Source organism: Physcomitrium patens, chromosome 4, assembly GCF_059467195.1.
Source record: "Physcomitrium patens ecotype Gransden chromosome 4, ASM5946719v1, whole genome shotgun sequence".
Classification (NCBI taxonomy): Eukaryota; Viridiplantae; Streptophyta; class Bryopsida; order Funariales; family Funariaceae; genus Physcomitrium; species Physcomitrium patens.
In genome coordinates this window covers 15,223,368-15,295,456 of record NC_143413.1, presented here as the reverse complement: position 1 = coordinate 15,295,456, position 72,089 = coordinate 15,223,368, and the positions used below count along the sequence as shown (strand labels likewise).

The 72,089-nt window shown below is 32.5% G+C and overlaps 1 protein-coding gene across 2 annotated transcripts; it reads right to left on the bottom strand.

Annotated features, from left to right (window-relative positions):
* Positions 1-20,279: 20,279 nt before the first annotated feature.
* Positions 20,280-23,220, bottom strand: LOC112280769 (uncharacterized). 2 transcript variants are annotated; one of them, XM_024516578.3, is made up of 2 exons: positions 22,950-23,220; positions 20,280-22,457 (listed from the first exon to the last, which is right to left on the bottom strand). In XM_024516578.3, exon 2 carries the CDS (start codon positions 22,309-22,311, stop codon positions 20,611-20,613), a length of 1,701 nt encoding a protein of 566 aa, XP_024372346.1. In that variant the 5' UTR covers positions 22,312-22,457; positions 22,950-23,220; the 3' UTR covers positions 20,280-20,610. The 2 variants fall into 2 exon arrangements, with proteins under 2 accessions (XP_024372346.1, XP_073389912.1); XM_073533811.2 differs by having other exon boundaries at positions 20,280-22,774; positions 22,950-23,216.
* Positions 23,221-72,089: the final 48,869 nt, after the last annotated feature.

Below are 72,089 nucleotides of genomic sequence, written 5' to 3'. Positions count from 1 at the left end.
TAACTTGCACTTTCTCGTACTACTGTTTCATGCTCTTTTAAGTAATCTTGAACCAATGCTCTCATTCCTCCCTTACCAAAATTGGTTTGAAGAAGATCCTCCCTATCTTTCAATGCTATCTTCCCATCTTTCCAGCAAATAATTCCCTGCCGTATCATATTATTAAATTCATTGCAATCTTTTCTAGTGTGTGAAGCATCATCACACCAAATGCATCTTTGTACATATCCTTGTTTTGAAACATTCTTCGAATTGTTTATAGAAGTATTCTCTTCAAGTCTTGCCAATTTGATTTGAAGATCTTGCATTCCTCGTATAATTTCTTCCATACCCATATCTGCTTTCTTTGACAAGGATGTCGAAGGTTGAACTATAGGCATTGTCGGTGGTGTTGTACATACTGGAGCTTTGGGTGCTTGTACTGTTTTCGGAATATTGCTCCTATCCTTCCTCCTTTCTTTTTTTGTAAGCAACCCCACCGCATCTTCAACGTTCTTCTACTTTGTTGTCAATCCTTCATCTTCTTCTTTGTCTTCAAGAAGGGGTTCTAATTTCTCTTGCAATTCTCCATCAGCAGCTTGAAGAAATAGATCAACTTTGTTTGGCTCCAATGTCAATTTTTCTACCTTCGATAATTGAGAGTACTGCCTCTCAAATTCCCTTAGTAGCTCTGTTGCTTACAAATTCTTATTGGGCCGTTCAATCCATCCCAGAAACAGCTTCTTAGTAATGCGATCAGCATCTTCCAAGAAATATTCGTCTTTCAATGCATGTGAAAAATCCTCCCATGAATTCCCACAACGATCCGTAATCGATGTAATGTGTTTCCTTATCTCCGGTATCGTGGCAAGTCCAAATAGTGCAACCATTTTCTTCTCAGAAACCTGATTTAATTCCATTTCACGAACATAACATCTTAAATACCTTGAAATATTCCTCCCATCAAATTGATCAATTTTATTGACCACTGCTTGCAATGCTTTGGTTGCCAAAGCTTCCTTTCGATCATTGCTTTGCTGTTGCTGCATTGACAATGAGAAGGCTTGAAACAAACTAGCAATAGACAAATCCATGTGCATACCTTGTCCTTTAGAAGACTCCCCACCAGAAACTTCTCCCAAAAATCCTTCAAAATTTTTATTTTCGTTTTCCATAAAAATAAAGATAAAATCAACCAAAATCCAATACCTTCCACCTCAAGCTTTCACGTCGAGTTCACCACTTTTGTCGTATTACGTGCTTTCCTGCTCGAGAACGCGCCGGGCGTCTGGCTGTAGAAGGTAGTATGGAGATTTGTCGATAGTCAAGCAGTCTATCAGTTTTTGACTGCTGGAATATAAATGACTGCAACAATGTACCGTAAATCTATACGGATGCTCTTCGATTGCTTGGTGAAGTCTTTTTTTTTTTTTTTTTTTGCCCCAGCCGATAGGTCTCTAGACGTTACAGAGAACCCCGAACAACCCAAACTGTTAATCTTCAATACCCCTTTGTACTTACGATCTTGTATTCACTGACTGTCTTGTTAGATTAACCCAATAAATTTCATTCACTCCGCATACTCAATCCTATAGACACCCCTTTAATCCTTCAATCACAGACGTAACTCGATTTTGCAAAACAGTCAAGAGTATTCAAACCCACTTCATTTAAAAATCCCGATTCACCATTACAACACTGACTTCAGCAGCGATTGCCTCAGTCTTCCCAAAACTCTACGAAGAAGAAAAATCCAAATTCTATGTCTTTCCTTCCTCGACCCGAAGCATGAAGCTCCTCTCTCTAATTCCCTTGATCTCCAAAACCCTCCAATGAAAACCGAACTAGTAACCTTGAAAAGAGCTTGAAGCTAGCTCCTTGATCCAAAAAAACCCCCGAAAAAAAAAAGCCTCCCCCCTCTAACCTTATCCTCTGAATTTCTTCAATCTTTCGTCTTAGATCTGGAATTGGCTCCCACCTCAAGCTTGGATCCGAAATTGGCTCTCATCGTCAAGCTTTCTCCTCCGTTTTTACCTTTAAGAAATCCATTTACCGAAAACAACATTCCCTGAAACGGCATAGAGAACAGGACAGCCTGAAACAGAATCGAACCCCGTAATCGGGACCACATTGAGTCGCCCGACCAATTCAGGTCCTATATTGGGAAAGATGCCCGTAGTAACCTGGATGTTCCCGTAATTGGGTCAAATTGGTCCTCGAGTCAGATTGGCTAAGACCCGTAGTAAGACCTGGATTTCCCGTAATTAGACTGCATTGGGTTGACCGGCCAATTCAGGTCTCATATTGGATAAGAGGACCCGGATTGGATTATCGAAATTGGATCCAATTGGCTCCTCGAACCTGTCGTGTGAATTGGTCCTTCTCTTCCTACTGACTCCCGTTATTGGAATCGAATGGAGCATTTCAGTATGCCCCGGCTGACAGTAATGGAGTGACTGAACCTGACCACTCAGTATTTGTACTAGAGTTGGTTGATGCTCCCAATATTCGAGGTAATTGAATATTAATAAAATTCTCCTTTCTTTTTATTTTCACTGTATACTCGTGTTACAACACGACATCGTACTGTCAAATAAAAAATTTCAGGATTAATGGCTATACAAGTCTGACGACATCAAGTTAATGCTTCTTTTACTCAACTTAAGTGGTCTATAGCCATGGATTGAACACTAAAGTCATCAATAAATATCGTCATTGACTTATGTAAGAGGTTCGAGCATGCATATGTCATTGCCCATTGAAATGCAGATGGTACATTACAAAGACCAAAAGGCATGCCCACATAAATGAATGTTCCCCATGGCATGGTAAAGGCTATTTTATGATATTCTTTTGGTGCTATTGAAATTTGATTATAGCCTGAGTAGCCATCAATAAAAGTATAGATCTCGTGTCCAGCCACTTCATCTAGAATGGTGTTAATGAATGGGAGAGGGAAATGATCTTTGCAAGTACACTTGTTCAAGGCTCTATAATCAATGCATACTTGGAGTTTTTTATTTTTCTTCTTTACCAATACCATTGGAGACACCCAATCCGTACTTTCCATTGGTCTAATAAATCTAGCTTGTAAAAATCGCTCTAATTCCGCTTTTACTATAAGTTGCAACTTTGGATTCATCTTTCGTTTTTTTTGTCTGATGGAAATAGTACTAGGAAGCAAGGAAATATGATATTGAATAATGTATTCTGGAATCCTTTTTAGATCCAAATAAGACCATGCAAAGATGTCTCTAAATTCCATAATTAAATCTTTGAACTGAGATACCTCTTCATGTATTAAATGAGAGCCAATCTTAATTAATTTGGGCTCTTCTCTCTTTAGTACCACATCTATCTCATGTCAATCAGAAAGACATATATGCACAGGGTTTGTAGGTCCATGGTACCAATTCTTGGACACCAGAGGATAGATTAGGAGATTATGGCCTACTTGGATGCCACTTGAAGTTTTTTTGAAGTGCAAAGGAGATTGAATGTCTTCTTCTTGCATTAAAGCTTTAAACTCTTCCAATTGTATACTATCTATTTCAAATCGGAAGACTTCTGTTTCTTCTACCTCCTCAACTAACGTAGCCATATTTCAACAAAAAGAATCTGAAGGCTCTTCTATAATTGGTATCACTTCTAAAAAAGTACACTGATTGTTCTTCTTCTAAATAAGAATTCTTAGCCAACCATTGTGCAAAAGTCCCATCATCTTCATAATCATATAAATCCAGTCCAATGCATTTAATAGGTCCTAAGTCTGTAGAAGATTCCACCAACAATGATCCAAAGTCTTTTTATCTTACTACCTTTTTTTCACCTCTCTTTATGAGAAATGCAGGCTTAATTAGCACGGTTATTTTATTTTCTTGAAGTCTATAAATAAAGTATGGTCTTTTTGATAACCAATTTATAATGCCTCTATATTTTCTCAAAAACCTCTAGCCTAATAATAGTAGATAACTATCTTCTTCTTCTTTCATCCTCATTACTTCAAAATTGAGGATATAATCAATTCCACTGGTCCTAACTCTTAAGTTCTTAATCATATCCAATGGCTTACAACTTCCTCGGTCTGCTATATTGTGTTGTGGTTCGGCTACTATATGAAATTAATGTAATTATATACTTAATATATAATTTACTAAGTAACATGGTGAGAGCCATGTTAGTAGATTTTAGTTGGTTGTAGAATATAATTTGATTATTATCTTGAGAAGAGGTTGTTTAAAAAGATTACTATAGAATTTGTATAACTTTAATTTTCTTTTGATAGTGGCTTTTAAGATTGGTTTTGGTTGATAGTAACTTCTAAATATTTAGAATCACCTTTGTTAAACATTGGTGACCTTGAAAACTTCTTTTGATTCTTCTATTTGGTATTTAGAGCATAAATTATATAAATCTTATAAGAAAAAGGATTGAAGAAGGATTTTGGTAGCAAAAGGAGTAATTAGGGCACCAATGTAAATGAATGGAGATGAATAATGAAAATCTCCATTCCTATTGATCAAAAATCATGACCAATGGGCTTTGAGGAGGCTGCCCAAGGCCATATTAGGGATTAGGGTTAGTTTCTTGAGGCCATTCGAGTTTTGAAGTCTAGGATCAGAAGGTTTAGGATTTTGGATATGGTTTTGGTGAAAAATTTGTATCATTTGGGATTTTTATGAAGAAGTTATAGGCGCTCAAAGTTAAGGTGTTAGTTTTTGGACCTACTGTCACTCTTTGGGGCATTGCGCACGCATATAGACAGCAAACGAGGATCGGCGACTGGAGTTGGAGAGAGCGCTTTTTTGGCTACAATTAATGCTTACTGTTTGTCAAATTCCAAACTTTGATGAAGGAGATAATGGCAGTTGAAGTCAGTGCTTGAAATCTAAGGATAATAAGTAGCCCGATTTACTTGTACTTGTGATTTGAGCTATATCTTAGACAATTTGATGAGGTTTTGACTCAAAATTTCCAATATTGTGTATAATCTTGTTGTAAAGCTTCCTATATAAGTTTTGTAGAATTTGGAGTTTGGTTTTTTGAGATATAAGGAAAATAGTTTTTGGGTGCTTATAAGTTAGGGTTTTGTGCACCTACTAGGGTTTCTAAGATGCTGAAAGATCGGTGATAGATGTATGGTTAATTTTTCTTATGATAAGGATTAAAAATAGCATCTATCTTATGTAGAAATTTGAAACAAACTGAATGGTTGGATCGACATATATGAGATCCTAAAGTCTAATGTAAAAAGGTCTTTACGGAAAGAAAATATTTTGAAGGATTTTAATATATTTTGAATTTTTATACAAAGCAAAGAAGATTTTTGGGAGCTAAGGCATAATATACAAGTGAAACCTAAACTCTCTATAGCTAGATACCTGGTGTATTTCTAGATAGCAAATCACGCCATACGATAGTGGTCTTCAGATTAAAAATAGAAGGGTGTGTGACTTGGAGTCCCAACTTTTGCATTGTGGATAGGGGCATGATATTGATGCTACTACCATCATCTACAATAGTACTTGATATGAATTTATCTACAATTTCTACTTCTATTTCTACTACATCATAATTCTCTTTTGAATTAAGCAAATCCAAATCTTCTTCTTTAATCCTTCGAGATTCTCCAAACTTCTTAGATTGTCTTGGCATTGTAGCACCTTCCTTCAATTATTTTTGCAATGAAGGAACTAGCTAGATGAATTGTCCAAAAGATATATTTGCCTTTACACAAGCTAGGTCTTTCTACAAATCATAAGGGTGTGCTGGAATGTTCACCTTAAATTTCTTGACTTTAGTCTTTGATTGGAAGGATGCTTGAAAGTCATTGTTATTTACAAATTGGAATTCATCATCATCGAATAGCTCCATCTCATATGTATCTTCAAATTGCACATCTTTTGCTATTTCTTTAGTTGTCTTATTGAATTCTTGGAAGTGAAGTGTTTTTTCTGATGAAAATGGAGATTCTACGTCTATTACTTCTTCTTTCCTCGGTTCTAAGGGAGTGGTTCTAATACCTCCTCGTATAACCACCAAAGTTGACAAGTATAACTTTGGTAATAAGTTCTCAATTGATACTGTAGATATCAAGTTGGTACCTTGTACTGGCAATTTTTGAGGCTCCATATAACAATTATCTTGAGAGTTTTGTCCATGTGACAAAGGGACCACACCTTACAAAGTTTGCACAGCCATTGGTAGATGATGTATTTGTTTATCATTCTCTCTATCATAATATAGATTAGGCGGCCCTTTTGGTTGTAATTTAGGCTTCAATTGCCTTATATCTTACAAATTTTTTGCTCCTTGCCTTACATAATCTCCTGCTCATGGTTGCAATAGAATGACCTTATCAAGTCTTGTGCATCCGTCTGATGGATGAATTCCTCCACAATTAGAGCACTTAACTTCATTTTCTATCCAGCATATATAAAGAATATGAGATTTTCCACATGTTCTATATGGTAGATATCTTTGCTTTTGTAGTTGAAAAGCCTCTTTGCCTTGGTGAAGATGTTGAGGCCTGTAAGATTGTAGTAATTGACCAGCTTGCCTTACATCTTGAGATTGTCGAACATAGGAACAATTTTACATTAAATGACTTTGTTGTCTACAACTTGGACACTATAATCCTATTATATGAGCTCTTGATTCATATTGAAATAATAGAGGCCTTCTTCCATCTTTCATCAAGTATGAAATCTGCTCTCCCAGAGTTTCTATGGCCTTAAGCATTCTATCTTCTCGTGCTTCTCTAGCCTTGTCAATATTTGATCTTTCCAAAGTTACTACATGATTATAAGCATTAGGTGCTAAAAGAGGAGGTTCTCTCGAAGCCAAAGGTTACACATAATTAAGCTGTGGTACATGTGGATACGCATATTGACCATATCTTGAATCTTTCATGGGATTTTGTGCATAGACTGGATGAAGGTCATATCTTATTGGAATATAGCTAGGAATTGGATCTTTTCTTCGACCCCTAGTCCTTTCATTTTCTTATTCAGTCTCTTCAATGAATAGAGCAACTTGGATTGCATGATCCAATGTTTATAGCCTATGCATCAAAATTTCTCAAGATACTGAGGATCGATGTCGTAATATGTGAATTCTTGCTTGAGAATGCTTCAGACACCTGGCTATAGAAGAAAGAATAGAAATTACAATAATAAAATCCTAATTCTAATAAAATACTAATAATACTCTAATTAGACCATAAAAATGCTAAGCAAGCTTCAATCAAATTCAAAAAAACTTCAAGAAATTTCAAACAAACAATAAAAATTCTTAAAGAAATATTAGAAAGATCACAATTATCATTCAAATACACCTCAATTCAATCTTAATTTAATTCTAGTTAAAATCCTATTGAACTTCATTCAAACTTTATACCAAACCTAATTAAATCTTAAATCTTAATAAAATTCTAAATCCTAAATCAAATCCTAAACCAAATCCTAAATCAAATCCTAATCAAATCCTAAACCAAATCCTAATTCAAATCCTAATCAAATCCTAAACCAAATCATTAAATTCTTAACAAAATTCTTAAAAATTAAGTTAAAAATAAGTAACCAAATCCTTAAATTTTTAAGAATTTTATAAATTAAGTTAAAAACAAGTAAAAAAAAATTTAAAAGGATCGGAGTTACCAAATTGTTGATAACCTCAAAAATGTGCTTGGGTATTGGCCGGCCTTCTTCTCCAATCTTGATGTCAATCTTCCAGAGCCAATACCTCTCCTTTGCACCATTCGATTGAATTTAAAATTCTCGTAAACATAAAAAAAACAAGTCTAATATCCTCTCACGTAAGTTTCATTCCAATCTAACAAGCAAATTGCAAGAAATCTTAAAAACCCCTACTAGACCTAAAATTCTACTTTCTGAGACCTTGACCCACTTAAATCTCAATATTCCTCAATTCAACCATTAGATCGAGCTCAAATTTACAATACATATTGAATATAACTATAACCATAAACTCACAAAATTTCACCCATAGATCTATTACAAAACATTTGAAATCACCCAAAATGTAAATTCTATTTTATTTCATAAAATTCAAGTCATCCAAAACAAACCTTGATTTTGCAAAGCTCTTATAAAGTCATATCAACTCCAAATCATCCAAAATCAATCCTCATAGAAACCCTCTTTAATCTACTATCAAACCCTACTATCTGATCTGCCAAAGAATTCTAGAGTCATTTTCGAGACTTAGTTTTGTGCCTCAGGGTCTGATTTCAACCTTGGTTCATAACCGGCCCTCTCCGGGTATCAACATCTAGTTTTTTTTTAAGTTATTTTTACTAGAATTTACTCTTAACTTTCTCCTAAAGATATCTATATCATTTATTTTTCCAATCTACCTTATTTTGCTTTATTTTTGATCCTACAAAGTAAGTAGAAGCTATTTTTTTTAAAAGGGCAGCATTACTACTAAAAGTTTTACTACCTTCCTATCTTTTATCCATATTTTTCTACCTTTTCTTTTAACTTGGCTCTTCTATAATAAGATCCATATTATCTTCTTTCACCATATAGTCGTGTTATAATACGACACCGGTCTAGTCCTTTAAGAAAGTAATCTTTGATAGTAGTATCATGGAACAAATCACCTACAAATCTACTACAGACTTCTTTAAAATGCCTTACATATGCCAAAATTTCCTCTATGGGATGCTGGCACGTACTTGTTAAAGCAACAACTGCTTGTTGTTGTCTCGTCCGAGGCTGGAATCGACCTAAAAATGCCATTAACAACTCATCCTATGTCTTGAATGTTTGTGCATTGTAGGACCTATACCACACATATGTACCTTCTACTAATGTGGTAGGGAACCAAATCAAATAATAGCCATCATTGGATACCATATAAGAGGTCATTAATTCCAAAAAATTTTTTACATGGGCTGTAGGATTCTCATCTCTAGAGCCCATGAATTGTGGTAAATTGAGAGGCATTGTCCTCTCAAGAAGTCCTAAAGGCACTACTATAGGTAGTCCTTATAATAGCATCCTTAGTTGAGAAGGTCGAGATGGTATAGTACTCAACACCATTGGTAGAGAAGTTGAAGCTTGCCTCGAGTTAATTATCACATTCACTGGTGGAATTGTAGATATATGTGATGGTCCAACTTGTTGTATAAAAATTGAAATAGGTTGTTGAGTACATATATGAAGCTACACTTTTTCACTTGCCATTCTTGATGAATTTATTTCAAGTCCTTGTTCTAATTCCATTAAGTCTTGATTTTCTTGTTGTGAACTTGCCCTTGATTTAGTAAGCCTTCCTATTGACCCAATTGCTAAAGTAGCGGGATTTGTCTTTGGCATCTAAGGCCTATCAATTCATCAAGGTTGTACTTCGATGAATTGAATTAAAATAGAAGATGGTGAAGATTAAGGCCTTGCTTGATCTTTAGTGATAAACCACTTTAGAAGAGAAAGAAGCCTCAACTTTATTCCATACGTAATCAACTAAGCCTTCTTCATAGCCTACTTAATAATGTCCAAAGAATAAAAAAAATCTCACCAAGGGCTTTATACTAGCCCACTTGATGATGGAATAACTTGTACTTTTCTTGATTTTTCCACTCTCGTAGGCGTAATAAAATAAAAATTAACTAGATAAGGTTTTTTTTTTTTTTTTTTTTTTTTTTTGTTAATGAAAAATAAAATCAAACATCTACAAGTGAATTAAATAAGAAGGATTATTTGAAACATACCTTGACAAAGATCAAAGACCACCATTTATTCTACTTCAATGCACCTTGATAACACCAAAAATGCAACACAAGACATCCAAGGGAACTAGAACAAGAACAATTAGAACAAGGACAACTAAAACAACCACATAGACTAATGTTATCACTAACAATAAGTGAAAACCAACGACCATCGACTTAAGAAAACTTTGCATATAAAAATCAATCAAGATCAAATAAATAAGACAAAAATAAACAATAATACAATTGCCACCTCCCAGCAAATACACCGAAATGTAAGGCCAGATTTCACCACTTGATGAAACCTATGCCACACAATAAGTCCAAGAGGTGGATTTGGAGAGCTCCCAATTGTGTAATTGTTAGACTAATTTAAATCTTTATATTAAAAATTCAATTAGTTTTACGCCTTCCAAGAAATGGTAACTAATATTAAATTAACATATTAAATAAAATTTACTATGCAACATAGTAGAAATAATTAACTAAGTTATTGCTATTAATTGACCATAAGAGTAAAAACTTAAGTTTGAATTAAAAGTTAAGTTAAAAGTTAAGTTAAAAAATTAAAGTTAAAAATCAAGATTAAAAGGTTAAGTTAAAGTTTAAAATTAAAAGATTAAATAAAAAAATTAAATTAAAAGTTAAGATTAAAGGTTAAGTAAAAAGTTAAAATTAAAAATTTAGTTAAAAATTAAAAGTTAAAGTAAGAATATTAAAGGTTAAAAGTTAAACTTAAAATTTATTAGCCAAAAGTGAAATGTGGAACTTGCAAGTCATTGTGAAGATGATAGTAAAAATAAAATGAGAGAGGTGAAAGCAAAGGTACCTTGACAACACTTAAGGATTGAAGGTAGCCACCCCCTTCTACTCCAAAATTTTCCAAAATTTGTAATCAATTTTAATTTGAATGATTATTAGCTTGTTGCAAGGCTGACTTGAAGGCGCTTTTGATCCAAAAATCTTCGTTGCAATCTAATGATCCAATCGTGAGAATTCCTCCTTTGAAGTTGACTGATCCAAACTTCCACAGTGACCATCCCTCTTCACTTAGAAATTCACTAAAAATTCAGATTGTCTTAAAATTCACCAAAACTGGTGCCTTTCAGAGCTTAGCTTATAAAGCTTGATGCTCCCAAAATTTCAAATAAATCCAATCACCAGGCACTGAGAAATGCCTTTCCAAACTCGACTGATTCAAACTGCAAAGGCAGTCGACTCCCTCAAACTCAAAAATTCACCAAACATTCCTTCTTACTCCAAATCAAGCAAATCTTATCTTTTTGGAAAGCTAACAAAAAAATCTACAACCATTCAAAATCTCACATTGAACCAAAAGAAATTGAGTGACTTATTGAAGAAAATCCGATGCCCTTGAAACCTTTTGAGTATTTGAAAGGCCGAGGAGATATCTACCTCAATGAAACATATTTTAAAACTTAATGACCATCCTTTACAATGCAAAATACATACATACACAATCACAAGGTTCACAATGAGAATTAAAATCTAAATAAAATTAAGATTAGGATTTTGGCCAAATTTTGGCATGGCTCCACTCTTCACCCAAAAGAAGAGAGAGAGAGGGCTTGGAAAACCAAGCCTCTCTTATACAATTGAGTGGAGGCTCGTAGAAGGGCGGCTACATCTCTATCCTTGATTTTTAAGATCCCTAATCTAGATCTACGACCTTCATTCATCCAAGAGCCAATCTCGTTACCAAGGTTGATGGCTCTTGTAAATAGTCAAGAAAGAATTTTTTTTGTAAATCTAACTTCACCATTGTATTCAAAACACCTTTTTAAGCTAAGATCAACTACTCACATGCCTCAATCCATGCTCAATTATAATTTTCATGGAAGTTTTTACTTACAAGGATCTTGGAAATTTTTGTGAAATTCTTCGAAATGAGAATTTCATTGCTTCTCTTGTATTTTGAAGGAGAGGTTGCTGATCTTGTTTTCTTCACTCTACGATGTCTTGTTGTAACACGAATACATGATGAAAGTATTAATGAAAAAGATTTTATTAACATTTAGTCATCTTGGTTGATAAGAGCTCAAGACAATTTAGGAAGGCTTTATAAAAGCTTTTAGAGTGTAATCTTGTCTTGATAGCTAGTAGATAAAAGCTTGTCATTAAATTTTCTTTCTCGATTGTAGAAACTATTTTACTACTTTAGAAAGGCCATAAATTAGTAAAAATATGGTAGATGAAGTAAAAAAATGATATGGTAGATAATAAGGTGAAGTTGAGGATAGGAAAGTCCTGAAAAACCTCTAAGATAAGTAGGATTGATATCTAAGAGATGACCGTTTGTGGGTCGGGGTCAAAACCAGACCTCTAGCTACTAAAACGGCTGCTTAGGACAAAATAGGGGAACATTTGGAGATCGGGATTTGGAATTGGGGAGCTAGCTTCAAGCTCCTTCCAAAGGTGTAAGACTTAGTTTTAGAGGGTTCAAGAGGACTTTGCAATTGTTGTTCAAAGTCAGTGTTTGTATTAGTGATTTGGATTTTTTGCAATAAAGTTAGGGTTACTACTCTTGACTGTTTTGTGAAATTGGAGTAACATCTGTAATTGAAATTTTAGAGTTGTCTAGATGGATGAGTATGCCAAGTGCATGAAAAAATTTATATTAATCTAATAGTACAGATAGAGGATATTTGATCATTAGTATAAAAAGATATCAAAAGTTGGCAAATTGGAATTGTTTAGGGTTTTTGCAATATCTGAAGATCTATAAGCTACAATATGGTGAATTTTAGTGTGCTAAGTTGAAGACCTAAAGGCAGAGCTACACACAAAGTTTGAATGAGAATTAATAGTTAGAGAAGGAGAAATTACAATTCAAAGTTCATTATTAACTTTCTAGGCGGCGATTAAAGGACATTAGTGTGGATTTACAGCTTTTTCTTGCAATTTGTAAATTGGATTGGATTGAAACTTCTTGAGCAATTAGAAGACTTATAGAGACACTAATGGTAGAAGTTTTACAATAATTGGATGGTCAGATTGAAAATTACAGCTTGCCAAAGCTCACTGTTTAGAGTTAGGATTTAAAAATTAAAAAATTAAAAATTAAAAATTAAAAAAATAATAATAATAATAATAGTACTAATAAAAATAAAATAAAATAAAATAAAATAAAACTAAAAAGTAACAAAAGAATTTGTGCTTATAATATCTTAAAGTTATTAAAAAAATAGTGTTTCTAAGCACTTTGTATTGGAATTAAGCTTTCACATTGAAATCCGAAATAGTTTGCATTTAGATGGTTGAAACCTACTAGACTACTTGGATATTTGCAAAAAATTGTTTTATCTTCGACAGCCAAATGCCTGGTGCATTCTCAAGCAAGATAGCTTGTAATATGACAATGAGGTAAATCCGATGCCACCATTGCATTAAAAAGTCTCTCATTAAGTAGAAGAACCACCATGCCGCTTAAATTTGTCAAATTTGGAAGAAAATCCAAAATTACTATTACTAACTTTCTTAAATCTTTTAGAAAATTATAATTCCAACTTCTAAATCATGTGAATGATTATAGATGTATTTGTAGGCTTTTAGTCAACCCTTATAGTAATGACTAACAACCTCTAAATTATTAAATTAACTAAGTTATTATTCTAATTTTTTAACTCTTATCACTTTAGTCCTAATTAATCTAATTCAAGGAATTAGGCTATGATTTATACCATCAAGGGTTGTAATGCTAAAAATTATATAAAACTAAATTCTACTTATATAAATCCTAATCTAACATGTTTAATTATCATAAAATAGGAAAATAAAAAAAATTTAAATTTTAGAGTATAATTGAGAGCTCACAGGGTTGAAATTCAATCACAAGTTGTACTTGATTAATAAATCCTCTAAACTTTGATCTGGTGCCATCAAACTTTTCGGATAGGACAATTCTCAGTTCTTTAACATTAGAAGGGTGTTCCACTATAGGAGAAGGGATATGATTTGGTGCAGATGTTGAAGCAGCTCTAATCATTTCTAAATCTTTACTTCCTACCAATCTTGTTCCTCCTTGTAGTGGTAAATTGAGTTGATGCATCGCAAGCATTAACTCTTTCAATTGCTCTTGCATTTGTGCCATTGCACTCTTCATTTCAGCAAGTTTTGCTATGATGTCACTTATAAAAAAAGATGTCTAATATTGCTTAAGACAAATAGAAGAGAGGACTTGAGAACAAAGAAAATACTAAGAACAATATCAATTTAGAAGAGGGTAATCTGCAACTTCTAATACGATTATGTCTTATCAAGAAAAAGGGGTAATCTACTATGAATCAAGATTAGACAAAGCTTTGATATTACAAGTGTGCTCTTGTCAATCTATCAAAGACAAGAACTTAATAAAAATAAATAAAAAAGTGAAACTTTTTTCAAAGAGAGATGAAAAAATAGAAATAACTAAATATGTATATTAAGAAAGAAACATGAATGGCTATTACCAAAAGACAAAAAAACTAGAGATCCTTGAAACTAGACTAGAAGCAAGAAAAGAATTGACAAGAGTGAAGATGGCTTCACTCTTGTCTCTATATATACTATCTGACTAGGGACTACGTGGCGATGTTCTATAGGACCTCTAAAAACGTGTTGATTTTGTACAACATATTTCTTAACTTGCAAGGCAAGTTTTCTATGTGGATGCCACATCGTTAGCTTGTTCTGCAAGCTAACAACATTGGTGGCACATGGTTAACTTGTTGATCAAGTTTCTAACCTACCAATCAAGTATATAGACTTGTAAAGTCAAAGCAGCGTCTATGAAGCTTCTAGAAAGCTTCTCTAGAAGATATTATGAAATTAATCTATTTTTATCTACTTCTACCTATTCATATCACCTGAGTAATAATTATAATAAATATATGTTCGTGACATAACTAAGACAAAGAACAATTATACTTAGGCTTTGATTAAGATGAAGAGCATATTCATTGCAAAGCATCCGCTACTGATTGTATTGACAAATAAGGAATTTTTACTAATATTATTTGTTTGCATTTAATGCTTGATGCATCAAATCATCTCTACTTTTAGTACATCAATAAAAATGTGTTAGCAAATCTTTAAGAAAAAAAAAAAAAAAAAAAAAAAAAAAACTACTCAATAGCAAAATGAGAAGAATTCATGCATAATTGAAACAAGATGGTTGGCACTATTAATGAGGCAACATTCAATACATCATGGAGTGAACTCCTTATCAAATATTCTATAAATATTTATAAATATTTTAATAAAACATAGATTATTCATAAAGAGCACTTTATCTTGGCATAGATAAAATGCATTTGCCACCTAAGTAATGTGGTGACATCTTGAGCAAAAAAAAAATTTACGACCATAAAATTATAGATGAGTATATCATTTGATGACTTAAGAGATATTTAGAAGAAGTTGATACTTACAATTCAATAACAAAAAGACATCATCTATTATTAGATTATATATGATCAAATATACATGATGATTGATCACCATAGTACAATGTGAGCAGCACTATAACATGAAATTTTATATTAAGCTCTCAAGAAGGTAGAGATGGAGATTGAAAAGGCTTATCACTTCTTGAACACTACAATCTTATATATAAGTGTATTTCATTGCACGCTTTGCTTGTCTTATGTACATATGATTTGTAATATTCTTATATCACTAACTAATGAGTTGACCATAGACTTTTTTTTTTAGCATTGGTGACTTAAAAAACTAGCAGCTACTACCATTGATAGACAACTCGAACTACTCAGATAATTTTTTAGAACAAATTGAAGAACATCATGAGCCGCTTCTATTGCATCAATAATTGATGTTACAAGTGTAAATTTTTACATTATTACAAGAACAAGTAATATATGTCTAAGATTCAATAATTGTGAGCACACAAATATGACTCAAAAAAGCACATGGACGATGTCTGAATAATAATATATTAAAAAAGCTATTGGCTTTTGAATTCAAACTATTGGCTCTTTTAGTAAGTCAAACTTATAGCCAATGATAGTTGAAAAAGAATGAATGTATAGTTGGCTCTTAATTTTAAGAGCTTGGAGCTTTTTATATTAAAAATAATAATAATAATAATAATAATAATAATAATAATAATAATAATAATATAAAATTAATATTAATTTAAAAAATAATATTCTATAATCTCAAAAATATTAAAGTGCTTTCAAAAAAAAGTTGTAGTATACCTTTTTTATTGAGAGAAGTTAAGCTCAATTATTATATATATATATATATATATATATATTAATTTTATTAAATTATTAAGAACATAAATCTATAAAACTTTAAATTGAATACATATTATAATATTACTATATACATCTTTAGTTAGATAGTGTATAAATATAGGCAAAAATAAAATATTTTTCATTCTTATTAATAAATATTTTTTTATTAGTCTTGTTTCAAGAGCCTCTAGTCTTCTTATCTTTTGCAATAGCTATTACAATCTTAATATTCTAACTCTCTCTAAATGAGTATTTATTATTTTTTAGTGATATAAGAGTGTATTAGTTCATTTTTTGTTTTGTAATTCATCTTCTTAACAATATATTAGTAATTAAAAAAAATAAGATTTAAGGTCTAAAATTTTAATTATAGATTATTTTTAATATAACTTTTTAAGTGTATAAAACTTTTGTAATAAGTATTGACAACCATATGGTATATCTATAGAAATCTGAAGATGGATTCTATATTTGAAAAGTTTATTAATTTTTTTGAATGAATATATTATCTTCTTAATATATTTCTATCTAATTCTACTCATTTTAATAGACATTCATATAAACAGTAGTAATTATTAAGATAAAAAAAAATAAGATAGAAGAGTGTAAAAATAAGTATGTTTAATAATAACTTATAGAAAAGCTTCATGGATTTGATTTTACAAGTGTTTCTAGATAATTTAAAGGTTAAAAATTTAGTCAACAAATTAGTTACATTTTGCACATAATAACCACTTGTTTTATAAATTGGCCAAATAGCACACATATTGAAAACATACCTTGGAAGTTAGACATACATCATATGACCTATAAAAAATCACTACATAACTCTTTAATTCAATAATATATATATATATATATATATATATATAGAGAGAGAGAGAGAGAGAGAGAGAGAGAGATAGAGAGAGAGAGAGAAGAACATGGCCTTCTTCATTTTAGTCAACACCTTTCTTGCTTCTACTATAGTTTCAAGAATCTCTATTTTATTTGTCTTTAAGAATAATCATTCTAGTTCTTTTTTAAGTATTCATCTTTTTTATTTCTTCTTTATCATATTTCTTCAATATACATCTTGTTTTATTTATTTATATTCTTAAAGCTTTTATTATTGATATTTATTTCTATTTATTTATATAAATATATATATTGGTCATAATTATAATTTTTATATTAACTAATATATTATATAGTTATCACAAATGTATACATATATATATGTATAATTAAATTAAAGAAGTTAATTATAAATACATAAAAATATATAAATTTACTAATATTTTATAGAAAGGTATATTAGAAGCTCTATAGATGCAAATTTGACTTTATATGTGTTTGTAAGTAATTGATAGGTTGAAAACTTGGCCAACAAATTGGCTATGTTGGTGGCTTTTGGTACAAGTTGGCCATGTGGCATATATTTAAGAAACTTGTTATGCAAGTTGGACATATGTTAAAGGTCCTATTGAATGTCACTGTGTAGCTTCTAATGAGATAGTATATATAGAGGCAAGAATGAGACTTTCTTTACTCTTGTCAATTCCTTATTTATTTTTAGTCTTATTTTGAAATCTCTAGTCTTATTTTTTTTTAGCAATAGTCATTCTAGTTTTAATATATTATACTATCTTTGAATAAATATCTATTCTTACTAGTCACACAAAAGTGTATTGAGGTTTTTGTTGTTTGTAATTCATGTCTTTGATAGTAACACAAAATATGCTCTTGTTGTTGATAAATTGACTAAACAATAGAATTATTCAAAATAGTTTATATTGTAAATATACCTTATATTATATAATTAAATTAAAAAACTTTGGCCAAAAAAGTAAAAAATATTACTCAATATCTATCATGCAAATATCTATTTATATAAAATTATTTCTTAACTTCACATCATAGATAGTATTATTTTTTAAATCATTATCTATAAAATTTAAAATTTAATAATATATTTTTTTCTTATAGATTACATCATAATCTAGTAGTTCAATTATTTTTGCATATATTTTTTTAAAATAAAATTTTAAAATTAATTTCAAATTGTAGATTGAATAGCAAAGAAAGATTTTTGATGTGTTCTACATCTTTAATACCAAATTTTGTACGTGCAAAAAGACCATTCTTTAATAATAATTTTAATACATGGTTGCAATATTATTCTGAAGTAATATATTCTTAGAAAAATTCATGATATTTGGACTACAAAGATAGGTACACACACAGTTACAAAATATATGTATATATATATATATATATATATATATATATGTGTCAAGACATACTCCAATTTTAAAAGTAGATTTTTTTTTTTACATTGTATAGTTTTTAACTTCAAATTTGAATGTTGTTTCTAATATGAAGATTATTTTACCTTAAACATGTTCATCATAATTTGCCCATAAATTTTTTACTTAGAATACACCATAATGTGGCATCTAATGAAAGTCACAGCAATAAATATGACGACACATTCCCATTTGAACATATATCAACATTGTTTAATTTTATGATGATTGCAGGTTGAATTATTTTATTACAACTTTAAGAAGACACATGTAACATAATGACTTCCGATACCATATATATATATATATATATATATATATATTCATATTTAGTGACAAACAAAATCGAGTACAAAATCTGAACACTCATAGTTCATTGATCCTTCCAACTGACACATAAGTCAATTGATAGAATTACTTTTTTATTGTGTATATTCATCCAGTCCTCTACATGGATGAAAAATCTCATTATCATTTGAGGTAGGGTTTATGAGAAAAGTATTGTAGAAGCACACAGATGTGCGTACTCAGTTTTGATTGCTTCTTCTTGCTGAATTTCGAAATTTCAATGTACACTCCTTGTTGCAAGATTTGAGGGCATTTTTTGTTTGTTGTGTTGCTCTTGTTGTGTACTATCTATAGTAAAAGTTGATTTTTCAATTGTATCTCTATGCCTCGGTTGTATGAATCATTGAAGCACCAAGCATTGGTGCAGCTTAGGAATGGTGTTTCTACAAGAAAAGTTGCAAACTCACTTGGAATGAGTCAATCTTCAGTAGCTCATCTCAGGAGGGAGATTAGTGGTGAAATAGAAAAGCAAAGAGGAGGACGTCCAAAGGTTTTAAGAGAGCAAGAGAAGCGACTTGGTGTGCACCTTATCACTGCTGGTTGTCTCAAAACCGCAAGTGCAGCTGCAAAACAATTTCGAGAAAAAACAGGTAAACACTTCTCAGACATCACCTTGATGCATGGTATGAGAGAAGCTAGTTTGGGTGCTTGTGTGCAACAAAAGAAGCCTCTACTTGCCAAAAGACATGTTCTTGCAAGGTTGAGTTTTGCTCATAAATACAAAAATTGGACTGTTGATGATTGGAGACGGGTTATTTTCAGTGATGAGACAAAGATTAACCCAATCAACTCAGATGGTAGGTCTTGGTGTTGGTTGAGAGAAAGAGAACGACCTGGACCTATACATGTTAGTCAAACTGTCAAACATGGTGGTGGTTCAATTATGATTTGGGGTTGTATGACTGCTTTTGGGTAGGGTGCTTGGTATCAAATTGAAGGTAGAATGGAGCAACATTTGTACAAAAAAAATTTAGAAACCTACTTGTAAAGTACCACACAGAATTACAACTTAGATCCTACTAAGGTGGTTTTTCAACATGATAATGATCCCAAACATACGGCAAAAAGTGTTCAGTTTTGGCTCTCTTCATAGCCATTTCAGCTCCTTCAATGGCCAGCTCAATCTCCAGATTTGAATCCAATGGAACATTTTTGGGCCCTTCTCAAACAGCGTTTAAGCCAAGTCACTCCAAGGCCAAGAGGTGTTCAAGAATTGTGGGAGAATGTTTGTAGTATTTACCCTAGTTTTGATGCAAAAGATTGTGAGAAACTATACAAAATTATGCCAAGAAGGATTTCAGCTCTTTTGGAAGCAAAAGGTTATTGGACTAAATATTGAAGTTTGAAGATTTTCTTTGAACAATACTGAGTACAAGATATAGTTGTTGATTTGACTTTGTAGAAGGATGTTTAGTTATCAATTTGATGTGCAACTTTGTACATGTGTACAAGATTGTGTGTATTATTCCATGTAACTTTCAGATTTATAAAGCAATCATTGAAATTTCTGTAATTGCTCTTGAAAGTTGGCACTTCAGATTTTGTACTCTGTTTTGTTTGTCACTGTATATATGCATAAAGTTTTATATATATAAATCATTAGACACCATGACACAATGCAGAAAGTATCAATGACGCGTCAGACAGTTCAGGTTTCACGCCAGCATATCCCGGAATACGTGTGCTGCTGTTGGATTGATTTGCTGAAAAATTTGAGAATGATGCTTCCACGCAGTTGTTATGTGCACTCAACTTCTGTGCAGACACCTTTGATTTTATAGAAAACATGGCCACACGTGGGTACTTGGTCCACCTTTAAATAAAACATAATAAACTAGAGTAAACTAGAGTGGGAATAAAACATGATCTCAAAACGAAAAAAAGTACAGTGTATCGGGCGGTTGACGTTCCCCTTTGCATTTCTTTAACATTCTTTCGCACGAACTTTGCAATGTGTGGACGTAACTGCAACATCCAATAGTTATGCGAATTGTGTGAATCATAGCGGAGCTCTCACAGTGTTGTCGGTTTTCTTCACCCTACATTCGCTGCACAATGCAGAACATGTGTTACTTCCTGGACAGACTTTACGTTGGAAAGTGGGCTGAAACATGAATCCTATGGGATTCAAGGTATGGAATGGATTTCCAATAAATCGTGGTTTTGTCCCAAAAGGAACAATTTCTGACGGATTGTTTACATCAATTATCTCCATACTGTGCTCAATCGTGTTGAACACACACAGCTCGTAGTTGCTGATTGGGGCGCAAATGTACTCGGGGTACACCAGCAGTCCCCGTCCACTGGGCCTCTTGCGTTGCACGATTTCTCTCCACGTCGCACCAGAAGGAGTAAGAAATAATTTATGAATGCAAATAAACACGTCTTTTCCAAGTTCTTGCTCGCTGTATACGAACACGTTATGGCCGCAGTTTAGAATTTGGGTTGTGGCAAGGTGTGCAACAGTTGTTTCATCCCTTACAATGACAGGTATTTGGGGCTTCATGTTATCATCTTGGATCCACCTCTGAATCTCCAAATCATAAAATAGTATTCCCCTTGCCCCTGTGGAGAGGATAACTACGCATAAGAGATATTCTTTATTTCTGTATCGGTAATAGGCAGCGTTTTGATACTCATTGAGCCCGAACTGGGGACAGGGTAAATCAGAATGCTCCGAACGGGTCCAAAGACTCGTTCTGGATGAATACTCCTCGGTAATGAGCGACAGGTCTCCTGTCCCAGCTGTAGCACTCCCAGCGACTACGACTTTGTAATGGTCCTCACCGTCCGTTCTCATGTGTATCAGAACTGGTTGCCGTGGGTGTCCCAATGGTGGAAGGACTTTAGCCTCCTGAGTGACCGGATTGCATACCACCAGTCTCTCGGGACCGGGAGATTTGCCTGTGTTAATGCAAATGAGACCTTCTGCGTGTGCCATTAGATGGTCTTTGAAGAGCTCCGGATCCGGCGATGGCAAGATATCCTTTTGAAAGTTGAGTGATGGGACTTGATCAAATTTTCTCTGTTTGGAGTCAAAACTATACCAATGCAAGTCGCCTTTATCGTCTGTGCTGAAGATGTGGGGACTGAAGTTGCCCTCAGTATCCTTCCCACGAACTTTCTTTCGCTCCTCAGGAAACGTCGGGCGACCAAGTATAAGCTTGCAACTTTTGTTAACACACCGCATGATAGCCACGTCACGGAGAGGAAGGTGACTGAAAATCGCTTCAGCCATTTCTTTTGGCAATTCAGCAAATTTAGAAGTGCCATTCTCTTTCGGGGACACCTCCTTTGTGTCAGCAGAACTACTGGCAGAGTCGTGTACAAATGATTTCTCATCATTGATAACCGATGGAGCACCAGTGATATCTGATGGTGCGTCTTTGTTCTCGATGTCAGCAGACTTCTCCTGTAACACTTCTTCACTGTGACATTTTGAATGCGATGTAGTTGTAGACCTTCTCTCACATGGAGAGCTTTTACCGTGGAAAGTCTCTTCGGAAACAGCATCGCCATTCTGGATGGTAACGGGCCCATTCGAGGCAGCAGTCCAAGGGTCACTCAAAACTTGAGAACTTGATCTGCTACTAGACACTCTCTCGATTGTACTCACGAGGACAGACATCCCTATAATCTCCTGTGCTCCCATTGTATGGATTTCTGCTTCCGATTGACATTTCCCAAACAAATGTCCCATATATTTGACAAAAACTAGAACTAATTTAAGTAGTAAGTTCAATTAAATAATCTTAACATTAATATTAATATCAAAAGACCCTAAAAGAAAACAGACAAGCCGAACTTTATTTATGTTTATATACCGATTGTTTCGACACTTGTCGCCTACATCATCACCCATGTCATCACCTGCGTTAGATTTGTTTTGGATGTGTTTATTGACACAACTCAGTTGACACATTGAGTGTGATTAAGACCAACACTACCAATGCTCTAATACCTCTCTTAGATCTTTCATGTGCAGAAGGAACTTGTGTAGCTCAGTTCTATGGTGAACTGAAGATTTAATAAAAAAACAGTAACTCACTCATTAGCTCGTGCGCGGGATGGCGCCATTACTAGCAGGGGTGATCGAAGCCTGGTAGACGGAGTGACACTGACACTGCTTCCCGAAGATTCTTCTAGGAATGTAGCACGCAGCGCTACATTGGTAATAGAAAACAATTTCTAAACTTTAAAACTTCAACAGAGACAAATACATAGATCTGATAATTGCATCTACGAAGGCGAAACAGTCAATGACAGTGCACAAAATACCAACGAACTGTTGAAAGCTTATGACAAGATTCTGAATGTGAAATGATATGGTTATCATACCAGTAAAGCAGTTGAGTTTTGGTCATGTGGGCTGAAGCTACACTATCATCCGATTCAACATTCTATTGAGAACGCGCTCGTGTTTTCTACGACGGGGTGGTAGGTTTAGCCGCACAAATCTATCCTTCCAGATTACCATGGGGCCAATCTGCCGATCACCATGGACGACGCCATCACTGGATAGAGTTCGCTCCGTCGAAGTCAACGCTAATAAAGAGTTCAAGAGCCTCCCCAAATACTTCGAACTAGTGCCACAACGAACCCAGGTGCAGAGACGAAGTGCCCTTTCGAGAGAAACTTGGGGGGGGGTATATATACTTGCACTCAGCGTCATAGAACCATATCGAGCGGGAACGTGGAGGAGCGCTGGAGGGAACGCGTGGGATAAGCAAGGAGCTCGGGGGACCTGGCGGAGCGAGCAGGGGAACGTGGGGGATCCGGCGGGGCGGGCAGCCCTTCAAGATATAATAAATTTGTTTTTAATAAAAACAAGATTTGGTACATCTGTATGTCAGAATACCTTAAACCCAACAACTTAAGTTTTTCAGCTATCTTGGGGGGAGGGGGGTTGATTGAGAAAAAAAAAAAAAAAAAAAAAAAAAAAAAATGGTGGAGAAATAAGGTTCTCATGTGCTCCAAAAGAAAAAATAAAAAAAGCCCAAGTGGTTTAATTGGTATAAAAATTCAAAGGGCTTTACACTTTGAGCCCCTGAACCAACATACAAACTTAGCCAAAACCATCCATAAAAATACATTGAACCACCACCTCTATCACACTAAACCACCAACTTCATCTAACCTTAGGGTCATGTATAAATTGTTTGGCCAAGGGAAGTAGTAACTCATCAATATTGAGTCTATTGTTGAGAATGGGTTTGTATGCATACATGCTCAAGGCTCGATTGGTCCATCCATTAGTGGCACCTATGTCATTTGATGTCATCATAGGTGCTACTATGACATCTAAGGAAAGAATGTTCATAGAACGAGCTCTACATGGCAAGAAGGTAGAGCCAAAACTAGTAGCAACAATGGCTAGTTTGGGCAAGTTTGCTTAGACCAATCCTACTTGTTTTGTACCAATTGAACAATTGTCTGTTGGCTTAAACAAAAGTAACACTGGGTTTTATACATGTCTATTGGCTTAACCAAAAGTAACACTAGGTTTTATACATGTCTGTTGGGTTAACCAAAAGTAACACTAGGTTTTATACATGTCTGTTGGCTTAACCAAAAGTAACACTGGATTTTATACATGTTTCTAGACTTAACTAAAAGTAACACTAGATTACATGGATAGGGGCTTGGCATAGAGATAACTAAGAATTTATAATTAATTTGATTATTGAGCAGTTGTCACCATCACATAACCACTGCTTCCTCTGACTCACTCAACAAAGGGTATGTAAATCAACTACCCCTACAAGCACCAAAAGAGATGGAGCACAAGGGATGGAACCTCACAAGGAATTCGACATTTATAATTTTAACCTTTTTGGATCCACTGCATACAGAATATCAAGGCATTTCAAGAAGGTTAGCCGATTTTGGTTATTGTTACATGGAATTGTGATGTGGGTTTTGTAGATCAAAAGAAATGATGCGGCTTTTAATGGTGTTTTTTGGTCTGTTGAGCAATTATATCACCATACATGGCTACAAGTAGTGGACTATGGAAGGGATGCATGGCTTAAAACACATGAAAACATGAGACGTAGACCACCCCTCACAGTGGATCACGTTCAACAATTTCGTCAACTATGGGGTATGAACCAGATGTTAGCAAGTTGGGTAGTTGACAAGCCAAAGTGGAAACTATCTTGGCAAGAAAGGTAATAGGAAATAGTTGTTTGTTATTATGTAACAAAAGGTTGTAGAAAATAGTTGTCTGGTACGATGTCAGTTCTCTGTAAACTAACATCCTAGCCAGACCTGGCTGGGAATATGTAACTTACTTTCATGCAATGGAGATTTTCTCTATTTGTATTTAAAAATAAAATAAAAAGTAAAGGAGGATTTTGTTTAATTTATTGTACTGTCCTTAATTCTGACGCATCAATTATTCAGCACCACCAAGACCTCCTCACACTCCCAACAATGCCAGAGCACCAATTGAAAACCAACATGGTTACCAGAATCACAACAATTCACAAGGAGAACCAAGGAAATGAACAGACATGGACAGGGATGCATACCAGGTTATGCTATTTTTAGGTTATTGGCATGTTTGGGCTATTATTATTAACCTTGGGTTATTGGATACTAAATAAAGCATATATGTTTGTTTTGAAATCTACCCACTTTCTTCATTTGAATAAATTCCAATTATTCGTGCTTTTGTAAGCCTGGTCTAAAAATTGTTTGTATTGCCTCAGAAGTAAAAGAAAAGCTTCACATAGCCAAAAGACCGGCTTTGACCCACTTCTTCATTACCGCTACAGCCCACCATGACTATTTTCTGAAATGCTATTCAAAAGTTCCAACGCAAACCAAATCCAGTGAACTCCAAGTCAGCCATGTGCATCGTCTTTCTATTTTCTATTTGACTTACTAGCTTCATACCCACACTGTTAAGCATGAACAATGGTTTTTGAATTACGACAGTGATATATAAAAACATTCTTGAGTTTTTTTTCTACGCGAGGTTGATGTCTGTGAGGTAAGCCAACACATTTGTCTTAGTGGAAGAAGACGAAGAATGGTTGGCTGTATCGGATCAGACATAGCTGATCATTTAAGATCTAAGAATAGGGAGACTTTAGTGTCAGACAGTATCGGTACAGACACGGATAGCCACTCAGAAAACAGTAAACTAACTATAGCAATAGATGTGACCAGATTGTCAGCGCCCATCTGCGTTTACCTATTACAGAATCATTGCCTGTATCTGAGGTGACATCCATGCAGGTTTTCTATTCTTTAATAATAGTTTTCTTTCCTTTTACGACAACCATCAATATTCCGAACTCCCTGTAGAACTAGTGGGGACACAATTTTCTAATAAAATCACAAATTACGCGGGAGATGATTGCCAGTGTAAATGTGGTAAATGTATTTTGGATTATCTTTAAAACTCTTGTTAGGATGAAGTCGTGAATGTAATATTTTAAATTTAACTTGTGAGAGAAGACGTGTTAATAATTGTGTTTGAATGTGAGAATTTTTCAAACGTTTCAAATCCATCCAAATACAGTTTGACAAAGACACACACAAGTGTGCCTTGACAAATTCTACCCTTATTCGTGTTTTGATAAAATTTAATTTAAGAAATTTGAATCTATCAAAAAACTATATGTGTATAATCTAAAACTAAACTATACCAAATAGTGCAGACTTATGTGAAATAATTTGTTGGACATTAAAATTGAAAGTTAAAACTTGGTGCAGAGCACATGTGCATAAAAAACATATAAAGATTGCATGTGAACTGGAAAGCAGGTGTGCATAGTATGTTGTCAATCTTTGAGATCAAACTTATTCAGTGGGTTGAATATCATGGATCAATCAACTTTCATGAATGAAAGTGCATATATATATATATTATTAAATTTGTACAATTCGGAATATGATATAACAACATATCATATTTGCTTTTTAATACATGAAGATGTAAATACATTAGTATTAGAAAATTTAAAATACATGTTACATTGTTAGGTAAATGTAAACCCTTGCTTTGTTTTGGAATCAATATGGTGAAGCAAGTTATTTATGTATAATAAGATATATCACAATATTAAATTATAATAAAAAAAATAAAATTAAGAATCACACTAGTACATTTTATCATATGAAAATAAAAGTATAAAAATCACTTTTAAAAAGTAAATAAATATAAATTAAACTTTGCAGTACTAAACTACCTGCATAAGTAATATTAATAATAATAATAAAAAAAACATATATGATTTCAAAATGTAAATTTAAAACTGCAATTACATAAATCCCATGGTTTTGGTTTTTGATATACTTTAAAATCTTACACAAATATAAACCAAAATTCTGTTTGTTTTATGTTTATCCTGCCAACAATATTTTAGAAAAAACCATCAATTTTTTGGTCACTTTTACCATCACAGTTTTTATCAGAGACTGGAACACAAATAAATAATGTTGTATATCTGTGTATATACATACATACATACATACATACATACATACATATGCACACAGATATTGATTTAAAGTATGTCTACATTTAATTGTATTATCTTAAAATAAATAAAATCATATATATTAAAATAATGATATTTTTATTATTACATGTATGGAGAGACTCCATAACTTTTATAGTAGTATATAATTTTATTAAAGAAATATATTAAAATGAAGTAATATTATTTTAAAAACCATATTTTAAACATAATTTCTTTTGTTTGATTAATAAAAAGTGCCAAAAGTTCAAAATAATTCTAAATGAGTATAGTTATATTTTTATATTATTTTAAGGATATTAATATTTCTTAAAATTATATATTTATTTTTATTTAATTTTATTTCTTTTGAGATTAATTTTTTTTTAGTTTTAAAGTAACATTTCAAATGATTAAAAAAATATGTAAAGAACTTTTAAGACAATAAAAAAATGTGTTATTAAAATCACTAATAAATTCATTATTTTTATTATAATTTTTGTTAAAAGAGTGTTTATATGCATGTATAATTTCTATTAAATATTATGCAATTACTTCTATAGACAATTGAAATTACATTATTGATTAACAACTTGTAGCAGCCATATATAGTTATTGTCACCTACTAAGCTGTCATATTGCCTAATAAGATGAATATCTATATGTCAATTAGACCTTGATGTCTAAATTAGTTATTAATGTGCTTATACTTGAAAGTCCATACTAATAGAGTATAGATTTTTGTTATAAGAACAAAATTCAAGGCTCATTTCAAGCAATCAGTTTTCTTGAATCTTTGATGGTTGGATAATAAACTCATACATATGTTACATGAATATAATTCTATATTATAGCATTACATACTTTATAGTTCTTAAGATAATATTATCATGGATATGTACATTTATCTCAATAGTTACTTCTATGATTAGATAGAAGTAGGTAAATATAGATTAATTTTATAAAGTCTTATAGGGAAGCTTTCTAGAAGCTTCATAGATGTGGTTATGACTTTAGATGTGTTTGTAGATTAGAAACTTGGCCAACAAGTTAACCACATGTTGGTAGCTTATGGAACAAGTTAACTTCATGTAGTAGCTTGTTAAACAAGCTTACTATATGGTACATACATAGATAACTTACCTTGTAAGTTAAGACATGTGGCTAGCAAAGTCAACACGTTTTGGAGGTCATATAGGACATTGCCACGTAGCTCCTAGTTAGAGAGTATATATAGAGGCAAAAGTGAAGCCTTCTTCACTCTTGTTAATGCCTTTCTAGTCTTAAGTATTGTTTTAAGTCTTTCTAATCTTCTTGTTTTTGGCAATAGCTATTTCAATTCAATATTATATCATCTTTGAATGACTTTCTAGTTCCTTTTAGTGATATAAGAGTGTATTGAGGATTTTTTTTTCTTTGAGAGTCATGTCCTTCATAATTTGATAAGAGTGCTAACATACTACTTTTATCTTTTTTTAGAAGTTAGTACATAATCCCACTTCTATTGTTATGTTTTGAAGATTGCAGACTATCCACCTTTAAATAAAAAATCTTATTTTCTAATATTGATCTTTTCCTTAAAGAAAGTAGATTATTCTTCTTTGTGGAAATTTTTATTAGAGGTAGTAGATTACCCTCCTCTAATTTAACTTTTGAGATTTGTTTGAATTATCTATGGAAGGAAAGATTATGGATGCTATTCCTAATAGAAGTCAGAATAGATTTACAATTGTTGTGGATCTCCATGAGCTTGTCAATACTCTTAGGGCAAAAATTTCATACATTACTAATGTCAACCATAGAAACACTATTTCTATACCTATGAATGAAGTCTAGAATCTATGTCAAGAAATTGTGCACTTAAGGGAAGCAAGTTGATTAGCCTTACAACCAAATTCAAAGGATCTTACTTCTATAAGCTCAAGAGAGGCAAGAATTAGTATGCCTGAGAAGTTTGATAGAACAAGATCAAAATTTTGAGGGTTTTTACAACAAATTAAGTTATACTTAAGATTATATCCTTTTCAATATGCGGATGGATTTATTCAAGTTAGCTTCATAAGTGCACATCTATCTAAAAGCACTCTTTTGTGGTTTGCACCTTTGATAGAAAAGGATTCATAACTTTTTATGATTTAAATGCATTCTTAGAAGTGTTTACGGCTACATTTGGAGAAAGTCATCAAAAACGAGTAGTAGAGACCAAACTCTTGTCTTTATGACAAAGAACATGTTTAGCCACCATATGTACTGCTGAATTCTAAAACCTCACTTGCGACATGGACTGGATTGACAAAGCACTTATCAATCAATTTTGATATGAGTTGAAGGATAGCATCAAGATTTATTATTAATTATATCAAAAATAAAATCTATAAAATAATTTATTACTCAAGCCATTACATACGATAATTGATTATTTAAAAGACGTCAAAAATAAAGACTTGGATGGAGAAGAACAAGGCAAGTAATGGCGGCAACTTCCAAGTTTTTTGAAACATATTCATGAAGGCGGAAACCAATGTAAATTGATACAATACGTTTTAAACCTCTTACGGAGCAAAAAAAGACTTGACGTTGCTAAGAGGATTTATGCTTATATTATAGAGAAGCTAAGTACACTGTTCAATATTATCAAAAGAAGCAATATAATTACAAAATGACGAACACAATTACTAAAAAAGATAATGTATCAAAAAATAAGTTTTTCCAACTACAATAGAGACTGTGGAGCTGGATTCATGTGTAAGATTTAATAAAGGTCCTATTCTCTCTTCAAATCCTTCACCTTGTTTTATAATAGATGTACGTTTAGGATCTAAAAATCACAAATTCTTTATCTTATTAGATTCATGAACCTCAACTTGTTTTATAGACAAAGATTTTGTCAAAAATCAAAAAATACTTTTAGTCAAGAAAACTAAATCCGTACATGTAGAAATCATAGATGGTTGTTTATTGTCTTCTAGAAATTTTATTCATGAGATTGTTCTTTTAGATGTAGCAATTAAAGATTATAACAGCATACTAGTATTTAATGTAATAATATTTCTCTCTAATTTAGTTATTTTAAGATTATTCTGGCTAAAAAAATATTACCTTCAAATAGATTGGATTTCTTGTAATCTTAATTTTTTTTAATATTATAATCTAAGATCAGATTAATGAAGTAGAAGTATATAAGTCTAATATATCCAAACCTTTACTAATAGATGTGAAAGTTTTCATGTATGTTACAAAAGAAGGATCATCTTTTATTATATATGCTATGTCCATTTTTAATGGTAGAAAAATATCAAGTGGTATTCCTAGCTAATATTAAGAATTCTAAGATATTTTTGAAAAGAAGAATATAAATATTCTTTCAAAGTATGGATCTTATGATTATTCAATTGATCCGCAAGAAGCAGCTCAACCACCATTTGGACCAATCTATAGCTTATTGCAGAATAAGTTGGTTGCATTAAAGAAGTATATTGGTAAAAACTTGGCAAAAAACTTCATATACAATTCTAAATATTCAGCTAGCACTCCTATCTTACTTATGAAGAAGAAAGATGGATCTCTGCACATGTATATAGATTATCAAAGACTCAATAAGATCACCATTAAAAATAAATATTCTTTACCTTTGATTTTAGGACTTCTTAACCAACTCAATCAAGCAAAGATCTATACCAAAATAAACCTACAAGGAGCATATACCTAAGTTCGTATCAAAGAAGGAGATGAATAGAAGACTACTTTTTGAACTAGCATCTGAACATTTTGAATATAATGTCATATGTTTTGGACTCTTGAAAGCACTGATGCTTTTCAACATCTTATGAATAATATTTTTTGTCTGTTTCTAGATGATTTTTTTATTTGCTATTTAGATGACATTTTAATCTATTCTAAGAATATAGATGAATATGAACTTCATATTTATTATGTGTTACAGAAACTTAGAGATGCAAGAGTATATGCAAAGTTGAAAAAGTATGCATTCCATACTACTCAAGTTGACTATTTAGGATACATCATTTCCAATGAAGACCTTATGATGGATTCCAAGAAGGTCCAAACTATCATAGATTGGAAGATTCTAGAAATAATAAGAGATGTGCAATGCTTTTTGGCCTTTCTTAACTACTACCAAATCTTCATCAAGAACTTTTTCAAGTTGTAGCTCCACTTACACATTTAACTTCTAAAGACAAACTTGAGTGGAATAAAGAAGCACAAGCATCATTTGATGCTTTAAAGAAAGAATTTACTTTTGTACCAATTTTATATTATGTCGACTTTTTTAAGGCATTTTTTATGAAAACACATGAATCAAACTTTGCTATGGTGTCGTGTTGTCTCAAATGGGAATAGATAATAAACTCCACCTAATAACTTTCCATTCCAAGAAATTTTCAGCAACCAAGATTAATTATGAGATCTATGATAAAGAGCTCCTTGTAATAGTAGATTCATTTCAAGAATAGCATCATTATTTAGAAGGTGCCTCAAGTCCACTCACCATATATACGGATCATAAGAATCTTGAGTACTTCATGTCAGTACATATTTTGATTTGTTGCCAAGCCCATTGGAACATGTCTATATTTAAATTCAATTTCAAAATCACTTATCGACTTGAAAAATAATAAGGTCTATTAGACACCCTTTCTAGATATTCTTATCTTGCACCAAAAGAAAGAAATGCATCTTTTGATGAAGCAAAAATGATTCTCTTGAAGATTGAGCATTTTCATCTTTGACTAATAAAATCAACATTTGACTATTGATTTAATCTTTTTCAAGCAAATTCAATCAAGTATGTCCTCTGATCCTCTTATTCATGATATCAATAATACTTCTTTTAAGTCCTATGATACTTCAAAGTTTGAATTCAAAAACAATCTATTAAATTTTAAAGATTGCCTATATATTTCATAAGGCGAGGTACAATTACATGTCCTTCAAGCTGTCACGGACATACATATAATTACCTATATGAATAGATAAAAGTATGTAAAAGTAGATAAAAGTAGGTTAATTGTGTAATATCTTCTAGAGAAGCTTCTTAGAAGCTTCATAGACGCTGCTTTGACTTTATAGGAGTCTATAGTTGACTTTTAGGCTAGAAACTTGGTCAACAAGTTAGCCATGTGCCACACATGTTGGAAGCTTAAAGAACAAGCTAACTACGTGGTCCATCCATAGAAAACTTGCCTTGCAAGCAAAGGCATGTGGCCTAGAAAGTCAACATATATTGGAGGTCTTATAGAACATCGCCATGTGGCTTCTAGTTAGATAGTATATATAGAGGCAAGAGTGAAGCCCTCTTCACTCTTGTCAACTCCTTTCTTGCTTCTAGTCTAGTTTCAAGGGTCTCTAGTTTTCTTGTATTTTGGCAATAGCCATTCCAGTTTCTTTCTTAATATACATATTTCTATTTTGTCCTATTTCTTTTTGAGAAAAGTCTCACTTACTCTTTAGCTTTCATCGAGTTCTTGTCCCTGACAGATTGACAAGAGTACACTTACAATATCAGAGCTTTGTCTTTTCTTAATTAAGAGTGGATTACCCCTTTTTCTTGATAAGACATAAGCGCATTAGAAGTTGCGGATTACCCTCTTTTAAACTGATATTGTTCTTAGTATTTTCTTTGTTATCAATTCCTCTCTTCTATTTGTTTTGAGCGTTGTTAGACATCTTCTCTTTTCTAAGTGCTACTATGGCAGAGCTTGTTGAAATGAAGAGTGCAATGGCACAGATGCAAGAACAATTGAGGGAGTTAATGCTTGCGATGCATCAACTCAATTTACCACCACAAGGAGCAACAAGAATGGTAGGAAGTGAAGATATAGAGATGATTGGGGCTGCTTCAACATCTGCACCAAACCATGCCCCTTCTCCCAGAATGGAACACCCTTCGAGTGTTAGAGAACCGAGAGTTGCCTTGCCCGAGAAGTTTGATGGTACCAGATCCAAGTTTCGAGGATTCATCAATCAGGTCCAACTAGTGATTGAACTTCAACCCCAGAGCTATCCAACTCCAGGGTCACAAGTAAGATTCATTGGTACACTTCTTTCAGGTTCAGCATTGTCATGGTTTTCATCTTTTCTTGAACGACGAGATCCAATATTGGATAATCTGGAGGCTTTTTTGGCGGAGTTTCGATCCATGTTTGGAGAACATGATGCAATTCGTGTTGCAACCAACAAGATCCGTATTTTGCGACAAGACAATCGATCAGTAACATTATATGCTTCGCAATTTCGACAACTTGCAACTGATATCAAGTGGGATGATGCCGCACTTGTGAGTCAATTTCTCTACGGATTACAATATGAGGTAAAGAAATTGATGCTTAATTTACCTGATCCTCAAACATTGAGTCAAGCAATTGACTTTGCTGTGAAGTGCGACAATCGACTTTTTGAATTTCGATCCGAGAGTCGTACAAGTGGGCCTCAACGTTACTACAATTCAATGGCAACACCGACGTCTCCTCAAAACATACCTTCGGAAGTAGAGGATATGCAAATTGATGCGGTACGTTTCAAACCTCTTACTGAGCAAGAAAAGTCTCGTCGTCGACAAGAAGGATTGTGCTTATATTGTGGAGAACCTAAGCACACTGCTCAACATTGTCCAAAGAAGCGACGTAACTACAAAATGAGGAGTACGGCTGTCAAAGAAGACAGTATGTCAGAAAATGAGTACGTCCAGCTACAATAGGGACCGTGTGGCTGGAATCTTGTACAACTTCTAATAAAGGTCCTATCCTCTCCTCAGAACCATCTCCTTGTTTTATAATAGATGTGCGTTTAGGACCTAATAATTACAAAGCCTCTGCCTTGGTAGATTCAGGAGCATCATCTTGTTTTTTAGATGAAGAATTTGCTAGATGTCATAGAATATCATTAATACAAAAAACTAAACCTGTACACGTAGAAGTCATAGATGGTCGTCCGTTGTCTTCTGGAGATGTAACTCACGAAACACTTCCTGTAGATGTAGTAATAAATGGTCATAGTAGTTGCGTAATTTTTAATATAATTAGATCTCCCTCTAATCCAGTAATTTTAGGCTTATCATGGTTAGAAAAGTATAATCCTCGAATAGATTGGATTTCTCGTAAACTTGATTTTCCTCAGAGCATTAGTAACAGTTCTATTAACCAAGTAAAAAACCATGAGTCTAGTATAGTAAAACTCACACCTATAGGTGCAAAAGCATTTATACACGCAGCAAAAGAAGGATCAACTTTTGCTATTTATGCTGCACCTATTTCTGAAAGCGTAAAGACTTCAAGTGGCATTCCAAGTCAATATCAGGATTATCAAGACGTTTTTGAGAAAAAGAATGCAGATATTCTTCCTGAGCATCGCCCATACGATTGTTCAATCGATCTCAAGGAAGGAACTCAGCTACCATTTGGACCAATTTACAGTTTATCGCAAGATGAGTTGGCTGAACTCAAGACATATATTGACGAGAATTTAGCAAAGAATTTCATACGCCATTCAAAATCTCCAGCAGGAGCTCCAATTCTATTCGTAAAGAAAAAAGATGGATCTTTACGAATGTGTGTTGACTATCGAGGACTCAACAAGATCACAATCAAGAACAGGTATCCATTACCTTTGATATCAGGACTCCTTGACCAGTTAAATCAAGCTAAGATGTATACAAAAATAGATCTAAGAGGAGCATATAATCTAGTACGGATCAAAGAAGGAGATGAATGGAAGACTGCGTTTCGAACCAGGTACGGGCATTTTGAATATAATGTCATGCCTTTTGGACTCACGAATGCACCAGCTGCTTTTCAATATCTCATGAATGATGTATTTCGTGAATTCTTAGACAATTTTGTCGTCTGCTACCTAGACGATATCCTGATTTATTCTAAGAATGTTGAAGAACATGAAATACATGTTCGTCAAGTATTACAAAAACTCAGAGATGCAGGATTGTACGCCAAGATGGAAAAGTGTGTATTTCACACTACTCAAGTTGACTTTTTAGGATACATCATTTCAAATGATGGTCTTATGATGGATTCTAAGAAAGTCCAAACAATCATGGATTGGAAGATTCCAAAGACTGTAAGAGATGTCCAATGTTTCTTGGGATTTGCCAATTACTATCGGATCTTCATCAAAGACTTCTCACGAGTTGCAGCTCCACTTACACGCTTGACTAGTAAAGATAAATTCCAATGGAATCAAGAAGCGGAAGCAGCATTTGAAGCCTTGAAGACATCGTTTGTCTCTGCACCAGTCTTATATCGTGTTGATTTTTCCAAGGCATTTTTTATGGAAACAGACGCATCGGATTTTGCCTTGGGTGCAGTTTTATCACAAATGGGAACAGATGACAAACTTCATCCGATAGCTTTTCATTCAAGAAAATTATCAGCAGCCGAGATCAATTATGAGATCCACGATAAAGAACTTCTTGCAATCGTGGATTCCTTTCAAGAATGGCGTCATTATCTAGAAGGTGCTTCTAGTCCAGTCACTGTGTATACAGATCATAAGAACCTCGAGTATTTCATGTCAGCACGCGTGTTGAATCGTCGTCAAGCTCGTTGGAGTATGTCTTTGTCAAGATTCGACTTCATTATCACTTATCGGCCAGGAAAACAACAAGGTTTGTCCGATGCCCTGTCTAGACGTTCTTATTTTGCACCAAAAGAAGGAGATGCAGCTTTTGAGCAATAAAGAACGGTCCTCTTGAAACCGGAGCAATTTCATCTCCAAGCAGTGAAATCAACATTGACTGTTGATTCAACTTTTCTCAAGCAAATCCAGTCCAATATGTCCTCAGACCCTCTTGTTCATGATATCGAGAATAATTCTTCCAAGTCTCATGATTCTTCTAAGTTCGAGTTCAAGAATAATCTATTATATTTTGAAGGACGCCTATATGTTCCAGAAGGAAAAGCACGTTTGCGTGTTCTTCAAGCACGTCATGACTTTCCAGCAGCAGGGCACTTTGGATATAATAAGACTCTGGAACTCATATCAAGAGATTTTTGGTGGCCACAAATGTGGAAGTCAGTCAAAGACTTTGTACAATCATGTGATATTTGTTCAAGATCAAAAATTCCTCGACATCGACCTTACGGACTTCTTCAGCCATTACCTATACCAGAACAACCATGGTCTTCTGTTTCTATGGATTTCATCACAGATCTTCCAAACTCAAGATCTTATGATTCTATATTTGTGATAGTAGATCGTTTCACCAAGATGGCACATTTTATGCCATGTACAAAATCTATCACAGGTGAAGAAACAGCTAAGCTTTTCATTGATAATATCTATCGCTATCATGGATTACCTAAAGATATCATATCGGATAGGGGAACTCAATTTGTGTCGAGATTCTGGAGGACTCTTTTCAAGATTTTAAAAGTGGACATAAAGCTATCTTCAGCTTTCCATCCTCAAACTGATGGACAAACAGAGCGCGTAAACCAAGTCTTGGAACAGTATTTAAGGTGTACCATCAACTACCAACAAGATGATTGGACAAACCTTCTGCCATTGGCAGAGTTTGCTTATAATAATATGGTACATTCTTCCACGCAACAAACACCTTTCTTTGCCAATTATGGCTATCATCCACGACTTGATACTTTTGATTTTTCAAAAGTTGATAATCCTGCAGCAGAAGATATGGCAAATCGGTTGTCAGAGTTACATGCAATAATGAAGGCGCAGTTGAAGAAAGCTCAAGAACGACAAAAGATAAATGCAGATGTATATCGTAAAGAGCAACCACAACTCAACGTGGGTGATAAGGTATGGCTACTTCGTCACAATATCAAGACCACTCGACCTTGTGACAAATTGGACTATCGTAGGCTTGGCCCCTTTTCTGTTTCTGAACAGATCAACCCAGTTGCATATCGGTTACATCTACCGGAGTCAATGAAGATCCATCCTGTATTCCACGTGTCTCTTCTTGAACCATATAAGACAGTGGATATACAAGGAAGAAGACAAATGCCACCGCCTCCTATAGAAGTAGATAATAATGAAGAATTTGAGGTGGAAGAGATATTAGACTCAAGGCGACGCCGAAATAAGCTGGAATATCTTGTTCATTGGTGCGGATATGATATTAGTGAGCGCACATGGGAGCCATCCAGGAATCTAGCAAATGCATCAGCTAAAGTCAAAGTTTTTCATCAACGACATCCATCAAAACCAAGATAAAAACCTCTCTTATAAAAGAGACAAGATTGAGGCAAAATAACATTCAATTTCCTATCCTTGTTTGTAACTTCTTTGCATTTTGTGACGCTAATTAGATGGAGAGCCAACAACCAGCAGATTCAACTCAAGAACCTTCGTTTGCTGACTTACCGGATGAGACATTGCGATTGTCATAACCTTCAAGACGACGCAACCGAAATGAAGACCCTCAAGAACGACATGTTCTTCCTCGAATAGATGGTGAGATACAACGCGTTTGGTATCACGACCTTGGAAGAGATTCTCGATGTTTGGTGATATTATTGGAGATAGGAACGACTCCTGATGGTGTTTCAAATGTATTATTTGAAGGAAGTTATGAAGGCCTCAACAGTGATCAAATAACAGGGTGGTCTTCTCGCCCTGGAATGGGACACTATCGATGGCTAAGAGGACCCATCAACTATCTTCGAAGAGAACAAAGATCAGAGTATGTAGCAAATACAATTCGCCGCATATTAGATTTTCTCAATATATAATCACCGCTCCTCGTGGAACTCGTCCCTAGAAAGGGGGGTAATGTCACGGACATACATATAATTACCTATATGAATAGATAAAAGTATGTAAAAGTAGATAAAAGTAGGTTAATTGTATAATATCTTCTAGAGAAGCTTCTTAGAAGCTTCATAGACATTGCTTTGACTTTATAGGAGTCTATAGTTGACTTTTAGGCTAGAAACTTGGTCAACAAGTTAGCCATGTGCCACACATGTTGGAAGCTTAAAGAACAAGCTAACTACGTGGTCCATCCATAGAAAACTTGCCTTGCAAGCAAAGGCATGTGGCCTAGAAAGTCAACATATATTGGAGGTCTTATAGAACATCGCCATGTGGCTTCTTGTTAGATAGTATATATAGAGGCAAGAGTGAAGCCCTCTTCACTCTTGTCAACTCCTTTCTTGCTTCTAGTCTAGTTTCAAGGGTCTCTAGTTTTCTTGTATTTTGGCAATAGCCATTCCAGTTTCTTTCTTAATATACATATTTCTATTTTGTCCTATTTCTTTTTGAGAAAAGTCTCACTTACTCTTTAGCTTTCATCGAGTTCTTGTCCCTGACACAAGCTCGTCATGATTTTTCAACAGTCAAACATTTTGGATACAACAAGACTTTGGAGTTAATATCAAGAGATTTTTAGTGGCGTCAAATGTGGAAGGCAGTCAAAGACTTTGTACAATCATGCGATATTTGTTCAAGATCCAAAACTCCTTGTCATCAATTTTATGAACTTCTTCAATTCTTACTAATTCCAAAACAACCATGGTCTTTTGTTTCTATGGATTTTATTATGGATCTTTCAATTTCAGATTCATATGATTCTATATTTGTAATCATAGATGGCTTCACTAAAATGGCATATTTTGTACCATGTAAAAAATCTATTTTAGGTGAAGAAACAACTATGCTTTTTATTGATAATATTTATTACTATTATGGATTGCTAAAGGATATTATATCAAATAAGAGGACTCAATTTATATCAAGATTCTAAAGGTGGATATAAAGCTTTCTTTGGCTTTTCATCTTCAAATTGATGGACAAACGGAACAAGTAAATCAAATTCTTGACCAATATTTGAGGTGTATCATCAACTATCATGAAGATGATTAGACAACTCTTTTGCCATTGACAAAATTTACATAGAATAATTCGGTACATTCTTATGCTCAACAAATACCTTTCTTTGCCAGTTATGATTATAATCCATGTCTTGATACTTTTGGCTTTTCAAAAGTTGATAATCATGCGGCAAAAGATTCAGCAAATTATTTATTAAAGCTACATGCAACAATGAAGACACAATTAGAAGAAGTTTAAGAAAGACAAAAGACCAACATGGATGCCTATCGCAAGGAAAAACTACAATTCAACATAAGTGACAAAGTATGGTTACTTTATTACAATATCAAGTCTAATCGTCCTTGTAAAAAGTTGGACTATTGTATGCTAAAATATTTTTCTATTTGTGAAGAAATCAATCTTATTGCTTATTGACTATATCTATTGGAGTCTATAAAGATCCACCTTATATTTCATGTATCCCTTCTTAAGTTGTATAAGAATGTGAATATCTCAAAAAGAAGACAAATATCACCTCCTCCTATAGAAGTGGATAATAATCAAGAATTTGAGGAGGAAGAAGTATTAGACTGAAGGCAACACCAAAATAGGTTAGAATATCTTGTTCATTGGCACTTATATGATATTAATGAATGCACATGCAAGTTATCAATAAATCTTGCAAATACAGTAAAGAAAGTTGAAGCCTTTCACCAACGAAATCCATCAAAATCAAGATGAAGAATAATAAATCTTTGTTATAAAAGAAACAAGATCAAAGGAAGATAAAATTCTACTTTCTATCTTTCTTTGTAGCTTCTATGTATTTGTGATACTAAGGAGATAGACAACCAATAATCATCAGATTCAACTCAAGAGTTTTTATTTACAAATTTATTAGATAAGATATTGTAATTGTTACAACCCTCAAGACGTCAAAATCGAGATGAAGATCATTAAGAACGTCTTATTTTTCTTCAATAGATGGCAAAATACAATGTATTTAATATCACAACCTTGAAAGAGTCTCTCAATGTTTGGTGATTTTATTAGAGGTAAGAACAATTCCTGATAGTGTTCTAAATATTTTATTTGAAGGAAGTTAGGAAGGCCTCAACAACGATGAAATAATAGGGTGGTCCTTTTGTTGTGGTATAGGATACTATCAATGGCTAAGAGGGCCTATCAACCATCTTTGGAGAGAGCAAAGATTGGAGTATGTGGTAGATATAATTTGCCACATCTTGGACTTCTTCAACATATGAAAACCGCTCCTTGTGGAACTTGTCTCTAGAAAGAAAGGTAATGTCATGGATATATATATTTACCTCAATAGTTACTTATATAATTAGGTAGAAATAAGTAATTATAAATTGATTTTATAAAGTCTTTTAGTGAAGCTTCCTAAAAGCTTCATAGATGTGGATTTGATTTTAGATGTGTTTATAGATTAGAAACCTAGCTAATAAATTAATCACATATTGGTAGCTTGTGAGACAAGTTATTTCTATGTAATAGCTTGTGGAACAAGCTAACTATATGGCACAAGCTAACTATTTGGTACATACATAGATAACTTGCCTTGCAAGTTAAGACATGTAGCTAATAAGGTCAAGAAATTTTGGAGGTCTTATAGGACATCGACACATAGCTCTTAATTAAGAGTATATATGGAGGCAAGAGTGAAGTCTTCTTCACTCTTATCAACACCTTTTTAGTCCTTAGTCTTGTTTCAAGACTTTCTAGTCTTCTTATTTATGACAATAGCCATTTCAATTCAATATTTTATCATCTTTGAATGATTTTCTAGTTCTTTTTAGTGATACAATAGTATACTGAGGATTTTCTTTATTTGAGATTCATGTCCTTGATAGATATCAAAATTTGACACTTTAGATTTTTTTTGCAAATTGAATGGATTGTATAAGGTTGTTCTATTGGACGTCATCTATTAATGACCTTAATCAAGTTTTTTTTTGTAGATTAAGTTTTGAAGACTTGAATTCAAATTTTAGAAATCCATAATAGCTATTGTAGAAGCAATATGAGATTTTTTTGAAAACATTATTGTGGCATAAGATAAGTTGAAAATAATTCCTAGAGCTTTAAAAAAATTCTTAATTTGGAACTTATAGCTTATTTATTATTTAACATCAAGTAGATCTAGTGGAAAGAAAATGAATACTCCATTGAAAATATAGTGTTGTATAGTAATACGGCCATTAGATGAAAAAAGAAGAAAAGTGTTTTATTATAAAAGAGCTTAATTAAAAAAAATATAAAAAATATAGATAAATAATAAGCATGTAGTAAAATCTATTCTTATGAGAACTACTGTTTATGAAAATAAATTCTATTTATTTTGTAGAACCGTAAATAAAGCAAAATAAGTTAAATTAAAAAATAAAGAATATAGACACATACAAGAAGAAATTAGGATTTGATTTTAGCAAAAATTACTTGAAGAAGATAAGAATTGATATTTCAAGAGGACATGTTGCCAATTAGGATTGAAATTAGACCTTGAGGCACAAATCCAAGCTCTTATAGTAATTTTAAGATTCATTTGATAAATCAAAAATAAGATTTGAAAGAAAACTTGAGGAGAGATTTTTAAATATTGGTTTCATGTCATTTGAATTATTATTAAGATTTTAAAGAATTTCAAAGTTAATGATATTTTTTGGTGGATTAAGATTTTAAAAATTAAAAATAATTTTTAAATTTTTAAATTTTGTGAATTTTGTATCATAATACAAATGAAAATTGGATAATTTATTATTATAATTATTGTGAATTTTTGTGATTTATTTGAGGTCAATTGAATAATTAGATTGAGATATATGAAGGTCATTGGAGATTATGGTCTTGAAAATTTTAGATTTAGGATCAATGAGTGATTTTGAAATCTAATAATATTTGTTATTTAGATAAGAGAAAAATTTAATAAAAGAAAATAAAAATTAAATATTTATATACAATCTAATTTTTGAAATAATTAAATTGTTCAATAAGAAAAAATTATTATTAAAAGATCAATGTTCAAGGCAAAGATGGAGGGCATTTAACAACTAGGAGGTTTTGGAAGCTTTTCTTGTAATTTGGTAAGTCCAATTTGTCTCAAATTTTATGTACTTGTTAACTACTTATTGATTGAAGTCTAAGTAAAATTTTAGTCAAGATCTATAATTTATTTAATATTTATTGAGGTTTTAAATAGCTTTAATTGATGATTAAAATTTAAAGAGAAATTTCTTGACATTATTTGAGATTTGGAATTTCATAAGGATTTGATGTAAGATTAGAATTTAGGTTTTTTTTAGGATTTCATTAGGATTTTCTTAAGATTTGATTAAGTATTGTCTAGGATTTGAATAAAATTTATTTAAGATTTAATTAGGATTTTATTAAAGTTTAATTAGAATTGGTATAGGATTTCATAAGGATTTATTGATGGTTACATTAGGATTTGATTAGAGTTTAATTTGGATTTTTAATTTTGATATTTTATTTTTTTATTATATATATATTTTTTAGAATTAATTTATAATTTCTTTATATTTCTTTTATAAATTCTTGAGTCTTTTTTTAGATTTTTTATTAAATTGATAAGAATTATTATAATTTAATTATATTTTGTTTAAAATTCTATTAAAATTTTTAAAGTTATCTTATTGAAAGTTCCATTTTTTCTTAGATAGCAAGGTATTTAATACATTCTCAAGTAGACTTCAAGTAATATAATATAATTTGATAAATCCAATGTAAAAAACTTAAGATAGAAGTTATTTGGAATTTTTTTTGAATTATTTGAATTTTTGAAAAAGAAGGAGAGAGAGTGAAAAGAAGTACTTTTGTTGGTACCTATTAAAGACAAGAACTCGATGAGAAGGCAATTCAGACAAGTGAGCCTTCACTCAAAAAAAGGTAAAAAAAATATAAATAAATAAGTATGTATATTGAAAGAGAAACTGGAATGACTATTGCCAAAAGACAAGAAAACTAGAGACCCTTGAAACTAGATTAGAAGCAAGAAAAGAGTTGACAAGAGTGAAGAAGGCTTCATTCTTGTCTCTATATATACTATTTAATTAAGGGCTACGTGGCGACGTTCTATAGGACCTCCAATATATGCTGACTTTATAGGACACATGCTTTGACTTACAAGGCAAGTTTTTCTACGTGTGGGCCACATAGTTAGCTTGATCTTCAAGCTAACAATATGTGTGGCACATGGCCAACTTGTTGACCACGTTTCTAATCCAAAAAGTCAATTAAAGACACATATGAAGTCAAAGCAACGTCTATGAAGCTTCTAGAAAGCTTCCATATTAAATACTTGATGAGGCCTTCATAACTTCCTTCGAATAGAATATTTGGAATACCATCAGGAGTTGTTCCTACTTCTAGCAAAATCACCAAACATCGGGAGTCCCTTTCCAAATCATGATATCAAATGCGTTGTATCTTGCCATCTATTCGAGGAAGAACATGTCATTTTTTAAGATCTTTATCTTGATTGCATCATCTTGAAGGTTGTGAAAATCATAATATCTCGTCCGATAGGTCAGCAAATAAATGCTCTTAAGTCTAATCCGCTAGTTGTTGGTTCTCCATCTCCTGAGTGTCACAACTACAAAGAAGCTATGAATAAAGATTGAAAGTAGAATGTTATCTTGTCTAGATGTTGTTTTTTTATAAAGAAGGTTTTCATCTTGATTTTGATAGATGTCGTCGATGAAAAGCCTCCACCACCTTTACTACATTTATAAGATTCTTTATTGGCTCCCATGTGCATTCACTAATATCATATCCATGCCAATAGATAAGATATTCTAATTTATTTTGGCGCCGTCTTGAATCTAAGACTTCTTCTACTTCAAATTCTTCATTATTGTCCACTTCTATAGGAGGAGGTGGAGCTTGTCGTCTTCTTGCTATGTCCACTATCTTGTATGATTCAAGAAGAGATATGTAGAATACTAGATGGATTTTCATTGACTCCGGTAGATATAAATGATATGCAACTGGATTGATTTGTGAAAAAATAGAAAATAGTCCAAGCCTTTGATAGTCCAACTTATCACAAGGATGAGTGGTCTTGATATTGCAACAAAGTAGCTATACCTTATCATCTAAGTGGAATGGTGGTTGTTCCTTTCGATAGACATCTGCATTGACTTTTTGTTGTTCTTGAGCCTCTTTTAACTGCGCCTTCATCGTTGCATGTAGCTCTGATAAATGAATCGCCAAATCTTTCGCAATAGGATTATCAACTTTTGAAAAGTCAAAAGTATCAAGTCGTAGATGATAACCATAATTAGCAAAGAAAGGTTTTTGTTTTATAGAAGAATGTACCATGTTATTGTAAGCAAATTCTGCCAATGGCAAAAGAGTTGTCCAATTATCTTGTTGGTAGTTAATGGTATATCTTAAATATTGCTCCAAAACTTGATTAACACGCTCCATTTTTCTATCAATTTAAGGATGGAATATCAAAGATAGTTTTATATCCACTTTTAGAATCTTGAAAAGAGTCCACCAAAATCTTGATACAAATTGAGTTCCCCTATCTGATATAATATCCTTGGATAATCCATGATAGCAATAGATATTGTCAAGAAAGAGCTTAGCTATTTCTTCACCTGTGATAGATTTTGTATATGGTATAAAATATGCCATCTTGGTAAAATAATCTACTATCACGAACATAGAGTCATAAGAACCTGAGATTGGAAGATTCGTGATAAAGTCTATAGAAACAGAAGACCATGGTTGTTCTGGAATGAATAATGGCTGAAGAAGTCCAAAAGGTCGATGATGAGGAGTTTTTAATCTTGAGCAAACATCACATGATTGTACAAAATCTTTGACTGCCTTCCACATTTGAGGCCACCAAAAATTCCTAAATATCAGCTCCAAAGTCTTATTATATCTAAAATATCGTGCTATTGGAAAGTTGTGATGAGCTTGAAGAATACGTAAACATGCTTCTCCTTCTAGAACATATAGATGTCCTTTGAAATAGAGTAGGTTGTTCTTGAATTCAAATTTAGAGGGATCATGAGATTTAGAAGAATTATTCTTGATATCATGAAGAAGAGTGTCTTGAGACATACTTAATTCGACTTGCTTAAGAAAAGTTAAATCAACAGTCAATGTTGATTTTATTGCTCAAAGATGAAATTGCTCTGGCTTCAAGAGAACCATTCTTTGTTGCTCAAAAGCTGCATCTCTTTCTTTTGGTGCAAGATAAGAACGTCTAGACAAGGCATCAAACAAACCTTGTTGTTTTCCTGGCCGATAAGTGATGATGAACTCGAATCTTAATAAAGACATGTTCCAACGAGCTTGACGGTGATTTAATACACGTGCTGACATAAAATACTTGAGGTTCTTGTGATCCATATATACGGTGACTGGACTGGAAGCACCTTCTAGATAATGATGCCATTCTTGAAAAGATTCCACAATTGCAAGAAGTTCTTTGTCATGGATCTCATAATTGTTTTCTGCTGCTGAGAATTTTCTTGAATGAAAGGCTACTTGCTGAAGTTTGTCATCTGTTCTCATTTGTGATAAAATTGCACCCAGAGCAAAGTGTGATGCATCTATTTTCATAAAGAATGCTTTGAAAAAATCAACACGATACAAGATTGGTACAGAAACAGACGCTATCTTCAAAGATTCAAAAGCAACTTCCGCTTCTTGATTCTATTGGAGTTTGTCTTTACAAGTCAAACATGTAAGTGGAACTGTAACTTAAGAGAAGTCCTTGATGAAGATCTGATAGTAGTTAGAAAATCCCAAAAAGCATAAGACATCTCTTACTATTTTTGAGATCTTTCAATCTATAATAGTTTGAACTTTCTTAGGATCTATCATAAGTCCTTTATTTGAAATGATGTAACCTAAGAAATTGACTTGAATAGTATGGAATACACACTTTTCTATCATGGCATAAAGTCCTATATCTCTTAATTTTTATAACACATAAAAAACATGAAGTTCATGTTCTTCTAGATTCATAGAATAGATCAAGATGTCGTCTAGATAACAGACTACAAAATCGTCTAAAAACTCTCAAAAAATATCATTGATTAAATGTTGAAAAGCTGCTGGTACATTTGTAAGTCCAAAAGGCATGACGTTGTATTCAAAATGTCCATACCTAGTTCGAAATGCAGTCTTCCATTCATCTCCTTCTTTGATGCATACTAGATTGTATGCTCCCCGAAGATCTATTTTTGTATAGATCTTGGCTTGATTCAACTGATCAAGAAGTCTAGATATTAAAGGTAGTGGATACCTATTCTTAATGGTAATCTTGTTGAGTCCTTGATAATCAACACACATCCGCAATGATCCATCTTTTTTCTTCACAAATAGAATTGGAGCGTCTGTCGGAGATTTAGAATGGCGTATGAAATTCTTGGCTAGATTTTCTTCAATATATTCCTTGAGTTCAGTCAACTCATTTTGTGATAAACTATAGATTGGTCCAAATGGCGGTTGTGCTCCTTCTTGAAGGTCAATTGAGCAATCATAGGGACGATGTTTCGGAAGTGTATCCGCATTCTTCTTTTCGAATACATCTTGAAATTCTTGATATTCGCTTGGAATGCCACTTGAAGTCTTTTCACCAGTAGAAACAAGTGTGGCATAAATAATATATGTTGATTCTTTCATAGTAGCATGCAAGAAAGCTTTTACACCTATAAATATGGGTTTAATTGAACTAGTCTTATGACTCTCTACTTGATTAACTACACTGTTAGTTATACTTTTAGAGAAAGTAAGAGTTCGAGAAATCCAATCTATTTGAGGATTGTATTTTTCTAACCACGATAAATCTAAAATGATTGGATTAGAGGGAGATCTAATGATATTAAATACTACAAAGCTATTATGACCATCGATTATTACTTCTATAGGAAGGGTTTCGTGAGTAATATCTCCAGAAGACAATGGACGACCATCTATGACTTCTACATGAATAGGTTTAGTTTTCTTTACTAAAGATATGCTATGTCTTTTAGTAAATTCTTCATCTAAAAAATACGCCGAGGCTCCCAAATCTAATAAGGCAGAGGCTTTGTAATATTTAGGTCCTAAAATAACATTTAATGTAAAACAAGAAGAGGGCTCTGAGGAGAGAATAGAACCTTTACTAGATGTTGTGGAAGGTTCCAGCCGCACGGTCCCTATTGTAGCTGGACAAACTCGTTTTTTGACATATTGTCTTCTTTCACAACCATACTCCTCATTTTGTGATTGCATCATTTTCTTGGATAATGTTGAGCAATGTGCTTTGGTTCTCCACAATATAAACATAATCTTTCTTGACGACGACGAGTCTTTTCTTGCTCAGTAAGAAGTTTGAAACGTACTGCATAAATTTGCATATCCTCTACTTCCGAATGTATGTGTTGAAGAGGTGTTGGTGTTGCCATTGAATTATAGTAACATTGAGGTCCACTTGTACGGTTCTCAGATCAAAATTCAAAAAGGTGATTGTCGCACTTCACAACAAAGTCAATTACTTAACTCAATGTTTAAAGATCAGGTAAGTTGAGCATTAATTTTTTTACCTCATATTGTAATCCGTAGAAAAATTGGCTAATAAGTGTAGTATCATCTTACTTGATATCAGTTGTAAGTTGTCAAAATTGTGAAGCGTACAACATTACTGATCGATTGTCTTGTCGTAAAATATGGATCTTATTGGTTGCAATACGAATTGCATCATGTTCTCCATACATAGAACAAAACTCCATCAGAAAAGCCTCTAGATTATCCAATATTGGATCTCGTCATTCAAGAAAAGATGAAAACCACAATAATGCTGAACCTGAAAGAAGCGTATCAATGAATCCAACTTGCGATCTTGGAGTTGGATAGCTTTGGGGTTGAAGTTCAATCACAAGTTGCACTTGATTGATAAATCCTCAAAACTTGGATCTAGTACCATCAAACTTCTTAGATAGGATAATTCTTGGTTCTCTAACATTGGAAGGGCGTTCTACCATAGGAGAAAGGACATGGTTTGGTGTAGATGTTGAAGCTGCTCCAACCATTTCTATATCTTCACTTCTTGCTAATCTTGTTGCTCCTTCTGGTGGTAAATTGAGTTGATACATCCCAAGCATTAACTCCCTCAATTGCTCTTGTATTTGTGTCATTGCACTCTTCATTTCAACAAGTTCTGCCATGATAACACTTAGAAAAGAGAAGATGTCTAATATCACTCAAGACAAATAGAAGAGAAGACTTGAGAATAAAGAAAATACTAAGGACAATATCAGTTTAGAAGAGGGTAATCCGCAACTTCTAATATGCTTATATCTTATCAAGAAAAAGGAGTAATCCACTCTTAATCAAGATTAGACAAAACTCTGATATTGTAGGTGTACTCTTGTCAATCTATCAAGGACAAGAATTTGATAAAAAGGCAATTCAGATAAGTGAGCCTTCACTCAAAAAAAGGTAACAAAATATAAATAAACAAGTATGTATATTGAAAGAGAAACTGGAATGGCTATTGCCAAAAGACAAGAAAACTAGAGACCCTTGAAACTAGACTAGAAGCAAGAAAAGAGTTGACAAGAGTGAAGAAGGCTTCATTCTTGTCTCTATATATACTATCCAACTAGAGGCTATATGGCGACATTCTATAGGACCTCCAATATGTATTGACTTTGTAGGACACATGGCTTGACTTACAAGGCAAGTTTTTCTACGTATGGGCCACATAGTTAGCTTGATCTTCAAGCTAACAACATATGTGGCACATGGCGAACTTGTTGACCATGTTTCTAATCCAAAAAGTCAATTAAAGATACCTATGAAGTCAAAGAAGCATCTATGAAGTTTCTAGGAAGCTTTCATATTAAATACTATAGAATTAACTTACTTTTACTTATTTTTACTTACTTCCATCTATTTTTATATGTAATTACTAGCTTACGTGAGTATGTCCAAGACAATATCTCAATTGGTGCTTTATGTAGAATTGAAATTGGAACTACAAATGGAAGACAAAATATGTATTTTGATCTCAACTTTGCAAGTATGTTTGAGACTTTTATTTTATTCATGTAATAACAATGTATTAAAGATTATAAGGAGGATATGAAAAATAAAGTATTATAAGCAATTGTGGACAAGATTGATTAATTTGAAGGTAAAGATATTACAAAATATTTAAGGTGTTATATAAAAGAAATGGAACTAAAGCATGTTTGTGAAAAAGAGATGGTTCAATTATTTGAATTAGCCTATGCATCAAAGATAAGAAATTAAATAAAGTCCATTATAGGAGGTTCATAGGAGAAATTTATTCAAGCATTGAAAGATGATTTTTTCTTGACAAATAGTGATAAAGTTATAAAGAATTCATTTTTTGAGTGGATTGAAAGACCTAAGAAGGATCTTCAAGCAAAAAACTTATTGAGAGAGTTTGAAAGACAATATTATCATTTATCAAAGAAAATGAGATAATTACTAAATGCAAGCAAACTAGAACTTTCTCTTCAAGCAGCTCATAAAGAGTTATAAGAGAAGTTAAAAATTTTACTTGAAAATAAAGAAAGAAATGAAGAATTAACAAAAAATTGAAAGAAAGTAGAAGAGGCAATAGAGTTGCTTACAATGAGAGAAAGAAAAAATGATAGGATGAATATTCAAAGACCATTGCAATCATCTAAGATAAAAATGCCTACTAACCATCTCATGTCTATGATTTAACCTTCAATTATTACATCAAAGAAAAAAGAAATGTACATTGATGAAATCATATGAAGAATGAAAGATTTATAAATAAAAATTATCAAACTTGTAGAGAATATTCAATTATCAAGAATATCAACAAAAAAAATTGGGACTAATAAAAGGTGTAGTACATAGATACATATGGTATAATAGTGTAGGTCATTCAAAAAAAGAATGTAAAGATTTTATAAAGGCATTAAATAAAGGAGTTATTTTTTTTGAAGATAATATAACACATTTAATAGAGAGTAGAAAAAAATTGTAGACAAACTTTGATAAAGAGACAATAAAGGTACTTATAAAAGAAAAATTTAAAATCTCAATCAATGAAGTATTAAAATATTAAGTGGAAGAAAATTTTAGCAAATTTTAAAGTGTAAATCTTGAATATTTAGAAAAATCTAATTCTTTTTGGTCAAGTGCAATGAATTATGTAAAAAAAAAAAAAAAATTACTAGAAATGATTTAAAATATGTTGGTAATAGAATTTGACAAATTACTAAGTGAGATTATTTAATAGATGGATTATTGATTCATGCTTATAAGCACTAATAGAAGAAAAACTAAGAAAAAATGAAAATAATGAAAGGCTATCAAAAAAAACTACAAAGAAAGAGAAATCATGGTAATAAAAGAATCTTATATATATAGAAAAAATATATCTTATGCATAAAGAAAGAAAAATTTTAAAAGAAAAAAAAATGGCTCATACTTATAAATAATATATAGGTATTGAATTTGCTATGAATTTCAAGAAGATATTAAAAGAACAAATTTTAAGTAGAAAAGTTGAATTTATAATTGATGAAATTCTAAAGATTATAAATTATGAATTTATATAAATTTATTATTGACACAATAAAGAAAAAAATAAAATCTATAGGAGATACTATGACATCAAAAGCACAAGAAGCAAAAGCAATGAAATGTAGTGTAGATGAAGACAATGAGATGTAAAATTTTGGAGATGTTTCACAAGTTAAATTTAGAAAAGAAGAAGATGTGATTTAAGCCTTCAATTATTATTCTTGAAATCATTAAGCAAAGGCTTCTATAAAAAATTTAATAAAATTATGAAAGTTAAAAGAATCAATTATAGCATTAATTGATCATGGTTCCAAAATCAATTTGATGTCAAAAGAATTATATAAAAAAGAAAATTGGCCTATTGATACTAAACATGGATAGATGATAAGATTATTAAATAATTCAAAAAAAGATTTATATGGAACTTACTCAAATATTAAATAGAAAATAAGAAATTTTAGTCATGAATAAAAAAAATGTATAAGATATATGTATATATCCTATTATATCAGAATAATCATATATTATTCTCACATGAATGGAAAAAAAAGGTTATAGATGATGATTTAGCCTATGCAAAGATAAGAAGTCAAGATAGAAAAAAGGCAATGAAATATTTAACAATTTATGCAAATTATAAAGAAAATCAATATTGTTTAAGAAAACATCTTTTGTTAAGGATGTGAAAAGAATTTTTAGATCTTAACAATTTAAAAGATTTTTATTAGAGATCATTGTAAAGCAAGATTGCAATGATAGAAGGGATGATGAGTTCTTGCCTAGTGGAAGAAATAAAGCCATTATAGGATTATGATGGGATAGATATATTCATTCAAAAATATAAATAATTTAAGAAGGATAAAAAAAATATCAAAATTAAGAAACATGAATTGAAAAAATATATAATTATTGATAAAGATGAATGAATATCACGGATACTTGAAAAATCTTGATTTGGTGATACCATGGATAATTTGTAAATATTATTGGATTTAGATTTAGAAGGTGGTGATAAGGTAATAAATGTGCACTCTAAGCAATTTTATGATGAGAGAAAAGAATATGTGAATAAGCATGAAGTGAAGATAAATAAAAAATATAAGACCATTGCAAAGAAAGTTAAATCAATGGTATTACCACTACCATCGGATTTTAAAAATATGATTGAAAAAACTTCTATGTAACCTAATTTAAGTGATCTAAGAAAAATAGGTCATCAATTTAAGGATAAATTAATATTAGATGGTTTGAAAGTTGGATATGAGAATTTTTTTGATAAGAAATGAAGAGAGATATTTAAAAAAAAATACTTTCACAACATGATAAGACATTTGCATTTGAATCACATGAAATAAGGTATGTTAATCCAAGTATTGTAGCACATATCGTTATTTTTACAATTCCACATGAATCATAGAATTTAAGGCCAATTTCAATCTCAGATGCCTATTTGCTTAATCTAATTGAATTAATCAATGAAAAGATTAGAATGGAAATTTTAAAACTATCTATTACACCATATTCCAATTGGTGGTTTATAATATCTAAAATAAACAAAACATTAAAATTTATTTAAGTTATACACCTAATAAATAAAATAATTATCAAAAATATGTATTCAAATCAAATCATAGATGAATTTACAAATCTATTTCTAAAGAAAGTAATTTATTCTATAAAAAAATATTTATTTAAGATATGATCAATTTCAATTGATAATACAAAGTAGAAATTTGACAATAATGAAGACACCATTAAGATTGGTCAGAATGTATACATTAACATAAGAAACTATAAATTTTGTAGCATACATAATAAATAGAATGTATAAGGTATTAAAGAATTTTATTCCAATAATAATAATATCTTTCTTATATGATGTTTCAATTAAGGAATGTGAAGAAAAAAGAAAAGATGAAACATTAGATTCAAAAGAATATAGAAGTTTGTGGCAAATCATAATAATGATTGTGGAAAGATTTTAACAAGGTTAGAAGAAGTTTATTTAATCTTATTTGGAGAAAATTTAATGTTTGGAATAAAAGAAGTTTTGGTAGTAGGGCACATGTGTAGATCATATGAATATAAGTTAACTATGGAAAAGTTTGATATTGTTAAAAAGATAAAAGAATATGCAAATACAATGAAAGTCAAAAGATTTTTACTAGCATGTATTTTCTATCATATATAGATACTTCATTTTGCACATGTAGCAAATCTATTATATAAGTTGTTAAGAAAGAATAAAAAATTACAAAGAAAAGAAGAATAAAGAAAAGCTATGGAAAAATTGAAACAAAATTCTTTTTTTACCTCCAACTTTGAAGAAAATAAATTATGAATATAAAAGGCTAGTAATATTAATAATTGATGCAAATCCAATTAAAATAGATTGAACAATTAGACAAGATGATGAATAAAGAAATAGATATATAATAAGATTTAAAATAATTTTTTTGAATGTTAGATAGAGGACATATGTACAAATCAAAAGAAAATTATGAGGTGTAATAATAGCCATAAAAAATAAAAAAGAGTACATAATTCATACATTAGTAGTTAAAGAAACACATGTTCTACCTTTATTGAGTATGATTACAAGTTGTTCAATTTTTGATATTATTATGTTAAGATGGATAGCATATATCAAATCTATATATCCAAAATTTAAGAAAATTTTAGGAAAAGAAAATTTAGTTTCAAATATATTATAAAAAGCAAGATATTACAATGAAGAAGATATAATTTATTTGAAAGATGATATGGATACAAAATTTTATACTGCATTATTAAATCAAGAAGGTGTATGTTTGAATACACTATTAGAAATATTTTTAAGAGATTTATATGAAGGTGAATAGAAAATTGTTGAAAAGTATTTAAACATATTAAAGTAAAAAAAAGATTCAATAAATCAAAAATTATAAAAAAATTATAAAAAAAACCTATAAATATTTGTTTTTGTAATAGATATTTATGGAAGCATCCAAAAAAGAGAAGAAAAATACCAAAATGGATGATATGTGGTTTAAAAGCTCAATAAAAGATTATTAAGAAATTTCATGAAAGTTAATGAATTAGATATAGAAGAATTTGAAAAACTTTTATTAAATTCAAGCAAGAAAATTCTTTGGTATGATAGAAATTAAATTTTCTTTGATAATAACATATAATTCAAAAGATAATGAAAAGAATGAGTAAAAACATTCATATATTATTAAAGCATTAGTAAAGGCATGCAATGAAAAAGTACATTAGTGATCTAGGCTACTACCATTTATATTATGGACAAATTGCACACTCATAGTATAGTGACTAAATATATGCTTTTTGAATTAATGTATAGACAAAAGCCAGTTATGTCAATAAAAAAAATGGTACATATATGAAGAATTTTTCATTAGAGAGAAAATCTTAATAAAAAAGAGCTTTAATATTATTAATCTAATAATTGAAAAGAAGAATTAAAGATTATAAAAGAAGTCTATGACAATGGTACATACATATTACAAAACTTGATGGAATGAAATGAAAGACATCTATTGCAGGAAAATGAGTCAAATTATTTAGACAAAGAGATATATTCATATATTTTGGTGAAGAATAAAATCTATTAAATATCACTAAAATAGAAGTGGAAGAGCTAATTGAAGACCAAGAATTTGACAAAGATGAAAAGCATCTTACATCAACAGATTGAAGAATCATTTATATATGCTAGAAGATGCATAAGTTTAAGGGGGGAAGGAATGATATTATCTAATAATACAACCATTAAATGAAAGAAGGAAATTATTTTATTATAAAAGAATTTAATTAAAAATATATAATAAAAAATATAAATAAATAATAAACAAGTAATAAAATTTATTAAAATTAAAATCATCTTTTACAAAAATAGATTCTATTTATTTTATAGATTTATAAATAAGACAAAATAAAGTAGATTAGATAAATAAAAGATATAAGCATATTGTAGAATAGATATTAGTTCATTTTTGTAAGATATTAGTAAAATAGACTAATAGTCTATAGAATAGTCAGTTTAAGAAGACGGATGATTAATTTAGTTATTAGAAGTGATTAATTACAAGATTATGATTAGAATCTGGAAATAGGGAGTAAGTATATAGGAGATGTAGAAGTTAGTTTGGGTGCCAGACTGTGATAGTCATGAACTGGAGTTAAGCTTGGTGCTACCTCCTTGTTTTTATTTGTTGTTGAAGAATAATGGATAGTTTTTGAATATTAAGAAGTGAAGCTCTGGAATAATCAGAGATTGATTTATGAGTTATTGATTATGTAATTAGAGTACAGAGTGATTGAATCATATAAGGAATTATTAAAAGCTTATGATTGTTGTTTATTGAGAGCTGTGTATGTTTTTGATAAAGAAAGTTGGTGATTACAAAAATTATGAGAATTCAAATTGGTTGGAGTGAAGTCTACTATTTTTGGTATTTGATACAAATTATGTATTTTGAGCGGTCTTTTGAGAGTGCAGGGTTGTACACTATTGTTATCAGTTGATGAAGGAATATTGTTACTAGGAGAAAGCATTGTAATATTTTTTGGTATTTTAATGGTTTGAAATACGATTAATTGTGTGATCTTAACAAGTAAAACTCATGCACTTAGTCTTTCCCTATGTTCGAATTCTCCTATACATGTTTATTCTAAAAAAAATTGTAGAATAAGTAAAACGATAATTACATTTTGGCGCCATTGCCAAGGATAGACAATAGCATTGAGTGTTAGGAATTAACTGCCGGTTTTGTTAGATGGGAGATAGGAAACAAATTCAATAGAATTTAATGAAAGACTATGGTTATTAAGAATGAAAACTTAATAGTAAAGAAAATAAAGAAGTCGAAAGAAAGAATAGAGAAATTGCAAGCAAGAAATTTATTATGTAATAAGTAAGAACAAAAGTTAAAAAAGAATCATCAAAAAAATTGAATTAAACCATGGTTGCATGCCTGTCGGCAATATCCAAGTATACACAAAAGCTAATCAACATCAAATATTTCAGAATTATATACTATTAGAGAAATTGCCAAGAGTACTCGTGGAAAATTTGGTCAATAGACCAGTATTTTCCTTGAGGTCATTAATTGCGAGTGGAGGAATCATAGAAGAATTAGGTACTCCATTGGATATGTTTTCAATAACAGAAACTTCCAATTCCATCAAAATTGGTTCCATAGAGTGGCATAAATTACTAATCAATATGGACCAATTTAATATATATCAAAATCCATCATTTTTACCCTCAATTCAATCGAATAACTTAGTAAGGGACAATAATAGTAAATTGAGAAAACTTAAAAATTCAGAACAATCAATTGGAAAAGACGCTAGTTGTTTTGATAAAAGATTAAGTGGAACATTATTTTCTTCAATGGTGACGGGTGGTCCAACAGTTCCAATAGCAGTATAAATGGGTGACATAAGCAATTGCATAACGAGCATGGCTCCATTATCTACTTTTAGAGATTTTTTGAGTACGGATCCCGACCAATATTTGTCTCAGTTTCTAACAACATGTCTAGCCAATAATAGAAGAACTGAAGATATTTGGTTATAATGGTTGTCAACAACCTTGAAGGACACGGTGTTTGAATGGTACAACCGTCAACCTATGGATCAATTTTTCAATTGGGAAGCATTGAAGAATGTATTTTTAATCCATTTTCATTCAATTGGATTTGAGGATCGACTTCGAGAAAGATTAATGACTTACAAAATGGATCCAAGAAAGGCAATGGAATCATATTATAGTTGTGTGGCAGATATACTCTACAAGTGGCTAAATGACCAAATACCAAAGGCTTTTGTATTATCCATATTAATCAACGGATTACACCCATCCGATTTAAAAATGTTTGTAAAATATGATAACTGCATCTTTTAATAGAACCAAGGTTTGGAAGGAATGCCATTATGATCAATTTTTAACTAAGGGTGCCACGATGATTCCAGTTCAAGACAACTATCAAAATCCGACTTGAAACGGATTAGTAGATAATTATCCACGTATGTTAGAAACAGTGGTCAATTCCAGTGCCCATATTCATGGGCCAGTTAATGTCACCCTATTGCAAGCTATACCATGAAACGTGAAAAAAGATATGCTCCATATTTTCCATATCAACAACAAGCAGCAGAGTTACCAATAATATCATCTCCAAAAGATTCTAATGAAACCTTGTTATTGAACTTGACAAAGAAAATAGAAGAAATAGCCGTTAATATGGCCAAAGATAAGAAGAAGAGGCACAAGCCTACCAATACTAGGACCAATGTATGGTACAGTAATTGTAAGGGCTATGGTCATTTGGTAACAAAATGCCTTTCACCCTCACAAATGATGGATCAATGTACATTTTGCAGAGGAAAGCACTTAACAGCTAATTATTGGAATTGGCAAAGACAACAACAATTTAGTAATCAGACCATGATCCCATTGACTCAGTGGGACGTCAATCAAGTTTAAATGGAAAATACGTATGGATGGAATGGAAATTGATCTAATCGAAAAAATTGAGCATTTAATAACTTTCAAAGTTTCAATTTTAATCAAGAGTCTGCATCAAACCTCCAAAAATATAGTAAAGAGCAGTAGAGGTATCAGCAATATGCTCCACCGGTGTGATCAATACAACTACCTTTTGTATCAATGAGACAACCAGGATCATTTTCTAATCCTACATGGAACAAGCCTAGTAGGTATATACCAATGGAGACACCCAATATGCTTGATGGGGGTGTAAGAAGACGACTTTGTTGTTTTCATTACAGACAGATTGGTCATTATGCCAGTGAATGTTCTAATTCCAAAGCCAGTGACGATTATGTGCCAATATCTAGGAATTACAAGCAATCAGGGCATACTTATCAACAATGTAATGCTCTGTTCAATTTCAATAATTAGGATCAACAGATCCAAAGTCAAGGAAAAATTGAGGAGATAAATCAAGGTCCTCAAGATTCTCTAATAAAATGGATGGAATGTGTCCAAGCCATTCTTACTAAGAATGAGTAAAAGGAAAAAGGACTAATTCAACATTTAGATGAGCTTGATGCAAAGGGCTAATTTGACCCAATTATGGGGACATCCAATCCAAGTCCTGTTACCAGCTTCTTATCTAGTATGGGACTTGACTTGATTGGGCAACCCAATGAGGTTCTAATTACGGAGGCTTCGGTTCCATTCCAAGAGATTTTGTTCTCTATATAGTTTTAGGAAACGTCCTATCCATTGAAAGATCCTCTTGAGGGCTTGAATTCTAAAGAAGCTCACACTATTGTTCCAATTCCAAGTGTAGGGTGGAAGAATATCTTATCTCTCAGAGTTAAACTCAACCCAATGAAAAAAAAAAGAGGACATTAGGAATTATCTTAAATATGGAACCCTATGATATTTTGAAGAATCTAGATACTATTTGGCCTTCTATTTCTATGAAGCAACTTCTAGCACTTGCACCAGAGTACAGTTCTACATTGAATTCATCGTTAACACGGCATAAGCAACTCAATAAGGAAGTTTGTGAAGTTAGTTTGAACCCTAACCTAAGTGCACCAACCATTGATGTTTCAATTAATAATGTTATGATCTTGGGTGTTCAGATGGATGGTAGTTTCAGCGTCAATTTAATGAATGCTAATACAATGGATGCTTTAGATTTGAAATACTTAGTACCTACAATATTGGTGTTAAGGATGGTAGATCATAGCCGGGTTAAACCAATGGATATTTTATGGAGTGTTCAAACTATAATTATCGATATTACTTATAAAATCGACTATATCAACTTTTGGTTACAACGTTTGACTTTATTATATCTAATTTTATTGGGACAACTCTAGCTTTATGAAGCGAATGCTAAGAATGATTGGGATCGAGATACTTTAATAATTAGTAAAGGCAGAGATAAAATGGTGTTACAAATGTACCCAGTACACTATCATGGGGAGTCTCAATTGCCATCTTCTAAATTGACATTGGATGATGAACTTAGCTCCAATGATGACATAGTAGCATCGAATACAGAGGCACCTGTAAAAGCAGCTCAATATTCTAGAATGGTGTACCAATGTGGAAGTTTGGAAGAATATTTGATATATCCGCCGGATTTAAAAATCTCTTCTAAAGTTAGTATTGATTGGATGATCAAATATGATGTACACCATGTGAGTGCCCTGAACACAGGATTCAGTACTTTGTACATGTCGAACTTATCAAATAATTTTAAATCACTGTGGGAGTTGAAACAAAACATCGCCACTACACTTTTATGTCAAACTATCAACTTCGCAACCACAGCAGAGTCTCAGACAATTAAGATCTATGAAGGTATTAAGGAACAAGAGTTGACCTATTGGACAGAATTTTTCTTGCATCATAAATCAGCTTTTGCTTGGACTTATGATGATCTAAAAGGTATCCCCGTTGAAGTCTATGAACATCATATCATTTCAGAGGAGAACGCTAAACCGATACAGCAGAGGTAATATTGCCTTAATCCTAAATATTCTCTCATGGTGAAGGAAGAATTGGACAAGCTTCTTGCGGTTGGTTTTATTTACCTAGTACCGAATAGTGAGTGAATTTCTCCAATCGTGATGGTGCCGAAAAAGAATGGAAAAATCTGAATTTGTCAAGATTTTTGGGAACTTAATGCAACCACCAAAAAAGATTACTTCCCATTATCTTTCATGGATAGTATATTAGATGCCGTAGCACGTCATAAATATTATTCATTCTTTGATGGATTTATCAGGTATAATCAAGTTCAAATTACACTAGAAGACCAGTTCAAGACAACCTCTACTATGGATTGGGCACATTTGCTTATCACGTGATGCCTTTTGGATTATGCAATGCCCCAGCCATGTTTCAGAGAGTGATGACTCAAGCCTTCCAAGACTATCTCTAAATTTTTATGGAGATATTTTTAGATGACTTTTGTACATTTAATACAAAATAAAATCATCTTAGTTGTCTAGGTAAATATTTGGCTCAGTGCGCTTAGTTTGGAATATCGTTGAACTCAGAGAAGTATCAATTTGGCATTCCATCTAGAAAATTATTGAGACATATTGTCTCTAATCATAATATTGCTATGGATCCTGACAAAGTGCAGCATATAATGAACTTGCCTAGACCAAAGACGATCTCCAGTGTTCGAGGGTTTATCAGCCATGTCAATTATTATTGCTGCTTTATTCGTTTGTTTACAGTTATTTGTCAACCTTTAATGAACTTATCGAAGAAACCTCTATCAGATTGTACTAGTTTCATTTGGACCTTGGAGTGTACCATGGCCTTTGAGGCATTAAAGTCAAAATTGATCTCTGCTCCAATATTGGTAGAACCTTGTTAGATGGAATATTTTTATGTGTACGTTGATGCATCCAATATGGCTACTGGATCGGTGCTAAGTCAGAAGGATGACTAGGATATAGATCATTCTATTTATTATGCTAGTCAGCAATTGGTGACTGTCGAATGTAATTATACTACTACTGAACGTAAATAGTTTGATATGATATACTCAGTTCAAAAGTTTTGACACTATTTGCTTGGATATTCATTTGTATTTTATATGGATCATGATGCTCTCAAATACATGATTAATAAGCCTCAATTGAGTGGATGCATTATCCAATGGATATAACTTCTACAAAAGTTCAATTTTATGATTGTTATACGACCTAAAAAAAAACATGCAAATGCTGATCATTTATCTCGGTTGTCTAATATTCTTGGCAATGAGCCTGTCCTTAATGCTCTTTCCGACACCGAATTATTTGTGGTAGATGTGATTTCTTCCGAATATAGTAAAATCATTCAATTTTTGATCAGCCACACTTTTCTGCCGACTTTCACCAAGGAGCTTAAAAGCGACTCATTTTGAAGAATGCCCCGTATATGATGATTCGTAATGCTTTGTATAAACAAGGCAAAGATGACATTTTAAGACACTGTATCTTTCAAAGTGAAGTACAGTCGATATTAGATGGTTGCTATTTGGATAGTTGTGGTGGTCATTTTACAGGAGATAACACTACTCGCAAGGCTTTAATGGCAGGATATTGGTGGCCCACAATGTTTTCTAATGCACACCAATTTGTTTGTCGTTGTGATCCTTGTCAATGAATGGGTCGATCCATGAGCACTTCTGCCATGCTGTTAGTACCAATCTTGGTATAAGCACCATTTGAAAAATGGAGTATTGATTTTGTCGGTCCTATCACACCAGCGTCAAAACCTGGCTAGAAGCAGTATATTTTAGTCGCTATGGACTATGTAACCAAATGGACAGAGGCTATTGCTACCTGCCATGATAATACCAGTATGGTGGCCACTTTTTTTTACAAGAATATTATAACTCAATTTGGATGTTCGAAAGAATTAGTTAGTGATCGTGGCATCCATTTCATAAATACTACCATAGCCGCCTTGACGAACATATATAAGATTAAGCATCAAAAAACTACTCCATATCATCTTCGTACAAATGGACAAACAGAAAAGACCAACAAAATTTTGTATAAAGTCTTGACTTAGATAATTTGGGGGGCAAGTACCGATTGGGAGACCAAACTCTTTGCAGCTTTGTAGGCGTATCGTACCGCATATAAAGTAACTACCAACACTACTCCGTTCCAACTAATTTACGAACAAGAGATAATTTTACCTATCGAGTTGGAGGTTCAAAATTTACGGATTGCCTTAGATGAATGTCTCAGTGACAACAAGTCATTATACTCTCGGTTGACAAAATTGGAGGAATTGGATGAAATATGGACTACAACTCTTTTCAACATGGAAGCAACTCAAAAACGGAGGAAGAATTACTATGATAGTAAACTGTGTCTGAAGAATTTTATGCCCAATGATTTGGTATTACTATATGATAGTCGATTTAATCATTTTTTGAGCAAATTTTAAGTTCGTTGGCATGAATCGTATTGGATGATTGAAGGTTTTTTGAATGGATGTGTTCAATAGGAGAATTTCATGGACCATCGATTTAGTATCGACATTAACGAGAACCGATTACAGTTATTTAATACATAAAACTCGGGACAGATTTATATTTTTTGGAGGGAGATGATTTCGAAAGGACTCAAGATAGACCTAGATATGGTATAAGTGCATTAGGGTGTAGATGTGGTTGAAAGGATAGTTAGTAATTACCAATGTGTCAAATGGGACGAACGTGAGAAACAGACAATATGGATAACATGTTGTCATTAACAGTAAGTAATAAGAGAATAGAAGTAGGGCACTAGTTAGAGGTCATTCTATGGTGTCGTTTTGGGTTGTTTTTTCTGAAATTTCTATTTCTTATGTTTCTTGTGTATTCGAGAAAAGTAGTTCTAGTTAAGAATTTGAGTGAGGGAGCATCATGGCAATTAAAAGTACAAAGCAAGCTACAGACAAGGAGGATAGTGGCCAAAATGTGAGAGCTAGACATACATCAAAACCACCTTCTGTAATAATTGTTACCAATATCTTATAGAAACAAATTAATATCTATTCTATACTTACCATCAATTAATGTGTCATTAATGGAAGAATATATCACAAATTATGACCAGGAGGATGGATCAAGTATCATATAAGGGTGTCACGGCCATAATCATGTAAGCTAATAATTACATATAGAAATAGGTAGAAGTAAGTAAAAGTAGATAAAAGTAAGTTAATTATATAATATTTAATATAAAAGCTTCCTAGAAACTTCTTAGACACTACTTTGACTTCATAGGTGTCTTTAATTGACTTTTTGGATTAGAAACGTGGTCAACAAGTTGGCCATGTGCCACACATGTTGTTAGCTTGAAGATCAAGCTAACTATGTGGCCCACACGTAGAAAAACTTGCCTTGTAAGTCAAGGCATGTGTCCTACAAAGTCAACACATATTGGAGGTCCTATAGAACGTCGCCACGTAGCCCCTAGTTAGATAGTATATATAGAGACAAGAGTGAAGGCTTCTTCACTCTTGTCAACTCCTTTCTTGCTTCTAGTCTAGGTTCAAGAGTCTTTAGTTTCTTGTCTTGTGGCAATAGCCATTCCAGTTTCCTTTTAATATACCTACTTGTTTATATTTTGACTTATTATATCGAGATAGCCTTTTGGTGTATATTTTTCCTCATCGAGTCTTTGTCCTTGACAGATTGACAAGAGTACACTTACAATATCAGAGCTTTGTTTTTTCTTGAGTAAGAGTGGATTACCCCTTTCTCTTGATAAGACATAAGCGTATTAGAAGTTTGCGGATTACCCACTTCTAAACTGATATTGTTCTTAGTATCTTCTTTGTTATCAAGTCTTTCTTTTCTTTTGTCTTGAGCAATATCAAACAAATTTTTCTTCTTAGTGTCATTATGGCAGAACTTGTTGAAATGAAGAGTGCAATGGCACAAATGCAAGAGCAAATGAGGGAGTTAATGCTTGCGATGCATCAACTCAATTCACCAATATATGAAAGAACAAGAATAGCAAAAAGTGGAGATATAGAGATGATCGAAGCTGCTTCAACATCTACAACAAATCACGTTCCTTCTCCAATTGTACAACACCCTATAAGCACTAGAGAACCAAGAATTGCCTTACTTGAGAAATTTGATGGTACGAGATCAAAGTTTCGAGGGTTCATCAATCAAGTACAATTGGCAATTGAACTTCAACCGCAAAGCTATCCAACTCCAGGATCACAAGTCAGGTTTATTGGCACTCTACTTTCTGGTTCTGCATTATCGTGGTTTTCGTCTTTTCTTGAACAACGAAATCCAATATTGGACAATTTGGAAGCTTTTTTGGCGGAGTTTCGATCTATATATGGTGAACACGATGCAACTCGTGTTGCAACAAATAAGATCCGAATTCTACGACAAGGAAATCGCTCAGTAACAGTATATGCTTCACAATTTCGACAACTTGTAATTGACATCAAGTGGGATGATGCTGCACTCATCAGTCAATTTCTTTATGGATTGCAATACGAAGTAAAGAAATTGATGCTCAACTTACCTGATCCTCAAACTTTGAGTCAAGCAATCGATTTTGCGATAAAATGTGATAATCGACTTTTTGAATTTCGATCTGAGAATCATTCACGGGAACCTCAACGTTATTACTCAATGGCAACATCAACATCTTTGCCAAACGTACATTCGGAAGTAGAAGACATGCAAATTGACGCAGTACGTTTTAAACCTCTAACTGAGCAAGAAAAGATTCGTCGTCGTCAAGAAGGATTATGTTTATATTGCGGAGAACCTAAGCACACTGCTCAACATTGTCCAAAGAAACGACGCAACTATAAAATGAGGGGTACGACGGTCAAAGAAGACAACATGTCGGAAAACGGATTCGTCCAGCTACAATAGGGACTGTGCAGCTGGAACCTTGTACAATTCCTAATGAAGGTCCTATCTTCTCCTCAGAACCCTCTCCTTGTTTTATAATAGACTTATATTTAGGACCTAAGAATTACAAAGCCTCTGCTTTATTAGATTCGGGAGCCTCAGCATGTTTTTTAGATGAACAATTTGTTAAAAGTCGTAAAATACCTTTTATACAGAAACCTAAACCAGTACATGTAGAAGTCATAGATGGTCGTCCCTTGTCTTCTGGAGATGTCACTCATGAAACTCATCCTATAAAAGTAACAATAGACGGTCATGATAGCTACATAGCTTTTAACATAATTAAATCCCCGTCCAATCCAGTTATTTTAGGTTTATCCTGGCTAGAAAAATATAACCCTCGAATAGATTGGAATTCGCGTAAACTTGACTTTTCCAAAAGCGTTATTAATAGTTCTACAAACCAAGTAAAAAATTATAAGTCTAGTACAGTAAAACCCGTACTGATAGGTGCAAAAGCATTTATACACGCAGCAAAAGAAGGATCAACTTTTGCTATTTATGCTGCACCTATTTCTGAAAACGTAAAGACTTCAAGTGGCATTCCAAGTCAATATCAGGATTATCAAGACGTTTTTGAGAAAAAGAATGCAGATATTCTTCCTGAGCATCGTCCATATGATTGTTCAATCGACCTCAAGGAAGGAACTCAGCCACCATTTGGACCAATTTACAGTTTATCGCAAGATGAGTTGGCTGAACTCAAGACATATATTGACGAGAATTTAGCGAAGAATTTCATACGCCATTCAAAATCTCCAGCAAGAGCTCCAATTCTATTCGTAAAGAAAAAAGATGGATCTTTACGAATGTGTGTTGATTATCGAGGACTCAACAAGATCACAATCAAGAACAGGTATCCATTACCTTTGATATCAGGACTCCTTGACCAGTTGAATCAAGCTAAGATCTATACAAAAATAGATCTAAGAGGAGCATATAATCTAGTACGGATCAAAGAAGGAGATGAATGGAAGACTGCGTTTCGAACCAGGTATGGACATTTCGAATATAATGTCATGCCCTTTGGACTCACGAATGCACTAGCTGCTTTTCAACATCTCATGAATGATATATTTCGTGAATTCTTAGATAATTTTGTCGTCTGCTATCTAGACGATATCCTGATCTATTCCAAGAACGTCGAAGAACATGAAATACATGTTCGTCAAGTATTACAAAAACTTAGAGATACAGGATTGTACGCCAAGATGGAAAAGTGTGTATTTCACACTACTCAAGTTGACTTTTTAGTATACATCATTTCAAATGATGGTCTCATGATGGATTCTAAGAAAGTCCAAACAATCGTGGATTGGAAGATTCCAAGGACGGTAAGAGATGTCCAATGTTTCTTGGGATTTGCCAATTACTATTGGATCTTCATCAAAGATTTCTCACGAGTTGCAGCTCCACTTACACGCTTGACTAGTAAAGATAAATTTCAATGGAATCAAGAAGCGGAAGCAGCATTTGAAGCCTTGAAGACATCGTTTGTCTCTGCACCAGTCTTATATCGTGTTGACTTTTCCAAGGCATTTTTTATGGAAACAGATGCATCGGATTTTGCCTTGGGTGCAGTTTTATCACAAATGGGAACAGATGATACACTCCATCTGATAGCTTTTTATTCAAGAAAATTCTCAGCAGCCGAGATCAATTATGAGATCCACGATAAAGAACTTTTTGCGATCGTGGATTCCTTTCAAGAATGGCGTCATTATCTAGAAGGCGCTTCTAGTCCAGTCACTGTGTATACAGATCACAAGAACCTCGAGTATTTCATGTCAGCACGCGTGTTGAATCGTCGTCAAGCTCGTTGGAGTATGTCTTTGTCAAGATTCGAGTTCATTATCACTTATCGACTAAGAAAACAACAAGGTTTATCCGATGCCCTATCTAGACGTTCTTATTTTGCACCAAAAGAAGGAGATGCAGCTTTTGAGCAACAAAGAACGGTCCTCTTGAAACCGGAGCAATTTCATCTCCGAGCAATGAAATCAACATTGACTGTTGATTCAACTTTTCTCAAGCAAATCCAGTCCAGTATGTCCTCAGACCCTCTTGTTCATGATATCGAGAATAATTCTTCCAAGTCTCATGATTCTTCTAAGTTCGAGTTCAAGAATAATCTATTATATTTTGAAGGACGCCTATATGTTCCAGAAGGAAAAGCACGTTTGCGTGTTCTTCAAGCACGTCATGACTTTCCAGCAGCAGGACACTTTGGATATAATAAGACTTTGGAACTCATATTAAGAGATTTTTGGTGGCCACAAATGTGGAAGTCAGTCAAAGACTTTGTACAATCATGTGATATTTGTTCAAGATCAAAAATTCCTCGTCATCGACCTTACGGACTTCTTCAGCCATTACCTATACCAGAACAACCATGGTCTTCTGTTTCTATGGATTTCATCACAGATCTTCCAAGCTCAAGATCTTATGATTCTATATTTGTGATAGTAGATCGTTTCACCAAGATGGCACATTTTGTGCCATGTACAAAATCTATCACAGGTGAAGAAACAGCTAAGCTTTTCATTGATAATATCTATCGCTATCATGGATTACCTAAAGATATCATATCGGATAGGGGAACTCAATTTGTGTCAAGATTTTGTAGGACCCTTTTCAAGATTTTAAAAGTGGACATAAAGCTATCTTCGGCTTTCCATCCTCAAACTGATGGACAAACAGAGCGCGTAAACCAAGTCTTGGAGCAATATTTAAGGTGTACTATCAACTACCAACAAGATGATTGGACAACCCTTCTGCCATTGGCAGAGTTTGCTTATAATAATACGGTACATTCTTCCACGCAACAAACACCTTTCTTTGCCAATTATGGCTATCATCCACGACTTGATACTTTTGATTTTTCAAAAGTTGATAATCCTGCAGCAGAAGATATGGCAAATCGGTTGTCAGAGTTACATGCAATAATGAAGACACAATTGAAGGAAGCTCAAGAACGACAAAAGATAAACGCAGATCTATATCGTAAGGAGCAACCACAAATCAACGTGGGTGATAAGGTATGGCTACTTCGTCGCAATATCAAGACTACTCGACCTTGTGACAAGTTGGACTATCGTAGGCTTGGCCCCTTTTCTGTTTCTGAACAGATCAACCCAGTTGCATATCGGTTACATCTACCGGAGTCAATGAAGATCCATCCTGTATTCCACGTATCTCTTCTTGAACCATATAAGACAGTGGATATACAAGGAAGAAGACAAATGCCACTGCCTTCTATAGAAGTAGATAATAATGAAGAATTTGAGGTGGAAGAGATATTAGACTCAAGGCGGCGCCGAAATAAGCTGGAATATCTTGTTCATTGGCGCGGATATGATATTAGTGAACGCACATGGGAGCCATCCAGGAATCTAGCAAATGCATCAGCTAAAGTCAAAGTTTTTCATCAACGACATCCATCAAAACCAAGATGAAAATCTCTCTTATAAAAGAGACAAGATTGAGGCAAGATAACATTCAATTTCCTATCCTTGTTTGTAACTTCTTTACATTTGTGATGCTAATTAGATGGAGAGCCAACAACCAGCGGATTCAACTCAAGAACCTTCGTTTGCTGACCTGTCGGACGAGACATTACGATTGTCACAACCTTCAAGACGACGCAATCGAGATGAAGATCTTCAAGAACGACATGTTCTTCCTCGAACAGATGGTGAGATACAACGCGTTTGGTATCATGATTTGGGAAGGGACTCCCGATGTTTGGTGATTTTGCTAGAGGTAGGAACAACTCCTGATGGTGTTCTGAATATTCTATTCGAAGGAAGTTATGAAGGCCTCAATAATGATCAAATAACAGGGTGGTCTTCCCGCCCTGGTATGGGATACTACCGATGGTTGAGAGGCCCTATCAATCATCTTCGAAGAGAACAGAGATCAGAGTATGTGGCGAATACAATTCGTCGCATCATAGATTTCCTCAACATATGATGACCGCTCCTCGTGGAACTCGTCTCTAGAGGGGGGGGGTAATGTCACGGCCATAATCATGTAAGCTAATAATTACATATAGAAATAGGTAGAAGTAAGTAAAAGTAGATAAAAGTAAGTTAATTATATAATATTTAATATAGAAGCTTCCTAGAAACTTCCTAGATGCTGCTTTGACTTCATAGGTGTCTTTAATTGACTTTTTGGATTAGAAACGTGGTCAACAAGTTGGCCATGTGCCACACATGTTGTTAGCTTGAAGATCAAGCTAACTATGTGGCCCACATGTAGAAAAACTTGCCTTGTAAGTCAAGGCATGTGTCCTACAAAGTCAACACATATTGGAGGTCCTATAGAACGTCGCCACGTAGCCCCTAGTTAGATAGTATATATAGAGACAAGAGTGAAGGCTTCTTCACTCTTGTCAACTCCTTTCTTGCTTCTAGTCCAGGTTCAAGAGTCTTTAGTTTCTTGTCTTGTGGCAATAGCCATTCCAGTTTTCTTTTAATATACCTATTTGTTTATATTTTGACTTATTATATCGAGATAGCCTTTTGGTATATATTTTTCCTCATGGAGTCTTTGTCCTTGACAAATGGTGAATTATTGGGATTGATGGAACAATCTTGAAAAAAGTTGTTTCTTTCCATTGGAGAGATTGCGGTAGGGATTGATGACTCAAGCGACTTCAGTCTAGGAAGATATTTCAAAAGAGGATCGATTGTCCAAAGGAATACCTCTTAAGAATGCTTTATTGAAGCACATTTCACAAATACATTGTATGGTGCGAGCATTGGATGTAGAGGGCAGTAGCAAACGGGATTTAGAAGACAGCAAGAATTTGATATCAGAACAAAACCAAAGAATTGAAGAGCAAAAATGGACTATAAAAGAAATTGGGAAATCTAAGCTGGTATTGGAGCGATAATTGGTTCACCAATATGAATCTTAGACAAAAAAAAAAAAAAAAAAAAAAAAAAAAAAAAAACTCATCTTACGGATTGTAGAAGGACAACGGGACAAATTGTTCCAGAATTACAAGATATGAGATTTGGAACAGAAGAAACTCAAATGTCAGTTGGAAGTGGAATGAGACAAGGCAGAGTTATTGACGAAAGAGAAAGCACCATTGAGTGACCAATTCAAATACGAAATGGAGAAGTTGAGGTCCAAAATTGAAGTTTTATAAGTTGAGGTGGTAAAATTGATGGAAGAGTTAACAATGAGGAGCCGGTCACAAGCATCAATTGAAAATATTCTAGAATGGATGAATCAGCAACAACATCAGTTGGAACTCCGTGATGCCCAAATCTTGAAATTGGACGCTCAAGTCTATGAATTGGGAGAGTATAATGAAGATCTCTCAAACCAATTGAAGAAGGAGTTGATGGATGGATTGAAGGAGGAGGAAGATTTGAATATAGAATTAGAATTGGTAGAATCCACATTAGATAATGCAGCAAATGATCAATTGGGTGGACCAAAAGAAATAGTAACTTTGTAGAATTTTTTTAAGTAATTTTTAGATAGGTAACAATTGTGTGTTTGCGATAGGTAATAATTGTGTATTTACGAGGACACAGATAGGAGTGGGACTATGTAGAATAGATATTAGTTCGTTTCTGTAAGATATTGATAAAATAGACTAATAGTCCATAGAATAGTCAGTTCAGGAAGAGGCATGGTTAATTTAATTATTAAAAGTGATTAATTACAAGATTACGGTTAAAATCTAAGAATAGAGAGTAAGTATATAAGAATTGTAGAAGTTAGTCTGAGTGTCAGATTATGATAGTCATGAACTAGGGTTAAGCTTGGTGCTACCTCTTTATTTTTATTTGTTATTGAAGAGTAATGGATAGTTTTTGAATATTGAGAAGTGAATCTGTAGAATAAATCAGAGATTGATTTATGAGTTATTGATTATGTAATTGGAGTACTGAGTGATAGAATTATATGAGGAGTTATTAAAAGATTATGATTATTATTTATTGAAAGTTGTGTGTGTTTTCAAGAAAGGAAGTTGGTGATTACAGAAGTTATGTGAATTCAGATTGGTTGGAGTGAAGTCTATTATTTCAAGTATTGGATGGAAATTATGTATTTTGAGCGGTCTTTTGAGAGTGTAGGGTTGCACACCATTGTTATCAGTTGATGAAGGAGTATTGTTACTGGGAAAAAGCATTGTAATGTTTCTTAGTGTTTTAGTGGTTTGGAATATAGTTTATTGTATGATCCTAACAAATAAAATTCATGCACTTAGTCTTTCCCTATGTTCGAATTCTTCTATATAGGTTTATTCTGAAAAGAATTATAGAATAAGTAAAACAACAATGATACATATATAAAAAGAAATTAAGAGTTGATTTTAGCAAAAAATATTTTTAAAAAATAAGAATTAGTATTCAAAGAAGATTCATTATTAATTAGAATTGAAATCAAATCTTAAGGCACAAAATTGAGTACCTATAGCAACTTTAGGATTCTTTTGAAAAATAAAAGAGTAGAATTTGAAAACAAACTTGAAAAAAAAATTAAGTGCTGATTTCATGTCATTTGGATTAATATTGAGATTTTGAAGAATTTTCAAAGTTAGTGATGTACTTGGTGGGTTTAGATTTTGAGAAATAAAAAATATTTACAAATTTGAAGATTTCTTGAAATTCATAGCTTATGTATTTATAAATATATAAATATATATATATACATGTGTCTATGTGTGTGTGTATAAAAATTGGAATTTTTGTTGTTATACTTATTGTAAATGTGTATGAAAAATTTGAACTCAATTAAATAGTTAAAATGAAGTATGTGAGGGTTTTTGTGGATAATGGTCTTGAAAATTTGAGATTAAAGGTTAGTGAGTGATTCTGAGATCTAGCAATATTTGATAGCTAGATTGAAGCAAAAATTGGTGAAAGAAATTAAGACTTGAATATCTATATAAAATCCAATTTTTGAAGCAATTGAATAGTTCAACAAAGAAAAATTGATTCTAAAAGATCAACATTCAAGTCAGAGAAGGAAGGCAGCCAACAACTGAGAGGTTTTTGAAGCTTTTCTTATAATTGGTAAGTCCAATTTTTTTCAAATTTTATGTACTTATTAATCACTTATTGATTGAAGTTTCAATGAAATTTGAATAAAGATCTACAATTCAATTAATATTTGTTGAGGTTTCAATTAAGTATAATAATTAATTAAAATTTACTTGGAATTTTCTTGAGATTGTTTAGGGCTTAGGATTTCATTAGGATTTGATCTAGGATTACAATTTAATATTTTTTTTAGGATTTGATTAGAATTTGCTTAAGATTTTATTAAAAATTTTCTAAAATTTGTTTAGAATTTGATAGGATTTAATTAAGATTTAGGATTTGGCTTAAATTTTGGATTTAGAATTTATTTAAGATTTAATTAGAATTTATTATGGATTTAATTAGGACTTTTTTAGAATTTAGGATTTTATTTAAGATTAGTTAAAACTGGATTAAAAGTTTTAGTAGGATTTATTGAAGATTATATTAGTGTTTGATTAGAATTCAATTAGGATTTTTAATTTCAATACTTTTTTAAGATTATTTTATTATATCGTTTTTTAAAATTAATTTATAATTTCTTTATTTTTCTTTTGTAAATTCTTGAGACTTCTTTTAGATTTAATTAAAGATTGATTAGTATTACTATAATTTAATTGAAATTTATTCAGAATTCTATTAGAGTTGTTAGGATCATCTAGTTGCAAGTTCCATTTTTTCTTCTATAGCAATTATCCAATATATTCTTAAGAAAACTTTATGTAATATAATAATAGAGTTTATTCAAGAATGTAATGGCAATAATAGTCAGACTAGGCAATAACATCAAGAAACATATTTTGAAAATACAAAGAATCATTGAAAATTTTGTGTGGAACTTCGTGTTTAATCTAACAAAGGTCTAGCAATTCCAAAGATTGAATTTGTAATTTTTTTTCTTTAAACAATACTTAACTTGAAATTTTTTTACTTTCTCAATGTTGAGAGTTTGAACTTGAAATGTTTAAGAAGTGTTGGTGGCATAATACTACATGCATTTAAGCTAGATTTTTTTTGCTTTTAGATTTTTAAAAGAATTTCTATAAAAAGGCTAAAATTTAATATTAAACCTTATTTAGATTCTATTTCTATCTATCTTCTCTTATCTTTTTATATTTCTTTTTT

What these genes read in the sequence shown, in the direction of transcription:
- LOC112280769 (XM_024516578.3), bottom strand. Translation starts at nt 22,311, where the DNA reads ATGGGACATTTGTTTGGGAAATGTCAATCGGAAGCAGAAATCCATACA.